Source organism: Maylandia zebra, linkage group LG3 (genome assembly GCF_041146795.1).
Source record: "Maylandia zebra isolate NMK-2024a linkage group LG3, Mzebra_GT3a, whole genome shotgun sequence".
Taxonomy (NCBI): Eukaryota; Metazoa; Chordata; class Actinopteri; order Cichliformes; family Cichlidae; genus Maylandia; species Maylandia zebra.
In genome coordinates, this window is record NC_135169.1 from 40288759 (window position 1) to 40349706 (window position 60948).

Below are 60948 nucleotides of genomic sequence, written 5' to 3' on the forward strand. Positions count from 1 at the left end.
GCTTTTATTCAGCGTGGCGCTGAAGGAGTCCGCCAATTAAGTGACTCGTCACTTTGATAGAAAACATTTCGTTTAAAATTCGTAACTGTTTTTTGCTCTTTTTTTTCTTTTCATAAGGGAAGCTCCACTGATTTGCATGTTGTACAAGTTCAGCTTAGTCATCACAATTTGTAGTAAACTTGTCTAAAGCCTTCTGTGGCTCTGGAGTGAGCTCTTTAAAGTTTGAAAAGATACTCTGAACAGAAGGTTTGTGAAACCCAAAAGCCGTGAGGATTTTCCAGTCAGAAAGTCTGCACTGAAATTGCTGCTAAATTACATAAATGTAGGTTTAATGGAAATTTACACTGAGCGGTTGGGAAAGTTACAGGGAAAATCTATATTTTATGCATAGACAGAAATAACTGTCAGTATAGGTTTTTGCTTATCTTGTCTAATTCATATCTGTATTTTGTATATCCTGTATAATTGCAGAACTGGGATACAGTCGGCTTGCAAAAAAACCTCCAAAACAAAGCCAAAACCTAATGTAAAAAACTGCAGTTCCTCCAAAAAAAACCCAGTCAAACCCAGTTGGCACTCCATGTTTAAATTCCTATCTTTAAAGTTGAAAATAAAGATATATACAGTGATATAAATGTTTTTGTTCCCTACAGCTAATTCTCTCCCTCATAACAAGCGAGAGAATTTTTATACAACCCTCTCTTTCAAATTGTATTAAGACTTAAAGTTAAGCATTTTTTGTTATTTTGTTTCGATAGGACACTGTGTAGTTGATAGAAAAGAGGACGGGGAACAACATGCAGAAGTATATTTTAGTTTATTATACTTTCTCTGTCTTTGATCCTTTTCCTTGGTGTCATTGATATTTATAGAAAGAACAGAAACTCACTCAGATTGTTAAATGGTCTAACAGGCTGATTAGTGAGCCATGGCTAAACCCAGCATCCCTGCTCATCGGGCGGTTACAGAGGTTACAGAGCCAGTTTGATTTTACTTGACGACTTGTACCCTTTGCATAATGAGTTTTCAGTTTCCTGGTTCTGCATCCAGGCTTTCAGTCCCAAAGTGCACACCAACATGGCTTATACAGTAATTATCTTTGTTCCAACAGCCATCAGACGAACAAGTCATGATGCATTTGCAACACTGTTTTTTGGGAAATAATGGTTTTTGGGTGAAATTCGTTGCAAGGAGTTTATGCTTTACACTCTATAAACTGATCTGTGTCTGTAACTTTGTGAATTTATGTACGTACCTTGCTAACCAAATTAGCTAGCTTTCTTTTGTAAGTATGATCACATATAGTGCCAAAAACAAAAGCTCAAGGATTAAAAACGAGGAATCAGAAGGTAACTGCTGACTTTATGTCCATCCTTTATATACAGACTATTATTATAGGAACTGTAGACACTTTTGGAGTTTGTCTCATATGACGATGGATAAAATGATCAGTAGTATATCATTTTCTCCTTTAATGATCCCGATGTACCTAACAATATAAAAGCACAGTAGATTGTTGAACCCTTCAATGAAAGCTAGCATGAGCATAAACATTTAAAAAAAAGATTGGAAACAATGTAGAACATCCTTAACTAGGCAGAAATGTAATACATATTTGCAAAATACACTCAACAAAAATATAAACGCAACACCTTTGTTACTGCTCCCATTCCCCATGGGATGGACGTAGAGACCTAAAATTCATTCCAGATACACAATATAACCATCCCTCCCAAACAGTGGTCACAAATCAGTCCAAATGTGTGGTAGTGGGCACATCTGCTATATTGAGATAATCCATCCCACCTCACAGGTGTGCCACATCAGGATGCTGATCTGACATCATGAGTAGTGCACAGGTGTACCTCAGACTGCCCACAACAAAAGGCCACCCTGGAATGTGCAGTTTTTTGCGCTATTGGGGGTCTGGGGACCCAGAACCGGTCAGTATCTGGTGTGACCACCATTTGCCTCATGGGATGGGAATGGGAGCAGTAACAAAGGTGTTGCGTTTATATTTTTGTTGAGTGTATGTTTACACAGTTTGGAAGTGACAACCATATGGTATCCAGATGCTGTGCAGTGTTTTAAATTTCAATTCTAACCTTATTGGAAAAGTGACTGCGTGTACCTTTGATGCAGCTACAATCACGGCTGGTAGAGCAAGAAAAATGTTCAGGAACACAATCAGAAGGATTTTTTAGCCTGTGTTACTCTAGATATAACAGCCCAATCACCAAAATGCAATAGACCGGTATATGACCTACAGGGAAAACTTTGCGATAACATTTTTTTGTGTGATTAACAATTGTATTACACTCCTGAGAACAATCATGCAATCCACAGCGTATCTATCCAAATAAGTAGAGTGCTTTTCCCTGCTTTCATCCATTCTGTAATCCTCAGTCAAAAGATCAAGCTGCTTTCTTACCTTTCTAGGTAGACAGGGGCTTAAGTACTGTCACTGGATGGATTTGGGTTAGAACTGGGATGACTCTAAAGTCTGCTTTTTTTACTTACTTGGTCAAAGCAGAAGTGCTCATAAGCTAAATGCAGGTTTCTGTGGGAATTAAGGGCAGCTGTGCACACAGGCACATCGTGAAACACACACCTCAGAGGTAAGTGAGCAAAATAATAATGAAAGCAGAGGGAGCTAGCGAAGGCTGCTGCAAAAAAGCGTACTGCTTAATTACATTAGGAGTTCAACATGATCAAAAAGTGCAAAAGGAAAGAATTTCATCTCTTAGACAGTAAGTGAAAACACATATCAACTGGGATTCCTGCTAATTAAGGACCAGCACAACACACGCATCTGTCCTTATTTCCTTTGTGGGGCTCTTCTTAGCCCACACGAAGTCTCCAACAAAGCAACAAACTTAATTATACATTTAAGAATTTGTTTCTTTTAAGTTACAGAATCAAAACATTTTTTCTCCCTTTGTAGAAGTAGACTGTAAGTACCACTACCACGGAGAGCGCAGCGCACTGACGTTCCGCTTATTGCCGAGGCTCATCGCTTTCCCTAAGAACAAGCTGCTTGGAACCTGTCCCCTGGGAATGGCTCTAGTTACGAAGATGAAGAACATCAGCGTGGAAGTTTCGGAATAAAAGAGAAAATCCTCATCGAATTCAAAACCTTCACTAACCACATCTGCCCGATTGTCCTTTCCATAGGAAATGTTCTGCTGAAAAGGAAAAGATCTCCATGTCCGTTTCCACACGGAAATCACAAATAAAGGACTTAATATCAAGCCTTAACATGGTTGATGTAGCGCAGAGTTCAGAAATATACGCTGATCAGGCATAACCTTGCGATCACCTGTCTAATATGTTGTTGGTTTCTCTTCGGCCCTTTGTTTGTTCTTCACACAGATGCTTGATTGGATTGAGATCTGTGAACTTTGGAGGCCAAGTCAACACCTCAAACTTGTTGTTGTGCTTTATGGCAGTGTGTATTATCCTGCTGAATGAGACCTACTACAACCTACTAGGTTGTAGACCATTTACACCCTTTCATGGAAACAGTCCTCCCTGATGGCTGTGGTAGGTGGTGTCAAAGTAACATCCACATGGATCCCCAAGGTTTACCAAAGCATCACACTGCCTCAGCTGGCTTGCCAGAAAAGCTACAGTTTTGGAGACCCAAACCCTCAAACTTGCTCAAATCCCCATGCTTGCCTATTTTTTCTGCTTCTAACATCAACTTTGAGGACAAAATGTTCACTTGCTTCCTAATATATCTCACCCACTAACAGGTGGCATGATGAACTGATAATCAGTGTTATTCACATTTGTTCAAATAAGCAGCAAACAACAGGAAAGTAGATTTTACAAAAGAGTAGAAAAAGTGAAGTTTCTGTGATAATAGAGTCTTATTCCTCCAGAGTTGAGCAAAAGAATCATCTGCATCTGCAATTTCAAAATTGTATTCATGAGACTTTTCCCCCTCGACTCATTCTACCATGTTGGGGAAACTTGATGCCTCTGGATGCAGTTAGTCTTTCCTCTCAGGATCTACTGCTGTTGTGGTTGTTTCAGCCAGGCTACCTTTAGATATTTAGCCTCAGCTCTTGCTTAGATTTTGCAGTTAAATAAGTGATTCATATGAACTGATTCCTATGATTTGATGGCATAATCTGGTTGAGCTAAAGTTTTGCCTCCGCCTAAATGCTTAAATAAATATTCAGTTTGCACTTAAAGGCTAAATTTTGGATGCTGACATTTAAGATTCCTTGTTTAATGGTCAAAGTTATGATTTTTGTATAAATATTACATATTCATACATATATATTTAAAGTTCCAACAGCTTGCAATGGCCCAAAAAGGTAACAGATCTCTGAGGCCTATTTTCCTGGCCACTAAAGTAAAAATTGCATTGCACAGATCATTATGGATTAAACAGGTGTCTGTGCATTAACAGGTGTGTCTGGTAACTGTAGCTGACTAGTGGGACTACTCTGTAAATGGCGTGGCACTTACCGTATTTTTCGGACCATAATGCGCATTAAGCAAAACATAACAGTCAGATAAGTCAAACTTTACTCATTCTTCTTGCTTCCTCCACTTCCCTACCATTCATTCATTAATGTTGAATTCTCTCACAGCTGCTCTATTCCCATGTTGTTGCAGTATATTAATGACTAACCTCGTATCGTTCTCAGTTGTTCTCCTGACTGGAGTTTGGTCCATTTACAGCATCCTGCCATGCGATTGCATTTGTCGCCAACCATCGGGAACCCTCACATTAACTTTTATTAAGTGGAAAAAAGTTAGCATTCATCCTCCAGCGTCACTGTGTTTATGTTATGCTAATATAGTTGTGTTGCTAGCGATCATGTAGCACATTATTATACACCAGCTAGCCCAACTTCAGTAACCCTACAAACCCGATAAAGATGCAACGCTGCTCATTTTATTAAAGATGAAAGAATTTAGTCAGTTTTTAACTCTCAGTGATGCCACGTCTGACTTTGGGAACTGATGCGGACGGAGTTTTGGACCCAGATTACTCCGCGAGGCTCCTGACTACAGTAGCCGTAATGCTCCGACAAACTTACCAAAGTCGTACTAAAACATTTTTTTGACAGATTTTTGAGCATATAAAAACAAAATCGGTTCAAGCTCAGTAAGCACAACCAGAATTCATACATAAGGCGCACCAGATTATAAGGCACACTGTCGATTTTTGAGATTTTAAGTGTGCCTTATGGTGCGGAAAATATGGTACATAATGCTCTACTACTCTATTTGAGTGCTTTCTTACTACAAGGCTGATACACTCATTCACAGGCACATTCATATTAAGGCCTTTTTCTATGCCAAAGCACTTTTTAACCTAATATTGACACAATCACACTTCAGTGGGTGCATCTGTGGAAACTCAGGGTTCAGCATCAAGGATACGCTGGCATGACACAGACATGCAGATGGAACCGCCGAAGTTCCAATCAACAGGTGACCTGCTGGATAGTCTATCCTGATAGTGGATCAGAGTTATTACTTGCATGTAGGTAGTCAGAGTATAACTGGTTACTGGTGACTCCGACCAGGGTAATACTCTTTAGGGGCACAGAGAGCAGGTGCAGAACCTCCTCCCTCTAACAGTTCAAAATCCAGCCAGTGTGATTTAGTCTTTTCTTTTAAATTAGTTACCTGTCATAATATCAAACTGATTCCAAGACGTCACCGTACCAGTCAAGGTTTAGCTGATAAGCATCACCCAAGGATGCATGTCGATTTGAGTTCAATCTTTGCTTTTTTCCCTATTTCTTCTTTTGTATTTGAGGCAATTTACCTAAATAGCATACCATTCTTTGCCTCACAGTAACTGCTGCCTGCAGTTTTATCATATCCTACAGCCATTTGTGCAAGGGAAACAATTACTTCATTTTTAAATGTAAGAAACCATAAAAAAATAAAACAATCTGGGACAATGAAAAGAAGAAAAATGTGTTTAAATATATACTTAAAGTAGAACAATAAAGGAGTTCCGTTGAGGCTGCAATCTGAAGTTGCATTCAGAACACAAAAGCAGCACACAGGGACGGCAATTCATCGAGCCTCGGGATCTGCTATTTATTTTTTATGTTCTGAGGGAAATAGTGTACAGTGCCTCAGCCATTCATACCTCAAACAGAGCAGCCTTGATGCTGAATCGAGGCAACAAGGAGACGGAACAGAAAAGGTCGACTTCTGAGGAGGTGACAGGCTGAAGGCACCTTGACAATGGGGAAAAATCAGAGCGTTCGAAATTTGTCTCTCATACGTACAACACATGTACAGGATCGGCACACGCAGAGCTAAACGAACGTGGTGACGTATCAAATCGGACACGGGGGAATTAAAAAAAAGGCACAAAGGCATGCCCACTGTCATTCGAGTAAAAGATAATACCCTGTCTGTTCTTCGTATTTGGGCCACTTACATAACTAACTGTCATAAATTATGTAATGACCTCCATTATTAATTTTTAAATGCACCCCGCTTTGAAGCATCTATAATTGGGCATTTATATGTTTTGTGCCTTGTCTCTGCGGTATGGGCGCTCTCCGACGTGAGTTCAGTGGCAGCGAAACAAAAGCCTCAAAAGTGGAGAGCGCACACTTCGCCTCATTGCTATGTGGCTCAAGAGTACAGGCTGGATCTCTCCGATTAAAACTAAAGCAAGAAGAGGTTTCATCCTGTCACAGGGAATAAAAATGTGACACGCTGCTTTCTCTCTTTTTCTTCTCTCCCTCCCCTCCTGCTCACGGAAAGTTTCACAGAAAAATCTCGCAGACTGAGGAGAAAGCAGACTGAGGGGTGTTGACTCTGTGACAGCTGTCACGAAGCATTGTCAGCTGTTGTTAAGCCATGTGTATTTTGATAGCGCTACACTGAAGGCTTCAGCGTCTTGGAGCAGGTGTGCTAATTTACACAACAGTGAGGTTTACTCAGTAATGCCGCGCCGATGCTATAGCTGCTGTGCTTTGACACCACGTCACCGCCAAATTAGCCCGCCCGTCTCGGAACGTTCCCTCCATAAAACTGAAACTTTGAGGCAACGTTTTGGGAAAGCATTTGCAAGGCCATCATCGTAACACTAAAGCTTTTAATTAACGCCACTTTCTTTATTAAAAGTATGCAGTGAGCTGCAGTGATTCACAATCAGCACTGCTCATAATTAGAGCAGAGAAGTCTCTATTGGAGTATCATGGTTAAAGCAGCATTCATGCATAATGTTAAAAGGAAGAAAAAAATCAAAACAAAACAAAGAGAGACTATTGTTAACGAGCCCCCTGGTTATCAAAAAAAAAAAAAAGCTAAATAAAGCTAAAGTAGCTCGCTGATACCGAGGCTCCCTGTATGAAAAGATTTGCAAAAACCAAACAAAACACATAAATGACACATGGGACTCAAACACACGACACTTCATAATCCCTAATTAGGGATGGGTATCGTTTAGGTTTTATCCGATACCAGTACCAAACTGGTACTTTTGAAATGGTGCAGGTGCTTAAATGGTGCTCGAACCGGTGCTTAATCAATGGAAAAAACACAAACTTTGTCCAAAAACCTCTCATGTTTAGCTGTTTTCCACTTTTTCTTTGGTCATTTTAGCCTTTTTGGCCAGGGTGAAGGGAGCATCTGCCATCAAACAAGAAGACAGCCGCATGTAGCTATGATGATGTTTGCTAGTTCACCTTACATGCATTAATGTAATATCGTGGTTAGCCTACTCAACGTAAATTACACACGAACAACATTAAGCTACTCAAGCAGAGAAGAACGGCTGCTGCTGCCATCATCATCGTCATCATTTCTGCTACACTACTACATTTCTGCAGGGCTAGGGGCCAGGACTCTTCGGGTTCTTGGGAGATGTTGCTAACTCCGGGTCCGATACAGGCAGCACACCCGCACTCGGTGTAAGGTCTTGCCGCAAGCTATCAAATACGGTGAATTTCTCGGCTTTTAAAAAACCCGCTATGTGTTGTCAGGTGTTTCATCAGATTCGAGGTGTTACCTCCTTTGCACAATATCAGCTTAAAGCACTTGTTGCTGGCTGCTGAGTTTGCATCTTTTGCTGTGAAGTACAGCCAGACTTTTGACCGCTTCGCCTTGGGCATTTTTAATCTGTAGCTCTGCTCTAAAAGAACGTACGTACCTGGGCCCGCCTACTGTCCTTGGAAATGTAAAACGATTGGCTAGAATCCAAAGTGTGTGACGTCTCAAAAAAAAGAAAAGCACTGAAATAAAGCACTGAAATAAAGCACCGTAATGTGCGCTGCTTTTCGGTCTGATTACTACCGTTTATGTCAGAAACGGTAACATAATGGCACCGGATACCGATACCCATCCCTATCCCTAACCTTGTTCCAAACCTTTGTAAGTGGAAATAAACTCAATCCCTTAAAATGGAAAATAAATGGAATAAAATTGCACTTTTTCTGTGGTGACAAATTTTACTGATCTCAGTTTCTTCTAAGAATCAATAGCCTAAATTTGCAAACAATCAGGTAGTTTTCAAAAAATAAAAACCAACCTTTTGACTATGGGGAGTTAAGACCATGCATTATACCATCTAGTCTCATAGTACACCATGACATCACTGTTTTCCACATGGGGATCATGAAAGTTTGATCAGCGTTGGCACAAAGAGAGCCTAAATACATTTTTCATTATCATTCACCATCCATCATTCATGGTAATCAGCTGCAGTCAGAAGTCTTAAAATCCACATGCGCACATATACGAAGTGGAATCTGTCGGTCCTGGCCGGCCACCCTTCCTTCCAGGAGACGCGCTGTTAATGCCCAGTGATTAACCGTTCTCCCCAAAGTGCCGTCTGCGTTTAAGTAACTGTAGCAACATTTAAAAGGAGGAAGCCAGGCTTTCTCCCCACGCAGACTGACAATGAGGGAAGACTCCTCCATCATACCATTGATCAGAAATGTGCCCGGTATTGTGAGATGCCCTTAGGCCTAATTAAATATTAAACCTTTTATTGGCTTCCACAAAGGTATTTGTAAATACATTTCATGCCAGGGAAAGCATCAAAGATTCCAAAATCCCCCTCCTGACACAAAGTTGCGGTTATTGCTGCTCAACCCCGCCCCCCCCCCGCTCCACCCAAACCATTTAGGCACATTTAGAATGATGAAAGAGGAAGGAAATTGCTGCCGATGGCTTCCAGGGGAATGGATAGTATATACATCTCAGTCTATCTGTGAGAAATTATATGTTCCTGACTTCTATGAGGTTATAAAATGAAGCCGTAAAACACTGCTATGTATAGGGTTGTATCCTAGTTTACAGTTAATGTAATTCTGATTATCAGATAAAAAGAAGAAAAAAAAAAAGGAAGTAGTCGGTTGGAGCTCGAAAGCAGACGCTGCTGGTTCGGGTGGTTGCTGCACGGAGCTGAATAACACACATGGTTTTACTGCCCCACGCCTGAAAGTAATCACAGGACGGGTGGACGCTGACTTGCAGGAGCACAGTCAGTCAGTCATAAACAACAAGTGACAGTACATTCGGCATGTCTGTCCTGACAAAGCGCTTTAATTGAGTGCCTTGCCTGACTCGAGCAGATAAATCAGGATATCCATCATCAACAGAACGGCACGCTATTAAGTCATAACCCCAGCCAAAATAAATGGAGGGAAGCGTGGTATAAAACATATATTGGCCTTCACTTGCTCGGTATATCCATAATTCACAGGCATAAATTATACTGCCTCAGCCTCACTGCTGAGTATAGCTGTCCCTCCTTGTTTGCTGGAAGGGGAGGGCGAGGGTGGGGAGGGTGAACTGAGTCAGCTGGAGCACTGTCAGAAGACACAGTGTGAAGTTCTCAGCGGCAAACAGTAGATGGAGCCCCTGGCATTGGCTTCACCTACAGCAGAAACATTACATCAGTGATTTATTCCCCCCCTGCACCCCCTCCCAGCTCCGTATCATGATCATTACACGCCATTTATGTCATTAAGGTTTTGGTGTGTGCGCTGTCTCAACAAGAGAGGTGCACAGAGCACAACACGAGTTTACTTTAACAAAAAACACACAAAAAGCTAAAAAGATCTCTGCAGCAACATATTAGCCATAGCTGGTCGCGTGCCAATTTGCCGTATTTGTCATCCCGAATTTATGCTCCGTTTTTCCATCATACACCCTCGGGTTAGTTAGTTTCAACTTTTGACCGCTGTCCCTCTTCGTGGTCTGCGTCTGGGGCTTTTTGTTGTCATGATTTTATTCCCTGCTTCTTTTGACATATTATATAATTTCCCTTTTTTCTCCCCACTGGTGCTCGTGCTTTTTTGGCACAAATAATCAGGGCGGATATTTGCTCTGAAAGACTGCATATTGAATTAATATGCAGGATACTCCTGTTACATCAGCGAGTTAACAAAGTTGTGAATAGACATTCATCCTAATGCGATACCCTGTCTCACTCTGAATTTAATCACACGCCGGTTAGGAGTTTGAGTGTTTTTCCGTGAGGCGTCTGTGTGTCAGATGGGGCGCTCGTCTTTTTTTAAGTTGTAACATATACCTCGCCGTAAAGAGAGGAATGCGGCCTTAATAGTGAAAGAACATTGGTGCCTTGATGGTTGTTTGCCGGAGGAACACAATGGGAGATGAGCACGAGAGATGACATTTAGGAAAAAAGAAAAAAAAAAGGAAGTAGTAGAAGAAAAGCAGTGTGGAAAGCTTCTGGCTTGGGCACCGAGGCATGGACGCCACTTCTCAGTGCTGATTACTGCCACAGCTGAGGAAACCTGTGGGTGTAAAGGCAAACCGATGACATTTTGAGCTTTCTTTAACAAACTCTGGATAGAGTGGGCTTGCAGCTTGTACTATACTTGGGAAACGTTGCCTGGCAAACAACAATCGAACAACCGGTGCTGCTACCTCTGCATGCGACTCTGTTCCATATGCACATACACCTCTGCACAAACTCCCGAACTCTTTGTCCTCCCGTAGAAAAAGCGTATTCACTGTCACAGCCAGACAGATCTGCACACACACACACACAGACACACACATGCATGCATAGCACAGCAGTAGAGCCAGGCCAGATTGCTGTGGCTGAAGATATGTGGTGGAATCATCAATCATAAGAGCCTCCCTCTGGTCAAATCAAGTTTGTCCTGGTGTGAACAGAACGCAATGCCAGCCGAGCAAAGACAGGCCCTCGCTGGCTGGCGGGTGCGCGGGCACGCCGGGGCCTTTCACGACATCTGGGGGCATATCAGTCTGGTGGCAGATGGATGGACGGCCGATGATTAGGGCCTCCTTAGGCCAACTGGGATGCAGCTTCCACTGGTGACAGATTTTCCTGTTCTTCAGTCCACCCTACAGCGAAATGAAAAAAACAGCTGGAGGGACGGGGAGCTCTGTACGACCAGCATCTGTTCTCCAGAAAGTACAACTCTAAAGGAAGGCTTTAGAGTTTTTTGACTCAGCGATCTTGGTACCTGACGATTAAGGCGACCTCGAGTTGCCGTGAAAAATGTTGCCCATTCAAAGTTGGAGGCAGAATCGTGTATCTAGACCTTGAAGTGAGCCATTAAGCATGATCAGGTCCAGGTTAAATCAGTGAAAATATGAGCCTCCGACTGCCTGTTCGCCAAATTCAATCTGCCGCTGCATTCACACGAGCCTTGAGCAACAAAGCTGTTCGCACTTCTGCTCATAAAAATACAAACCAATGTAGCTCATGCACGACGGATACTGCTGCTTTACACGGAAGCTGCAGAGATGCTGAAATACCCCATGCTGTGCCCAAGTTACCAATTCCTCTCTGCATTCTGCTATTTGTCAAGGTCAACTATTTCATCGGAACTGAACGGAAATCTGGGCTATAACCATGTTTGAGCAGCAGGATTCAGGGAAATGAGAAAGCTGAAGTGCAGCTCACGAGTGTAATTGGTCTCCTGGCATCTCCACACACAGCCTGATTAACATGCCTTTGAAGCATTCCAGGCACATTTACAGACAGAACAAAGACACAGGAGATAATAATGATCAGAAATGTTAGAATTTCTACCGGTTATTGACGGACAAGGTGTTCGAACGTCTCGGACATCCACCTTTGATGTGAATTGATAGATACGCTCGGTTTCCCTTTAAGGTGCAGTTATCTTCAAAAAGCCAGACAGGATTAAAAAGAAAATGGGGCTGAGCGAGAGGAACATTAATATTAAGGTTCTGTCAGGGCAGGACAGACAGCCTTCAGTCATTGCCTTAGCTTGAAACAATCAGGAACTGGCTGAAAACGCACTAATGAGAACTGATTGATACTAGACTTCCATAGTTATACTTGGGTATAATATACTTGATCATTTATTAATTGCCTTTACCAGTGAATTCATGTAAGGATCACTGGAGGCAATATGACAGTATCCACTAAGAGACAATGAAAGAAAGTATCCCTAACAGAAGTACGACGGCTTTGATCGTTTCTTCCACCGCTTAAAGTGACCCGTGTCTTCCAGTTTTTCATTGCTAGGTTAAGGTCATTTGTTGAAGTGATGAAGTGGCAGAAGTTTCTTTTCTTTCCCCCCTCTAGCGCTATACTGTCCTTTGTGAGAACCTGGTTAAAAGTACTATACAAGCCAGTGGATTCCAGTCAGATAATATGACCATGAACGCAGTCCTTTTAAATACTAAAAAGCAGCTGCACAAAATTCCTAATTGGAAAAAATAATATGGTTCCAGTGTGGTACAGCATTGGTAGTGCTTTAGTGCTAAAATGAGCTTTAATTTCATGTTGTAACTGTCTGCTGCAAATTTGAGGGAAAGACTCAAATTTTGACAGAAAACAAAAATTCAGTTTCTTCCACTTCTCCAGCCTATCCCAGCTGCCATAAGGTGACAGACAGGTCAACGCAGACAACGCAGTGTTAATTTTGACAGAAAATTCTGATTTAGTTTTATATGATAAGATCTATCTATCTATCTATCTATCTATCTATCTATCTATCTATCTATCTATCTATCTATCTATCTATCTATCTATCTATCTATCTATCTATCTATCTTCTGTGCAAAGTGTCTGAACAGAGAGCATGAGACAAATAAAGATAAATTAAAAAGTGAATCAAGCTACTTTAATACATGCCAGGAATAAAAAATATTAAGCAGAAAATTTGCATAATAGGTCCATAACATTTTGTGGGATGATTTGATGTGGATTTAGTAACACATGCCAGCAGAAACTAGAGGAGCATCTCACCATGTAATATTTATAAAGGATACAGATCTGCAAAAAATCAAAGTCATGTATGAGCCCCCCCACACCTTTTTTTACCAAGAATGCATTCAATCAGAAAAGGCTGGAGAGGATGAATGCTCGCTTTAGCTTCACAAGGTCACACAGCTACACACTTTTGCACTTAAAGGTGCCTGATTCAACCACCGAGCTCTGATGTTGGACACTGCGCAGTTCCACTGGAGCAGCTCGCTCAGTTCAATGAGTTCTGCTCGATGGCATTTTTACGTTCGCTATTGAAGGGTAGTAGTGTCTGCCATTGATTTCCTCCATCCACAGGTCCAGAAATACCACACCAACGAGCAGTGTTTAAGCTATTATTTTTCAGACTGATTCATCAAAGAATGACAAAGGGTCACTGTGTGCTTCTTTACAAATTAGTTCCAAATTCACTTTAGCTTTCTCTACCTTTTCTTTCGTGTATTGTCTGTCTTGTTTCAACAGTCTTTGTACTAAATGTCATCTTACACCTTGGGTGGCAGATGCCCTGCACAACGTGGAAATTAATCAGAGCAACAGCAATTATCTGATCTTAGGCCTGGTTTTAATTTAGCTTTAAAATGACATCAAGTATAGTTAGTGAATTCGGCTGCATAGAGAAAATACTCCCTAAAAGACAATAGCACTGTAATCACAAACCCAATCAGCGTGACATTAACATCCAACAAGCCATTATCACAAACACATTTGGTCATAAAATAGTGTTTGTAATAAACAGTGTGGGAAGTTTTTTGTGCTTGTGAAATAAAGTTTTCTTCACCTGCAGGGTGTGCCGCAGTCCTTGCCCAAATAAGATATTCATGTTCGTGCACATATTTGATTCCAAAACAAGACTTGAACACGCAAATTAGTTTCAAGGCTGCATTTTCCATTTGAGAAAACTGCAGTTGCATGACACAACTTTGCTATTAAAGCATTGCTTCTAAACAGGCAAGCAAATTGAGGAGAGACAGAACAGAAGAGCCACAAAGGTGGTTTCGTATCCATCGTGTCGCATTATTTTTAAAAAAGAGATGCTAAAAGCAAACTCAGCTGGATTCCAGCCAAATAGACTTCGGCATTTTCCACGCATGGTCAAACTATGCAGCTCTCCTTAATGCACCATTGATGTCATACCCATGTTTTTATGACAGCACATGTACATAGCAACATCAGGAGGAAGGAGCACAGGAAGACCTACTGAGGGCTTAGAGAGGAGCTGGAGAAGATGTGGAAGGTGGAGGCAACAGATTCAAGGACTGTGTCAAAGGTCTGTACTAAAGTTTGGACCCAAATGCAAACAAAAAAGTCTGTTTTTTCAAAAGTAAAAATTTATTAAACTCGATGGTCTGAATGAACAGAGGGGTGCAAAAATCGAGCGTCCTTTCAGTGGAGAGAGTCCACCTAAAGAGAGGGAAAGGCGGATTAATTCAGGCCATATGAACACAAAGTAGGAGTAGGTATTTTTAGATGTGTGATTTAAATTGAATTGCTTAATTTGAGGAGCAAAAGTCAGTGGTTTAAGGGGGGGAAGCAGCTAGTGAGTATCCGAAAGCGGAGTACTGGAAGTGAAAAATGTCCATCCTTTCCCTTTTTCCAGAGTACCGAGGAGTGGTGTGAGCAGGAGGACAGGCAGGTAAGTGCCCAGCAAGAAACAAGATGACCGAGTTGACCAGGGTCAGGAAACCAGGTAAACAACAGGTGAATAGTGGGTACTGATCCAAGAATGTGAATTACTGGAGACTGAAGGAAGCCTAGTGTTAACTTAAGGTGGAGAGTTGAAGTATGAGCTAGTCCTATGTACTGGTTGGCAATTGCTGCTGATGCGAGGCAAAAGCGGGAAACCTGGAACTCTGCCCTGAAGGAAGGAACTTGGACTAAGGGATCGGGAAATAGACCACAAAACCATAACAACCATGATGAGTGCTATCTGAGATCTCTGTCCAGGAGAGTGCAATCCTAGGACAGGAACCTCAAGCTCGAAGGATAAAGAGTGCTCACAGAGCATCTATAAAACGCTGGTCTTCCTATTTGTATATGTGTGACATCATATTTTCGCTATCTGAACACTCCACCGGTGGAGCTTTGTTACATAATCACGGAAAATTACTGTGGAGTTTTAAAGTCGTTACTTTCTTTCCAAAAACACTTCGAATCAGATCAAGGCAGAAAATGAGGTTAACTCCTCTTTGAGCACCATCCAGTTTAAGCCAGATCTGTTTTCATCCAAACTCTCACAGTATATATATCCTTGGGAGTACAAGTGCTCCTCTTCTTTTGCATGCATATTCAAATAGAGAGGAAAAGAAAGAGGGTAAACAATTTAAAGAGACACTGTGCATACTTCTGAATCTGGAGCACTACTCTGTTGAAAGAAGGGAATTAATGTAATACCATATCACACCCTGCTGTAGTACTCTACCGTCACACAGAAAGTGCTAAACTGCAGATGAACGCATGTTGGAATCTGCATAGTGCAAAGCATGTTTAAAGAATCGTATGTCCTTCACCCTTCTGGGACACAACATTATGCTAACAGGACGTCTAATCACAATTACGTCAGAATTAATGAACCTGTTATTTCATCGCGGAGTCACAGCTTGTATTGCTTTCATATTGCTTCCAATATTTTTCTAAATTAAAGTGTGGCTAAGCTGATTATGTCATGACAAACTGCCGCTCCTGGCTGCAGGTCATTAGCTTCACTGTCTAGGAGGTCACATGTGGGGTGTTTAAATTTTTTGTTGTTCAGAGTTCAATAGATGATTTAATTTGTTGCCTTGGAGAAAGAGTTAATTAGATAATGTCATCACCACAGTGCGATCCGCACTTTGGTGATGACTGATGCACTTAGCAGTCTTAAACTTAAATTCAGGTTATTATATTACTTTAAAATGTATAGACTCTCCAGACATTTTATTAGATACACCAGATTAGATCATTTTTGAGCTTCTCAACTTCCTTAAATCTTCCTGGTACAAATTCTGGAAACATTCAAAAGACAATTTGGTCCACGTTGACGCGACAGCATCATGCAGTTGTTACAAATTTCTCTGCTGCACATCCATTATGCAAATCTTCTGTTCCACCACATCCCAAAGGTGCTCTATTGTGTTGACTTTCAACTGTCGAGGTCGTCTAAGTACAGAGATCTCATTGTCATGTTTGCAAAGCCAGTTTGAGATGATTTAAGCTTTGTGACACGACACATCATGCATGTAAGCACGGGTATACAGTAGCCATAAATGGACGCACATCAGCAGCAGCAATACTCAGGTAGGCCGTAGCACTGAAGTGATGCACAGCTGGTACTAAGTGGACTCAAGTGTGCAAAGAAGATATCTCCTACACCATTACACCACTTCCACCAGACTGAACCATTTATACAAAGCAGGAAGTATCCATGAATTCATGTTGCTTCCACTAAATCCTGACCTCACCGTCCAAACATCACAGCAGAAAAAACAGCAGAAGCTAATAAGAGTGTCACGTGGTGTAGTCTTACCTTCACTCCCCATTCTAATGCTTAATTTAAACTTCTGTCCTGATTATGTCTAAATACCTAAATGCATTGAATTACTGTTTTATGATTGGTCAATTAGATATATGCGTTGAACAGGTGAGTGTATATAGGTAAAATTTGCATGTGTATTGATTTGAACCCATTACTAATCTCGCTAGAGCCTTAATTTCCCTGACATTACTAGTTATTCTTTTTCTCAGCGGGGTGACAGCCAATCATAATTAACATCTTAACTGAGCATTACATACTTAATAACAGCTTTGATTATCACCACCTGTGTGACCTATGTTGAATCAGCAGGTAGGAAGAAGTACAATAACAAATCTGTCAAGATGAAGGGAAGAATAGGGCACTTAAGAGCTAGTGAATATGGAGGATTAAACTATATATATATATATATATATATATATATATATATATATACATAAATTAGTTGGAACAGTTGCTATAAATAGTTAAATTCTGCCTGTTGAATAGATGTGTGTTTTTGTATAACGCAGTACTCTGTTCCACAGCCTGTTTGATGGCCATATGGGTACACAGAGAGGGGGTTCTGTTTCTGCTTCACCCAAAATGTGTCCAAAAAGAGAAGAAGAAGAAAGAAAAAAGAGAGAAGTGAGTGATTCATCACATTCTGCTTCTTTGTTGGTACAAATGAAGGCAACGCTTTTGAAGTCACTTATGAGTTTGTAATTCCCAAACTGAGGACAGTTTGAGTCGATTTTTTAACTGTTCAAACAGCAGTCTGAACAACTGACATGAAGAGAGAGCAAATACCAGCAAACCACATATAAAAAAGGAAGCCCCCAACAGCTATTGATGTCTTTGAACAAATTCTTAAAAGAAAAAAAAACAACTATATTTTTTGAGCACAGCTGGCCCGAATATATCTGAGCAGCAGTCCAGTTGCAGTGTTACTACCTGGATGTGTCGGTGTAATTTCCAGGTGAGAGAAACCTCACCATACAAATGGACAAACCTTTGGGCGGCCTTGTGACTTTCCCGTATCTTCTTCAATATTTGACGAGGTCAACATTTTCTTTTTGTTTCACGGTCAATAAGGCATCAAAATATCAGACAACATTTTACTCCAACGTCGTCTAGCTAACGCAGCTTCCGTCTCGAGGCGCTGTCAGTTCTTGGGGAGCTTTTATGCTACAGATCAAAGCATTGCAAAGCTTCTGTTTTTACCTGACTGCATAAAAGATCAAGGCATATAATGAGGCAGCCTGAAAGGTGATAGTTCAGAAGATGAAAGTATTGGCTGCTTTGGGCATGTCAAAGAGATGCATACCATTCTGAAATGTTACCGCCGCATTCTTCCGTTGCTATAATGATCACGATTATGATTAATTGCATAATATGCACTTGATCTCTGCTCACCTTCATTACATTATCTAATACCTACATGTGCCACCTTATGTGGGATATTTTCAGTGTGTGTGTTCCTAATATGCTGCATATAAAAGGATTTTTATGCTTGTTAGGTGATATCATCATCTTTAAATAGTCGTCAGTGCACAATTATAGCTATCGGCTCTCTGAAAGGTTGTGTTGAAGGTGTGTAGGTGGGGATGTTCTTGCCATGTATGGAGTCAAAAAGTTTCCAATACTGAGAAGAAAAAGAAGAAGAAGAAATAACTGAATATTGCAAAATTTTACTTTTAATAGAGTTTTTTTCCTTTTTGTTTTCAAACTATTTCCCCCCCAAAAGATTAATTATTTAATTGAAGCTTTTTTAAAAATGTATTTTTTGCTTTGTTTACAAGGTCATTTTACCTACATGCTTGTGTTAAAAAAAAGTCATGAAAAATTAGGAAAAATTTGCATTGAATTTTTCATATTTGGTAACGGATTGCAAGCAGTTGCATTTACCAACTGGACTGCCAGAGTTTAAACATGCAGTGGCTTCAACCTTTTGATGAAGGCATTGCATACGTTACCTCTGAGTGGAGGCAATCTGTCTACAATCGCACTCTAATTTAGACTGACTGTAGTCTCAAACATACCTGCAAAACGTTGCAAATACCTGCCGTACTCTGCACCAAAGAGTGCACTTGTCTGTTTGCAACAGGGGACTCAGCTCAGCTGGTTTTCAGCTTGCTGTACTCTTGTTATATCTCTACATAAAAGCAAGGTTGATTTTGCAGTTACACTGCTGTCCTGCAGCAACCATGTCACTATTTCGGAGGAATTTCTGAATTCCCGTTTTTGAATCTGTGAAGTTCTGTCCGAACGGTTAATGGTTGTCTGAACACAAATAGATTGCATGTAATTACCAACTTAATCCCATCCAATCACAAACTGATGCAGACTAATTCCATCTTATTGCCATTTTAGTGCTGTCTTAATGCACCAAAGTTAGATTGAAGACAGTAAGTGGTTGTAGAGCAACTATTTTAAAGGCAATGAGACAACAAGTTCATTGCACACAATCATTTTCGTTCACAATAATTTTGGTCATGGAGCGGTCTCCAACCACTGTTTACTCTAGTATAAGTCTAATATTATGTATATTGTATCTTATCCAATAGAGATCAGTGTATTTTTCAGTATCAAAATCAGAGAAACTTTATTAATCCCAGAGCGATATTGAGTTTTCATAGCAGCAATATACAATAAACAAGCACTCATATAAAATAAGTGTAGAAACAGAGATATTGACAGAAAAATATTAAAATAAATAGAGATGTAGGTATAAATATAAATGGACAAGTATGTGTGCAAATACATGTCGTAGGTTCTTGGGTATAAATTAATCAATAAGTAAATACATTTTTAATTCAAGTGTACCAAAGGCAGCTCTGAATAACTTAAATTTAACTTAGAACTAACATCAGTATGAGACAGACAAAAATCTTGGCTGAAGAATCTCAAAGTCTACAAGTTACCAGCTAGTTAGGTAGCAAAGGGTGCCTTGGTAGATAAATGGTTTAATACCGACTCAATGTACTATTATTATTTAGCTGCAAAACTCATTCAATATACGCGTAAAATACTGACGCATGTGGCAAATCGTCGGTGTGTTACCTGTTCGTAACAGGTAACACACCTGGAATGGACGGCTGGAACCTCTGCTCTAAGCGTGTGTTAGTGGCATGCTATTGGATTCAACTGGGAACCCGGAGCGTCTCGTAAGGATGTGGAAGGGTACCTTTCGCGTAACTATGAGACGCCTTAGGTTGAGACAAATCGTCGGTATGTTACGTGTTGGGAATGAGAATGCTCTGGTCAAGAAATCATTAATCCCAGCTGCTATGAACACTATTAGCAATTCATAATAAAGTTTAGATGTGTATGTATACATGCAGAGATATATGTATGTATTTGCGCATGTGCTTTTATTTTTTCTGTTTTATTTGTTTACAATGAGAGCCACGAAGTCTGACTGCGAATTACTTTGATATTACTGTTCAGGTAAAAGGACTTTACCAGGTGTTTAAGTTGCTAGCATATATAAGAAAGAGGGTTGCTAGTTAAGCAAATGTTGATAACAATGCTCTTGTACAAAGAGACTGTGAAATAAAACAGGCTTTGGCAAGAGGTGAAAATCCTGGAAAAAAACAATTAACTAATGACAGTGTTATAAATTGTTAAATGATAATAGGATGGTATAAAACACAAAAACAAAATCAAAACGTAATCAGATAACCTCCATAATTAGAGTCATATAGCATGTTACGGTTGCTGAGCTAATCTAGTTATTATAGCTGATCCCTGGAAGCGATAATAACACGGGACACTATAATCTGTCAGGCACCTCACAGCGATTTAATTCTAATGGGTCATCAATACAGTAAACAAAATAAATTTGTAGGCTACTGTTAGTCGTGCAAAGTGAAGGAAGACAGCCGCCGAGATCGTAGCGCTTCATTTTCACTTAAACCCCTGTGGCTGGGTGGTTTGGGAACTATTTAAACGTTCCCCCAAGCACCATAAAGTTGTCACTCTAAAGTCAAATACGACATGAAACCATTGAGAAGATGTTTTGTGAGCAACTGATTTCCAAACGTCCTCCATTTAGTTCAATCAAAGTACATAAATGCATGTTTTATCCGCCATTGCCTCTGGGATTACAAAATGAAAACTGATAATGTCAAGTACAGTAGACAAAACAGAAGGTGGTCACAACAAATATAATAGAAAGTTTTAAAAAAGGTGTTTGTGCTGCTACATCTATAAATCTCAGAGACTTACAGGTCAGTCAGTGACCTCTCCTTGTGTTTGAGAACAATGATTAAAAATCCCGCAATTATCCGTGTGGTTTGAAACCCAGCAGGGTTCTAATTTGAATCTAATAATGCTCGCACCCCTATGACTAATTCTGTGAAGGACGCAGCAACACACTCAAAATTTACATTACTGCCAAGAGTCTAAGCACCCACATTGCTTCTTCAGGGTGTTGGAAAAGAATAGCTCAATTGAGGAGGGCCATCTGGAGGAGGCATTACAGTTAAGACCATACCAATAACAATAGACCATACCAATATGATGTAATGTCAGAGACTGTCTGGTACAAAGTCTATTACAAGGCGCATTATCATATCTTTTAAACACATGTATAGCATTGCAAAATGAATGTGTATCCCACTGAATATAATATGTTTCGGATTAAATCACAGGTAGCTTAAAGTGATAGCTCATGTAGAGTAGAGTAGTTCTTAATTCCCTCCATCACTCATCATGCTAAGGGAGGGACGGGACTACAAGGTCAGGAAAATGTGTCAAAAGAAAGCTGGTGCATACAGCCATCGGGGATTCTGTTTCAACAAAAACACCAAAACACGTCAGTCTTTGAAGGAAACAGTTTTTGAGTATTTGAGTATATTTATTATACATGTGTATATTTTTAAATTTTCAAACACAGGACATGCATATCAAAGGATTTTTTGAGAAGCTTCATCCCCACTTGCAGAACAATTGAGCACAATTGCAGAGGAAAAGACAGCCGCTCATGAAGGACAAAGGAAATGTACGTATGCCTGGAGGGAACATATTTAGAAATACCCTTCAACTACAACAGGGGCAGGCAACTCCGGGCCTCAAGTGCAGCTGATTCAAATAGCTAAATTACCTCAACATGTCTCGAAGGTCTCCAGAGGCCTGGTAATGAACTAATCATTTGATTCAGGTGTGTTGAATCAATTCAGGGTGATATCTGAAACCTCCAGGACTCCGGCCCTTGAAGCCTGGAGTTGCCCACCCCTGATCTACAATCTATAGCGTGCGAATGGCAATAGCACACTTCTGGCTAATTTAAGTTATATGTGAAGGGACATCTGAGGCCTCTGTGTATTGAGTTTGCATGTTGGCCCAGATCTGCATAGGGTTCCTGCACCCTGCAGTCCAAGGACATGCTTGAAGGTTAACAGTGTTCTTTATTGACCGTCAGTGTAGAAGCGAGAGAATGTGGTCGACCGTTTCTGCGTGTTGACCCTGTGATCGACTGGTGACCCCGCCTCTCACTCTATGACAGCTCAGATAGGCTCCAGCACCCACCATCCCTGGGACTCTAAGTTGGTAAATGGTGAAGAAAATGAATTAACCTTTGGGGTTTATTGTATTTCTCGTATGTATTATGTTAAGATCGGTGGGAATTATGTCATTATGTGTCCCCCTCCCGTCTTTAACGTTGATAATCTAGTCCAGTATTTACTTCAGCTGTTACTTAACCAATTAACCTATTAACCAATACCAACCTGCTATATGTCAGCTGGTTTACCTATGAAGATGTGATTGGTTAATTTGAATTATTTTTCTATTTTTCCTGTTTCCTGTCCTTTATTTAGCACAAATTGCATTATGTGTTACTATGACCCTGATGAAGGCCACAAACCGAAACGTGTTGGTCAGTTAACAAAGTTGTTCCTCTTTACTTTTAAGTGTTGCTGGAGTCCCTGCATTGCTAGTTTCTCATCCGTCTCCATGCACCTTGGAAGTAGGTGAAGTTGTGCCAGAAATTTTTTGCTGGGTTTAGTCGAGCAGACAAGTTTACGTTACATGGAAACCATTCACAGGTGGAAGTACAAGCACCAAAATTAGTACGTAAACTTTTTTATGATTCAGTTTTTTACTAAGCTTATTAGACTTTTGAAAAAACAAGACAGTGGTCATCAGAGCTAAAGAAAGAGTGAAGAACTCTACATGCTTTAAATACATGAAATACATGAATTTCTTTGAGCTGCAGAGGTTAGATGTCCTGAACCAGCTGAATGATTTATAGTGCTATCAAAGGGGTAAAAGCGTTGACCTGCAATTGTCATCGACCCGTCTGAGCCACATGTATCATTTGTGTCACTGCACATATTTTGTTTTCCTTGAAACAAATGAGCTCCAACGAAGTTCTGAAGTTATCTACTCTTCTAGTTAGATTTTTTCGACTTATCCTTCATTCGTTTTTCATCAAAGCGACGTGAACATTTTACTTAAACCTGATTAATTTGGCTCTACAGTTATTAACACCATGACTGATTCACACCGTTCCAAACTGACTCACAGTCATGAGTGACGTGCTGGTATTATGCTAACTAGCTAGCTGATGCCTCTATTGTAACTGACTTTCTTTAGCTAATATCAGCTTCGCGGTGTTAATGGAGGAGCTTTTTTACAGCCCTGGAGGTTTTAAAGCACTACTTGGGTGAAAACTTAAAGCTATAATGTGCCGTGCTTAAAATCAAACTGGGGTATTTAAATAACTGTGCTCACCAGCTGTCAGAAGATGGCATTTAGCACAACCCTCAACTGTCGACTTCTCTGAGTAGGCAATTTGGAAACAAAGAGCGAATCCACGCCACTTGCCGTGACAAACCAGCTTCGTTCAAATTCTTTTAACTACTAATGACACTTTCTCCATGGGACAGAAAGCCTACATGAAGTATGGAAAACCCATCTGCTCCCTCGAGGAGTTTGTTCAATCTGTAGTCTCCTCTGTCATCTATTCTCGCTCCATTTCTGTCAGGACAGAAACACACAGAGCTCTGATGATATGACAACACTTTCTTCTCATTTGGCAAATGAATGGAGTCAGTAAACATGGTACGCCTTCCCGTTCAGCGGCTTTGAAGATTTGCTACTTCTTCTCTGTAAAACATTAACACTACAGGTTTTTACCATGCCTATCAGTCTTTTATATATGAGATGCACCACAAAGGTTCAAGACGAAAAAAAAGAAAAAGCAGAGCAATAATAAGATCTGGGAACTCCCTTTTCATAAATGTGTAGCCAGAGGAAAAGTAGCAGGAAACGGCTTTAGGAAGACACAATTATGTGCAACACAAGTGATGATGACAATAAAAAGATGAGAGAAAAAGCAGACCAGTAAAAAGAACAGTGCTGTTGCTGCGGTGTTTTTTAAAAAAATGTAATTAAATTAATTTATTTATTTCACAGCTGCAATAAAATTACCCAAGAACAGCGTTAAGATAAACAAATACATCATTTTACTCATTAGCATTTGAGGTTTTGAACATGTAAATGTCGATGCAGACGGCAGTTGTACGTGCTATAGTAATTTAATTTGTACTTTCAATTGCGCCTCTGAATACCTGGAAAAACCTGAATTCTGCTGCAGCTCAAAAAGCAGACAGAGAGCAAAGCTTTATGCCCTTATGTGCCAACTTTTTGATAAGCACAAAGAGACATCTTAACCACTTGTCAGTCAGCTATCGTAGCAGCAGGCCCAGAAGACAGGCAGGCCAGCAAAACAAACAACCAACACTCCTCTATCTAACCTATCTCAGAATAAATGGACAAAAGCAGCGAGGGAGGCAATAACCAGACTACTAAGCCTGCTCTGCCCACACCAGCAAACCAGCCAATTCAGCTTCAAGACACCCAAATGATATTGCATATGTGGAGGCTTGGCCCAGCCGAGTGTAAATAAGCATTTCCACGCTCAGCATTGGGTGTATAACATGGTGTCAGGTAGCTACAATGAATGTAGAGAGGCAGAAAGAGCAATCAGCCAACCTTCGCCTTGCTGAGATGGAGGGCCACAGCCGCACACACAAACAACCAATCACCACGGGACAGTGATTGATGCCTCATCCCACTTTGAAATCTATCACCCCGACCAAGTGGCTGTCGAGAGCTCGCTTGACAGATTGTTAAACATAGCTTAATATGCATCACTCGGGCAAATAGTTCATTAATTCTTTATTATGTGGACTTGTGTGGTGAAAGCCATTGTCCAGGCCTGTATTTAATACACAAAGTGCTTTTGTGCCCGTAAGTGACGGCATTTTCCGTTTTGTTTGATCGCTCCTAATTTCATTTCTGATGCTTAAAAATCCCAAAGTGTAGCGTCCGTCTCACGCGGCACTAATTTAATTGTATTGTCTCGTAACAAAGTGGGTACAAAGGGAAGCGGGCGCATGATGCGCGGTGTCATGAGGATATCTGGCTGCAACACTTCATTTGCAAAAATCCAATTCGGCTCTACTTGCGAGCGTGGTGAGGCAACAGTTTGGTTTATTCTTAGATCTGTGAAATCACGTTGCATCTCGCCAGTGCCATTTATGCTACCTCACCGCACCCTTTAAAGTTAACTGCAAGACTGTGAAGAACACAGGCAGTCACTGTCTCCTTGCCAGGATCTTTAAAGCACCCCACCAGCCCTGATATTTCTCAGCGCTTCTCTGTTCCACAAAGACCTATTTTGTAGCAAATAGGTATAGAGGATCTTGCACTGAGGTAGTTAACTATTTAATAAACTTTGGCTCTTTGAAGCTCCTATGGCAGAGCCCGCGCATTTGATATCCTGCACAAACCGTGACTGATGTAAGTAAAAGCCTTGCCAAAAAGGTCTGAATGATGAATGCCAATGCGACACGAGCTGCATTCGTTACGAAAGTGTAGGTAAGCCACCCAAGGGGCAAGCGGTATCACTTAGTTCCTCCACCCACATGGCGCGTTCTGTTTATCATCAACCATCTTGACAAGTTGTTCCTCATCCCCGCACTTATATGTCCTCCTCGACCGCTCGTCCCCACCCTCCGTCGGCTGAGGAAGTCGCAGGAAAGGGGAGGAGAGGTGCCTTCGCGGCAAGGGTTATTTTTCTTCCTCGATCCCTGTCTGATAAGCGTGTTTGCTCTTTTGTGTCTGGGGCTACTCTTAATCAGGAGGAGGTGGAACACAGAAAGAATTTGAAGGGGCTCCTGATAAGGAAAGCATCTGTTTAACATTTTTTCTTACATGCAGGGTTACAAACGAAAGACAATTTGGCCGTAGGGGAGGCAGATAAAACGTTATAGGGCATTAATGCAGATATATTCTGCCCTCGCCTGAACGTTGCACAGTGGTGCAGCTTTTCCTTAAAATGATCTTTAGCTGATTTCAGTCGTTGATCAAAGCTATATCACCATTGATAAGAGTGTCATTAACTTCATGCAATGTCAACAATCACTGCACAATTTTCTTCTGATAATTAGGCCTACCCAATATAGACACATCACTCATCACTATATATTTATATATATATGAGTGAAATGAAGCACATCGCAAAAGATGATGACAATCATCCTTTTTGAGCGCAGTATCTGTGACAGGCAGTGACCTGGACACTAATTTAGCATTTCAAAGTCTTGTTCACATCAGATTTTACACCTGTAATCGCCTCTCGCAAATATATGTTTAGCCTCTTGCATTCTGTTGTCCCCACTGGCTGGTTCCCAGGGGAAATAACCATTCCCGGAGCTGACATCCACGGTGCGTTCTCTATAGATCAAACTGGGCCGGTCGTGAATTGCCAAGGCCATAAGGACCCACGCTCCCAGACACATGAACTGCCTTTCTTAATACCTGCCAGTCAGCCGTTTGCAACTCCTGAAGGGTTTTTACTTATTCCTCTAAGACACGCCGCGCCGAAAAGCATCACCCACTGGATAAAATTACAAGTTATAAAACAAGCTAAACTTGATCTCCAAGATCTTGAGTGGCTTGAAGATGCAGTATCCGCCTTTGCCAGAATATCAGATTTATCTTCCTTCCTTTTTCCGTCTTTTCCCTACCCACTCTCATCCTTTAAAAACCCCAATTAAGAAAAAAGTATTTGTGTGTGGGCCTCTACTCGGTTCAAACAAAGACCTAATCATAGAGCATCACTGGCATTTTGAAAAAAGAAAAAAAAAAAGGGAAAAAAAACAACACTTGGCAGAGGGGCAAAGCATTGGCCTGGATTCTGAGGAAAAGTTTGTTCCACTTTCTCTCCACTTTCCACTGGTCTCACACTGTGTTGTGTTTGTTGCTCCAAAAATCGGAGATCAGCACAATTGTTTAATGTGGAAATTAACTTTCATCCTGTCACGCTAAATTTAACATAGTACAAAGCAACCTTTATTTCACGGGGAGCTGAACGGTGGTGATTCTCATTTTGGGAAACCTTCACAGACAGAGGAGAGAGAAGACATATCATATTCTCTTTTCCTGCAGCCATTTTCAGGAGTAATTTCTGCCACATAGGCCCATCAAGGAAGCTTTCTTGAGAAATGAAGGAAATACACAGGCTCTTTCATTCTGACATCAGAGGTGACCGCTACTCATTCAAGCCATTTGGTGGAGGTTTCTTATTAGCAGCATCTCTCTTGTACGTTGTTGAGAGAGCTGCGAGAAAATATGGATTTTTTTTTCCTTTGTTTTTTTTTGGTGCTGTTGTGTGTCTGTGCAGGGAGGTTTGTGATCAACGTAAAGAAAGCTACTAACACAAGTCCTCATAACCCTAGAACACAGTTACAAAATGTAAAAAAAACTATAACGTGGCAGTTTTAGTGATCGTGGTGGTCAAATTTATCATTAGAGTCACTCTCAAAGCAAATCCAAAGCAAAGAGGCTTTGCTCTTAAATCCACACACATACTGTAAATATATTGTGTAGATGTTTATATAGTTTATATGTGAGCTGGTACAGCTTTGCTAACTGAGTAAAGAAAAGCCAGTGTTTGCACTATGATCATTTCATAGAGCTGGATATTCAATTCTCTTAGCAGTCGTCCCATAGATTCCCATGGGTTTAATTAACTGTAAAGGGGTCAGTTGTAATTAACACATTCTTACATTCACTTAGTGTCACATTCCTGACTTCCAGCTGGAAGGCAGGAGTTTGAATTACATTTGATTTTTGCTTTGGTTAGGTTTAGGTAAAAAATTATGGTCTAAGTTAAATGGTGAATTGTCTCAGTTCTTGGTTCATGGTCTAGGGCAGCGGTCCCCAACCCCCGGGCCATGGACTGGTACGGGTCCGTGAGTCGTTAGGTCCCGGCCGCGAGAGTTGAGGCCTCGGTGTGAAATTTATGGTTTTCAAGATTTTTAATTGTTTTTTTTATCGTAATTTTTGTATTGTCTTTATCGTTAACTTGGTTTCCCTGGGTCTTTTTCCATGTGTTATGACTAAATCTTCTTTTTTTGGTATCGGTACTGGTTTTATTTTGTTGTATTTATCCACGACACCTTAAAGGCCGGTCCGTGAAAATATTGTCGGACATAAACTGGTCCGTGGCGCAAAAAAGTTTGGGGAGCGCTGGTCTAGGGCAGCGGTCCTCAACCCTGGGCTCACAGACCAGTACCGGTACATGAGTCGCTTGGTACCGGGCCGTGAGTGTTGAGGCTCGGGTGTGAAATTGATGGTTTTCAGGGTTTTGTTTTTCCTCTGCTGTAGTTGCGCGTCTTATTTTGAAAGGAATATTTACACATTTCCATAGCAACCAGAGAGCATTAAGGGGCAGAGAGGAGGATGTTACTCTCAGTGTTGTTGGCGCATTTTAGGAGGACGCTGCTAAGTTACACAATTACACAGTGAATTCGTGTTTATTTTAATATTTACAAAATACCACAGTTTTTGTCTTGGTCGTATAATTTTATTTTGTTGTATTTATTGGCGATACCTTTAAGGCCGGTCCGTGAAAATATTGTCCGGTCCGTGGCACAAAAACGGTTGGGGACCACTGGTGTAGGAGACCATGCTAAAGGGTTACTCAATGTTAAACACGATGCTTGCAGTTCCCGACTTAGGATCAATAATTAATGAGCAGGGATGAAAATAACAAAAGAGTAAATTTATTTTGTTGTACCGGTATTTGTACTTTACTGAAGGGAAAATGGTCTTGTTTGCAAAGATCGCAAGTTAGTCAGTTATGCCGTGAATAAAGAGTAAAAAAGGGCAGTCAAAGATCAGTGACAGCTCCAGCTTCATTATGCAGTCCTTTCCTGCAAAAATGTGGTGATAGCTGTTTACAGTAACACTGCATCTCACATGCATAAGCATATGCGTTGTCGCCACTTATGTTCAAATGTATCTCTGGTAGCAGCCGTGGATAGTGTATTTTAGCTCATCTTTAATGTTTTCCATTTGCATAAACCTGGTGGTCTAGGAAATTTAGCTCACTGGCTTTGCTTCACATCCATACCAGAGAAATTAGCATTCTGACTCACTGATGTTTGATATGCCAGAGAAAAGCTAAAACCCCTGTGTTTTGTGTGAGTGTTGGGTAAGAGCATTACGCGGTGTGTAAAAGTTATGCAGCCCTCTTTGCTTTAAAATGTTTATGAGCTGCATGTTGTCTTCCTTTAGTGATAGTGATAGTGGTTTATTCCTGCTGTTAATGCTTTAAAAGTGGGTGGTTATGGGACTTATACGGCTAAATATTACAACATAAACTCTGTGGACACTTGCTGTGGTGGTTTTGTCCTTTTTTCTGGGTGATTCTTGTAAGGCAGGGAAGGCAGTTATATATTTATAACTGCCTTCCCTGTTATAAATAATCAGTTATTTGCACAGGCAGCAAAGTGCTTGTCTACATAGAACATATTCACAATGCTCCGTGTGGCTTACCCAGAGTACGATGATGGTATTTGGCATGAATATACGCTAATAATTTAATGCACTGTATGTCATAAACTGAAACGATTCTTTAATTTATTAGTTATGTCACGAGGTTGTATAACAACGTATCTCAATTCTTCTCTTTACCCTGTGAAAAATTTAACACTGTGATGTTTAGTCAGATTACACTTAACTGACCTACTTTTTACTGTTATCAGAGTAAATTTTGACACAAGCAAAATTCAAGTGCAATGAGGTTACAGCACCTAATTAATTTCGAATAGTGATCATTTCTTCTGCAAAAATCACACAGAGATAAGAAAGAAATGGCCCATGGCGTAAGGAAGGGAAATAAGCCTTGATAGATTTATAAGGTTTACATAAAAACTGGTTTACATCGCAAACTGTCAAGGAAGAAAAATATATGGTTAACCCATTTATCAACATTTATAGGCGCAGATATTAAGAACGGCCTTGATAAATCCGATAACACGCTTCTATACTGTCCCACAAGAGCTCTACGTAAGATTCTAATGAAAGATGAAACAGCGTTTGTATAACACCACCTTTATTATTCATATGTTTCATGTTCAAGTGCCCTCCTCATTAATCTAGGCTAATTATGGCTGTAACACTTTGGAGAGTGGATGGTGGAAACATGATTGGAGAGAGGAATACTCTCGCAAAGATAGGCAAAAACCACTACAGAGGCAGTGTAATTTACAGCAAGCTGCCCTAGATAACAGAGAGGCTTGTTTGTAGTCGTACATGAATCTTCAGAACTATTTTCTTTGCACTTTTAGCTTCAGCCTCAATGCAAAGTCTTTTCACACGTCATCACTGACAACATTTTATTTTTGACAGAAAGCACAAATCCTTTTCACTTTTTTTTCAGCCATGCTAACTATACCACCTAAATCATAATACTAGAGACATGATTAAAACATCACAACATCCATCAGAAGAAATTATTTGTTTCATTACACTGCATGCATAAGGGGTGAGTTTGCACATCGCATCTGGCGCATTTAAAGGACAAACAATAACAATGAAGTAAATGTAAAAGTAATAAGAAAAAGTATTCTATATTGTATTGTATATTGTTATTAAAGTCTACAATATACATATTCCAGTATGTATAACAATAATGTATATTGTTGTTATAACACACACCAAATATCTTGAGCTGAACACTGATCAGAAAGATCTAAACAACATAAAGCTAAATGCTAATGGCTCATAGTGAAAAATGAAGCACCTAGCTAGTAGCCTAAATCCTTCGCTAAAGGTATTTATAAATAGTTAACAGTAACTGAAATGTTAAATGAATTGTTTATGTAGGCTATATACTGTGTAGTAGATTAGTGACATGCAGCTAAAAGGCTTGGCTAAATTAAAATAACTCAAATACGTAGCTAAAAAAATAAGCTAACAGATAAAAATGGCTAACAGAAAGAAAAGAGTGAAAAAGCTAGCTGAAAGAATAGCTAAACAGCAGGATTACCTAAATAATTGTGAAATACATTGAAGCTTATAATACACAGTAGGAAAGAGATTCAATAAAGCACATGGATACACAGATGAAATAGCTGAATAAATGGCTAAAAAACTGAATACTTAGCTAGGAATAAGGAATAAATGGTTAATCAGAGCTAATCACAGAAATGGATATAATAATTAGTTGAAAGCGACGTGGCACGTGGTTGAAAACCCAAGTTAAAATCAGTTAAATACGGAAGGCACATAATTACTTTGTAAAATTAATAGTATTAAATTAAATAACACTGTCTTGTTCTGAATTGCTGTACAGTGTCTGTAACAGCTTTCACACCACAAAAAATTTTGTGTTGTCAAAGCTGTTTTTAACCTATTTATGGATATTCTCCACACTGTTTGAGCCATGGGAGCAGAACAGTGCAGCATGTTTAGATTCTATGATTCCCTATTGGTTAAACACACACTAGGACTACATAGCTGTTATCAGAATTCCTATAATTAGACTAGTGCTATTTGTGCCGGTGCATGTTCACCTCAGAGACAATATGTACTTCACTAACTTCAGTAAAACCATTAAATTCCCAGTGAGACCTGCTGGCAGACTGCTTCTGGCTCTTTGAAAGTAAGTTAGAAAATGTAATCAGGTTGTTTGTGATCCACTTTGCCATTAACTATTGATATTCCAAGCCTCGTGTGATTACATGGCACGGTAAGACTAATTACATTATATTATAATACTAATTATATTCCTAAGGGTCGCATAAAATTGTTGGCTGTCATTTCCATACCAAACTAACATCCACGGGGCAGGGTGTGCCTAATTAGCCTTCAAAATGAGATGTGTGCATATTGGATTACACTGCACTTATGCTGTCTGTGTCTCTGTGCCTGTTTTTTTTCTCCCCATCAACATTGATTGCAATAATGCAAGCTGATGACTGTGTGTGCTTCTTAAAATAAGCAGAACACCCATACAGAAATACGCTACTCTAGTATATTAATCTGCAGAGCATAAACAGAGTATCGTTTGCTTCATTTCCAGAGTCGAGGGCCTTATTATTCTGGTTCTTCAGTATGACACTTCTGGGTTGCGTCCCAGTAGAGAACCTCGCTGAAACTGGGTCGAATGTTAAATCGGCTGTTGAATCAAGAACAGAGCAGGAGAGCCTCAAAAGGAGGCTTTAAAAAAGGTATGGTGGTATCAGCACTTTCTAATTCGATGATAGTTTCATCATTTGGACTGATGTGACATTCAAAAACAGATTTGTTAATGTGTAAATGAAGTACTGCTTGTTAGTCAGGTATTAAATAATCACTTGTAAATTTTGGAGCATGATGCAATTAGTATGCACTTTGAGCTCAGTGTTGTGAAGATTTCTGAACATTATACCACCACTGTGTGCTCATGTGCTCTTTTGAAATACTGTAATTTCAAAGAGGTTATCATCTTTAATGGCAAAGACCTTTCTACCCTTTTCGGCTGAGTGATTTGCATGTTCCCAGGATTTTCATGCTTTTTGAGATCAGTACAGAATGAACTCGATAATATTCAAATATATGTGCGCATAATTTTAAAACGCTCAGTGCAAGTCACCTCCAGATGTAACACCTCTGAGGTTTCATCTTGACAGTGTCAATTGGTCCCTGATGCAGTGTCTCTCTTGCCTCCTGGCACACATTATTCTCAAACTCTCATATAGAGAAGTTTCCCACCTAATCTTTTCAGTCAAAGTCTACCACAAACCTACGACTCCACCAACGAAAGTGACGCGTCAAAAAAAGCCTTTTGGAGTCCTTCCACTGTTTCCTGCCTCATCGAGCTTCTTTTCTTTTTTTTATTTCATAGTAGAGTGACAAGTTACACATCCAACACAGCAGGGAAGGCAGTCATTAGAAAGCAGCTCTGACAGACTCCGGGATGTCCCAATAATGTTACAACAATGCGTGATGATTGTTGCCTTAGGTTGCACATCGTGGATCGTTGAGGTGTTAGGTCAGGGGTGGGCAGAGTTGTCTGCAGCCGTTACGAGTTCATTTGTGAATAAAGTATCTGAGGATAAGGGGAGACTTGCTGATGCAATACCTGCAAACAGCTTGCAAAATAGAACAGAGATCCTTGGCTCTTGCCATGTCTTGGTATGATAGGTTTTTTTTGAGCACAAAGAAAATGTAGCGCCTGAAGGTAGAAAATCTGGAAGTATTGACTAAAGTTTGCTCTCTCCTTGACATGGGAAAATCTAAAGGACCAAATCTTTGGGAGGGTAAAGCATTAAAATATTTTTTCTAAAGGTACAACCATGTACAAGTGGCAAAATATGACAAAACCAGCACACTTCAAAAGGTTCCCGATAGTTAGACATAACAGCTTAGTTACTTCTGATGCTTTAATTGGACTCTCAGTTTTCTGCTGACAAAAGGCCCTTGGTTATCCAGATAAGAGGAGTGAAAGAAGCCATCTATTTCCACTGTGAACGGCCATCTTTGAACAGAGGTTGCGGTTTACAATACCAACTGTCTGCCATCTATTATCCAGTTTTGAGATCCCTTCCCAGAGGCCTTAACGGCCACTCACGTCCTGGGCCATTTGACTTCAATAAATCACATGATAGACTTGGGCCAGGTTTCACTTTGGGTTCACCCAAAACCTTGGCTGATTGTGACCCACACCCGTTTTCACACCTTGGCTCGTGTGATTAGGTAGAGGATCAATAAGGGGTCCATAACCCTCTTGGGGTCACTCCCAGGAAGTCCAAGAAGTCCAGATGCTTTTCTTTCCAAGTTCCTTAAACTACGATGACCTGGATGACTGAGAATCTTCACAAACACACTTGGGGATACCAAATAAAGGTATTTTGCTTGGTTGCTTCATGATTTGGTCTACTAGTAAAGAACTACATCGGAATCTGTAAAAACTGTAGTTTATTTTAAAGAGTGTATTTGTCAGTATATTATAGACTAATGCTCTAGCTTTTACAATGGATTGAAAAGCAGAATACAGTGACTGATCGCTGTCTTTTTCCTTGCGTATATCATGTGCTTCAGACTCTCCCTGAACTCTTCATCATCTCCCTTGACTTGTAATGAGACGAGACGTTAATTATTTTGAAGAATGATGTGTATCATTTTCTCAGCAACGTTTTATTGAACACGTTTAACCTGAAAATATCACAATTATGGCAATAGGATCATCAAGGTAGCACAATGTAGCAGCTGTTAATAACCATATTTTTTTGTCAGTGCAACCAAGTATTGGAATATGTCAATGCCATTTTTAAAAGCCAGAGAGTTCAGAGAGCTATTACTCTGATGACAAGGATATAAGAGTGGCTTTCATTCAATATTCAATATTCTTCCATTTCTTTCAGGTTAGATTTTCTATATTTATCTTTCTTACAGTTTTCTCAAATATCTTTTAATGCACTCTGACGTTGATTCCAAATATTCAGAGTTTTAAGTGCTCTAGCTTCCCATACTTCCATCCTTCAAATGCACTGTGAGCTGTAAAACCAAAACAATGACATCATTATATTTGGAGAAAAAAAATGCACTTTTTAACCTGTCCTGGATTTTAATGTGGGATGTTATTTTAAGTGTCCATCCATATGTGGCAGCTTTGCAGACCTTCTGTGAACTGATTTTTACACATGGACAGTATAAAAGATGAAGTCCTGGTGTAAAGCATCCAGATGAGTGCTTCCACCATCGCCATATTGGTGTTTTGGAAACAGATGTGAAGACAGAGGGGTGGGTTAGAGCGTGAAAGGCATGTCCACTGACCAATGACTCATAGCCCAGTAGTCCTCTTTTTTAAAACACAGTATGATCGAAATTTACAAAACGGACAGAAGTTTTTTACTCATTGTGACCTGAAATGAGCGACTGAGCCATAGACCTCTATTTCTGCGACTACATACATACATACTTTACTTTCTCAGGCGGCTGTGGCTCAGGTGGTAGGGTGGGTTGTTAACCAATCTGATGGTTATCCTTTGGCAAAATAGTGAACCCTGAGTTTCCTGCAGCGTATCCACTGGATCGTGTACATGTGTGAATGTTAGAAAGCACTTAGACAAAGATGAAAGCACCGTATGAAGTGTTCGATTAGGTGAACGAAAATTGTAGTAAAAATTACTTTGAGTGCTCAGCTAAGTAGAAAGACACTATATAAATACCAGTCCACCTATTATAGGGACTTAAAAGAGAAAACAGTGCAATCTTTAGCTGAGGCATTGAGTTTTAGCATAAAGCTAATAGTGGTTATTTAATTATCCATATGGTTACTTTGATACTTATATATAGTATATAGTATAATTACATTGCTTTATCAAGTGGAAGCTATTTATTCACAGCATTGTAATTTTGGGTCTGTTAAATGTGAATATATAGTGAAGTGTGTGATTTTTTCCCCCTGTAGATTGTTTAGGTCTGTGGAAGGAAACAAAATCTAAGACCAGAACATTTATTTTTTTGGTATTTGCCACGTGAATCCGAGCTGTCTTTCTCCTGTTTATCCAGGAATGAACTGTCATCGACTTACAATGTCGGACCTGTAACACACGCATTAACCTGGCACCTGATATCGTGAGGGCAAACTGTTTTCTTTTTGTATATTAGGCTAAACATCCAGATAAGTGTGAGCAGGTTTGATTGCGTATTACCACTGACGATTAATTACATTTTTAAGAGATACTGAGCCCCAACCAGCCATTCCAGAAGCAGAGTCAGAGACAAACAGGAGACTCGGGGTAATTCCCAGAACTGACACGAGAAACGTATTATTCCAGCCTTATCTGAGCAGGGAAAACTGAATTCGGAGCGCTGGCTAGGAAGATAGAGGGTGCACAAATTGCCGCACAGGTTCAAGACAAAAGCGTACTGTAGAAACTATATCTGATGAGGTTCTAATGTTGCAAGAAAAGGTTAATCATGCTGCTCAGATTCTCAGGGGATATTCATTACACGGGATAATGGAAATACCAACAGTCAGTTTTCAAAGGGGGATATTGCCTGAATATTGCTCTTAAGCGACTTTCTTTGTGTTGAGGAGAAGTGCTCATTACGAACACCTACTGTAAGTCAGTGTCATCAGTTCAATGTCACAACTGAAGGGACGACTGAACGTTGTCCTACAAACCTCGCAAAGTTTTCGCCTGCATGCGTTGTGCATTCAGAGTTTAAGAAACAAATGTATTCTTGACACCGTCTTCCATTTTGTATGAGCCCAGAATAACACCAGTGTTTTTCAAAAGAATAGTAATTAGGCTGTACACCTCACAACTCAGTGTGCCGATATAATTTAATAATAGTCCTATTCAGCTGAGAAATCCATCTGCTTTTTTTGTGTCGAGAGTTGCATACATTTTGCACGTTCGCACTTCAAAGTAAAGAGAAAAAGAAAAAAAAAAGAAAAAAACTGACTTCCCGAATCACACGAGCAAATTTCGAATTCTCATACACAGCCGAGTGATGGGAAAATAAGAGCATGCACTTTTCATTTTGCTACTTTTATCAAATTCACTTTGGAAACTGAAGGAGTTTTTGACACTTGCTTCCCATAAACAACAGTTGGGGGTAGAAAATAGCAGTTTCCCTGCGTATCACAGCGACTGAATCTCACATAAAGAAAACATGTCTTCAGTCGTCAAACTGCTTTGTGAGCACTGCAAAGGGGCTGCAGACAAATACACTTCACAGTAGAAAAAAAAGAGGGGGAGAGAAAAAAAAAAAAAGGTACAGTGGGCTTTCACGCACCCCTTTTTCTCTGCCTTTCTCCTGCTCATAAACTGTGAGCCCTGACAACATGGACCATTTTGTTCAGTACAGCTCAGATGCACCTTTCATATTTTTTTCCCTCCTTCTGTTCCAATTGAGGGGCTTTGATTTTGTCCAGAATGAGAAAGTGCAGAAGGCATGCAACAGTGTGCCATTTGCAAATCATCAACAGACAAACAGACTGATGGCATGCATCATTACTGTGAGTTAATGGAGCAGTAGTTAAGATTCTGCATATATGCAGACTCCCAGACTCCGTGTCCAAATCGTTTCAAGTTTTGAGTCGCGCAATTTAAACAAGTCGTGAATGTAAAGTCTGCACATGAGAATACAACGAATTTCCCCCCCAAAAAAGCAAGTTGAGGACTCTTACGGCTGAGAGGAATAGGAGGACACGGGCTCTTATCACCAACAAGAAGTCCAAAACATCAAGAGCTGGATTATCTTGGAAAAGGCCACCAGCTGTTCCTGCTTGTCTTTAACAATGCATCAGCCTGATGGCAATTTCCTCTCCATCACGAAGCTCAGTTTCCAAAATGTGCTGCCAGACTATCTGATATTTATCGTGGAATTGGCAAGTACTGTTAGCTTCTGTTCTGAAACATACCAGCAGCCAAGACCCTGCATTACTCATGCAGCCGCAGTATGGTAGACTTTGGCCTATTCATTTCGTTTCGGGATATGAGTAATGGCTCTGCCATTCTTTGTGTGGCCACAGGGGTATTTACCTTGCATTTCTTCGCCATACAGAAACTCTCGATTTCAAACAATATAAGGCTGTGCTTACTTTCCCCCCTCTATATTATAATTGGAATATTAGCAGCACGTACAAATGACCCTTAGCAAAGCAATCGAAGTAGGGTGTCGTTTCATTTCCGGCTGTTATAAATTACAAATTCTGGTGGTGTCACGGTAAAACTGTGGAATGAGTCCCCCGTCAAAGCCCGCTGCCACCTGCAAGCCGTGGATGTATCTGATGAAAGCGCATCCTTATTTGACCTTAGATTAGCCGGTTTCTGCCGTCTGTCACATTTTACCTCTCGCATGCGTTCGTCAAGCAAAGCAGGCTGCACTTTCTCATTCTGTCTTTCTTCCCATTTAATCAATGCAGACTTATACTCACAGTCTTGCAGCGAGCCAGACGACAAATGATTAGCAATCATTTTGTTTAGGCTGCTGCCAGGGGAAATCTGCCTCTCAGGGTTAATGTCCTATATGACGTGAGGTAAACTGAAGAGGAGGCATCTTCCAGCTTATGTGCTGGTCAGCACTTTGGGATATCCCACATCAGGTGATTGATATTAAGTAAGGTGCTGCTGAGGTGTTAGGTTCACTGTAAATGTAGCCAAATTATCTTGAGAAGAAAGTCTACCCCTTCTCTGCTGAATATCAATGAACAGGCTCAGGGCCCTGCCTAATCAATCAGAGCCAAAAGCCAAATCACTCAGGTTTTAGATGTCAGTTTTCTGGCCATCTTTGGCGTCCCTGATGCCCGACTTCTTGGGAAAGGGAAAGCAGACAGTAGTTTTGCTGGTGCTGTGTAGTACATCCAAATTGTTAATGAGTTTTCGCTATTCAGAAACAACACATAAAAGTAACAAACGAGGTGCACTGAAAATCAGGCTTTCACTTGTTAGGCGTAATTCTCTTTTACCACCTGCAGAAATTGATGGTGAAGCGGTCTTCACACTGAGTGGAAGGGAACCAGTTGCAATCAAACAGATCTCTTAAAGCAGGAGCTGCTCTCTGGTGTCAAAGCAGTTCGCTAAATTTAAATGAGATGTCTCCCACGCCTCTTTGAATGACCCACTTTGGTTTGTTTTTTAGAACAAACAAGGATATTTGCAGTCAAAAGAGTCACTTTAAAGGTCCCGTAAAACTTTTATAGTTTAATTAACGCATGTGAAATTATTTAAATCAAATTAACTCTGATTCCAATCAAAACAAACCAAAAATACCCCAGTGTTCGGGGGTCTTCGTTTCTGCAACAAAAACACCTTCCCAGCCGCACAGTTATTAATGCTTTTGATGCTTTTTCTGTTTTGCAGCTCCTTTACCAGACGCTGACTCGGCTTTAGCTTTAAGTAAAAACAGAAAAAAAGCACAAGACAAGAAAGAAAAGAGTCAATAATTATAATGGAAAACCCTTGAGAGATCACGGAGACCATTAATAATGGCTATAATTCCCCCGCTGGCCACTCTTTCCCTTGATGTTTGACATATTAGTTTCAGCAGCACATATAAAACGAACGTTTTTACAAACACGAAGAAGCAATACCGTCTCATTGCACCAAAGTACCTACAAAGTTGCTTAAGGATGAAAAGTTTGGTAATGTTGGTGACGCTATACATCAGCTTCAAAGCGCCGTGGTGTCTTTCTTTTTTCTTTTTCTTGGGAAAAAAACAGAAACTTTTTCTTCATCTACCTCCCTGCTACCTTTAGACCTGGTCGCAACCCAAGACAGATGAATGCAATTAAAGACGGCAGGTTGTCAGCTTTCAGCAGAGTGCTATTCACTGCTATACAATAAACACCGTACGCTGTATGAACAGTAACAAGGTTTTGTAAGAAATAACAACTTGGATTGGGGGGAGAGAACAGGCGAAAGCACATGAAAGGAGAACTTTTGCGAAGGTTATCTTCAGATCTGTCCCATATTATGGAAAAGAAAAGCATACCTTTCTCGACACTTTATACATAACACCGGCAATAAAAAGCAGGTACGTCAGCAAGAAAAGGACCGATTCCGTAGAGTCCAGGTGGGAGCAAATGAGAGGAGGGGGCAGATACTAAGAAAAGAGATGGTGGTGGAAACTGTTAATGAATGGCTATTGGAAACTCTGGGCGGACACTGTGTTGAAATGCTTACTCGTCTGTGATTAATGACTACTAGGCTGCCGTAATAGGTACCACTGGGACCTCAGACACTGGCACCTTTTTATAGAATAGCCCCAGAAAAAAAAAAAGGTGAAGTCCCCATTACAGTGCTTCTTTAAGTAAAAAAAAGAAAGAAAGGAAGGAAAAAAGCTCCACTGTTGCCCTAGAAGCTATAGTAATATCATAATGTAGCTTTTCTCCACCCAGCAAAATGCTTTGTCAAATCAACTGAAAAAAATTTATCACATGAAACACCTGATTCTTTTTTTTTTTTTCAGTGCTCAGCATCCCTGAGCAACTGCAAATGTGGACAGCTGCATTTTTCCGGTGTGCACGGGTGAAGAACATCATTAAAAATTGATTCTGGGGTTATAAATGGAGCGGTGATTACGAAGACGCACGCCGCAGACGATTTGATCCCGAGGTGAAGAAAATCTAAACTTCAAATCTGTCTGAAGAGCATCAGAATTAAAGATTTGACGTAAGATAAAAGGAAACTTTGACGTCCTTGCAGTCGTTTTAATAGCGCTAAAAGGGTCTTTGTGTAATCTGTCTAAGATTCACACACTGAATCGGAAAATGACACTTGTATGTGTATGACCACAGTGCATGCAATGGTCAATAAATTATTCACAACTCTTTTGTTCTACACATTACCTAATCCTCGGAGTAAGGAACAGAGTGCATCTTGGGTTCCTATTACAATCCATTTGACTTTAAAACAACTTTGACTGCATGTGTGTGTTCAGGCCACAGAGTAACGCTATATCTCGGCTGCTTCGTGCAAATAAGCATTCGTCTTTGCACGCTCCAAAAGCACTTTAACAAAATATATAAATTTCCAAAATTAATCTTAGTGTTTTCAACATTCAGTCAGGCGCAGCAATCCAGAAATGAATTAATCGCCCCGACTCGATTGCCTTGTTTGCATTTTTCAAGGTTGTATTGAACTGATTACATGTCTGCAGGGTTGGTTAGGGAAAAAATATTAGTTAACAAATGAACACAAGATGTTTTGTTGATTTTGTTTTGTTCAAGTGCTTGAAATGGGGAGATGAATATTTAAGTTTGTAATACAGTTGGTATTGAGTTTCAATTTGTGCCATCTCCATGGCACTGCACGGTACTCGTGTATAAATGTTCTGTATATTTCTGTGTGATGATTAATGTCTATAAATTGCATTATCAGTAAAATGAGTTTTAGCAGTTAAGGCAGTGTGACAAGTTGGAACATTGAGGCAACACAGCAGTCGAATAAAAGTTTGTGGAGAAAAACACAAATTGCACTAAAATAGAAAAAGGGGAGATTTTGAGTGAAATGTGACTGAAATATATTAAATCGAAAGTTTATTTACTCAAATTATTATTTATTAAGGAAAATGTGCTCTCTATACAGCACTTTGATTTAATGAGTCTCTCTCTATCCCACCTTTCTCCACGGCGTGAACTGCATGTATCACAGGCAAGTAAATTTCATGTGACAGGAATCCCTTAAATGTTTTACACTGTACTTATGTAACAAAATTACAAGGAAAAATTTACATGTAATCTAATTAATTAAAGCTTGCATATGGGCATAAATATGTTTTGAGTAACTCTCATTCTTTGTGTACATGTAAAGGTTGACGTGAGTTTCTTGGACCTATAAATGACTATTTTCAGAGGAAAGGGTGGAGTTAGATGCTAATATATTTGGTAAACAAGTTTGGTATCCAGCACAGAGACACACATAATATATCTACTAATTTCTGCTAAGTGATGAACAAATAAAGATCTTGTGCTCATTGCCTGCGTCGATAGTTTGTCTGCATTAGGATGGTGCGATTTCCTCTGTATTCCAGTCATCCTATCCACCACACGGATTCATCATATGTGGTGGCTCCTGGGTTGCTATAGTACTGCTAACCAAGACAAAAACACGTGGTTAAAAAAGAAAGAAAGAAAGGGAGATGGGATAAATGAGTATGTCTAGAATTGTATTCTGATTTAAAAATCAAACCCATAGTCAGAAATGTCCTAAAATGATATTAATTGGCAAGCTATTGTAGCTTTGCCCATTGTTGATCCCCGGCATTAGCACAAACCTTTGGGTGGGTTTTCGTGACCTGTGTCATGTTTGCTTCCCAATGCTGTTAAGTCATTTTAGCATTAAGCCTCAAATGACCATTAAATAAAGTGCAGGTTTTTGACACGTGCTTCAACATCGTCTCTCGGCCCCAGAGAATCCCGCTTGGTTTCGGTACAAATGTGCATATATAGATGAAAACAGTGGGGTGGACATGGTAATTTCTCTCTAGGAGGAGTTTGACTGTTTGACTGTTGCAGTAATGCTCTTTTTTATTAGAGTAACAAACAGCATTAATGGTCATTTTTTTATCTTTGATTTTTAACAAATTTGTTGACTGCATTTCCTTCATAAAACAAGCCATAACTTTTTTTAAAATTCATATATTGCTCACCTGTCCACTTTTCAAGCAGCAATCTTGTTGAGTCCATCAAAGAAAATCAAAAACCAAAAACCAACAAACATATAAAAATAAAAGTGGAACGTAGCCACTGTGATGTTGACTATTGATTTTGGACTAAATTCTGAAGCTTATTGAAGGAGCTGTGTTCGATGGTAAGGTATTTTTATTATGTCATTTACGCTAGCTTAAATGAGGCAGGAAGCTAGCTTAGGTTAGCCTAGCTTCCTTCCTTAATGGTGTGCGAAGAAGAAATGAAAAACCTAACAGCATTACACCATAATACTAGAATTAGTCGATACTGTATTGGACTCCTTTGATTTTGATGATTTTCTGAATGTGTTTGAATTTGGTAAAGTTTACATAAGTGTGATAATGTAATCAGCAGGAGCAATTTCTAATGATTAGGCTGACAGTGTACTCACTGAAGTTTATATTCAGATAAACCTATGTGCTTAAATGATCTAATATTTTCTTGTTCAGGAGGAATGAACTCAATCGCATCTGAAATATAGCTAATAACTCAGCACTGGACAGAAAAATTAATAACCTCTATATGTATTCTGGGGTTTATTTTTCTCAGCAAACTCACTCACACAGCGGATTTTTTAAATCTGTAAAACAGTTTCATGTGACCCGTTTTCCTTTGGGACTTTTGGTTTTGCAGACTTCAGCATTTACTCATAACCAAGACAAACAATAGGAAAACCTACAAAAGTAGGTGAGAAATCTATCATCTATGACAAGATTTTTTTTAAAAGTGCCCCTTTCATGCTTTTTCTTATTTTTCCTCAGTTATATAATGTTAATAGGAATGTTTATATTGAGCATAGTCAAATATTCAAACAATGCGGAAATACTTACATGGGTAAATATAGGTAAATAGTTATGCCTGCAAAGATATTATTCCATTTCTTTCTGTTTTTGTTGGAATTGTGTAACAACACAACACACTGGAAAATAAATGTATTAATGAGTCCTAAGGTAACGATTGCATCATATATATATAATAATAATAACGTCAGAAAGTAATCATGCCATGAGGAGCTTGGAGAGTTTGGTGGCAGAACAAGCAACACTATATTTGCAATGTTACATAGCAGATATAACAGGTCCAGGTCCTTCTCGGATTTTTGCATAGGAAAGTGAATGAAAATAGAATTTAGAAAATAGAACCTAGCCCAGAAACTAAGTATTGTGTAATTTAAAGTTACAGTTTTTTTCGCACTGACTGCATAGTTTGTGAAATCTGCACACAGACGCCACACTGGGATTGGTTTTAGTTAAATTGAATGAAAAATTGGACCAAACTGAAATGTAGAGATCAGTCTGTGAAATGTTTCTTCCAAGCCAAACACTTTCTGTCAGATGTAACAGCACAGCATTATCTATACACAATCAGAATCGCCCGGCTACATCCTCTCTTCCCCAGTTTACTCTTATATGACATAATCCCTCTTTGTTCTCCTTTAACACTGAAAGCCAACCTGCTCACAATCTCTTTTGAAAAAGTCTCTTTTCATGGGGTTGGTACAGAAGAGAATAAAAAGATTTGGCTCTGAGATTAATTGAAGAGGGACCTTTACAAGAAATGAGAGAGGGACAGTGTGATTGTCCCAAACCTTAGCCAGATAATAGTGTCTTGGCTATAGGGATCCCTCTGGAGGTGTCTCTAAGCCTCAAACAATGAAAGAAAAATAACCTTGCAATAGCCCATGCTGACACTGGGCCCACCCAACACAGATTGGTACCATTGTGCCACAAAAGCAATCTTAATTAGATTTGACGTCACTATCCTGCCGATTGTATTGATTTAGGTCTGAGGTTTATCTCTGGAGATCGCAATTTGTAAAGCACACTTGCAGTTTAAGGTTTTCCAACCATGTCCAATCAACACTTTTTTTTAAAAGGAATTTCTGCTTCTCTGATAAATAGGTGAGCTACATGTAGCCATCTGTCTGTCCATGGATAAAACTAAACTGACAAATAAGAACAGATCAGCTGTGTTTACGACATTAAAACCTAATTGGAATATTGTTCTTTTTCCCTATAGGAATTGTTTCAAACCTGAACAGTGTGGGTGTTAAATTGAAGGTGTACTTATTCTTTTCGACCTTTTTCACACATTTTCTACCTATTTTTGATTAATTTCAATAAATTGTCAAATAGTGTCCATAGTGGGCGACGTCTAGGTGACTCCACACCTGTGTTTTTCCATTCAAAGTTGGCCTAGTGCACAAGTTAACTAAATGCTGGCTAAGCACCTCAGTTACCAGATAGATCTGAAATTACTCTCAAAAGACGTGGCATGATTACAAATGAACACCTAAAAAAAACAAAAGTAAATAAGTCAGGTAAATGTGTTTGATGTCAGTAGGTTTTATAAACTTTATCTCTGTCCTAGCTTATAGTTTCTCTGGGCACATTTTGTACAGACAGCTAGTGCACATACAAAGAGTTCTCCACAAAAGATTCTGAAGAGCCAGTACAGGCCCTGGATACAGAATTGTTGGGCCTCTTCATTGTGTTTCCCCATGAAATTAAAATGAATATAATGATTTTTAAGGTAGGGGAGATACATAAATGCAAAGATAATTTTAGTTCATTGCTAGGTGGTTTCTAGGCAACAAGACTGTATTGTCTTATAAAATTCAGCTCTTTGAGATGTTACTGTCATGAAATTAAAATCACAGGAATCTGTGATTCAAGTGCATAAAGGGACACAAAGACAATGTCAATTAGCCCGTTGCTAGGTGGTTGCCTTGCAGCTTGTTGGGAACATAATATGCATAAGTCTTAATATAAATGAACGATGCTGCCATTAAACACAAAAAACTGTCCTTTCACAGTATAAGGTGTTGCAGATGCAAAAATATTAAAATCAGGTCATTTTAGCCCATTGCTAATTGGTTGCTAGGCAACAATATGATGCTGTCATATTTTGTGACATAGATGAGAACCTATAGTGGTCTGTCTGCTATGTTTGGTTTCTTAAGTCCTGATTGTTTAGGACGAGTTGGAATCCAAAAACAACAATAAGGGCAAACAGAGATTTGATGTATTTGTGTAAGAAATCACATGTGTGTGACTGTTAAACACCTTTTATGTCAGTCTAGACAGCCCTCTTGTCTCTCCAGCAAAATGAAAAAAATGCAATATGAAAACACAATTTTGCATGAAATGAAGCCATAAAACAGATAATGTCAAACAAGGACAAACATAGAGTGTGAGGAATTTTTAGTGGGTAAGGATATGCCACGTTTGTTGAGAAGTCTTCTCCTTTTAAAATGTAATTAAAAAAAAATAATAATAATTTTAAATAATTTGAAAATTATTGCATTCTGTTTCTATTAATAATATTGTTTGTTTAAACCTCATTGATTATCAGTCTGCTTGTCCTCAAACCAGCAGATGAAGCAAACTCTTTTAAGTGTTGTATTGGGAACACTGGGGTGTATGGTGTGACTGTGTGTCAGTCGCAAATAGTTTACATGGCTCCTGGGTCAGGTGGGAGAGCCCCCTGGTAATATTTGCTTACAAGCCTCAGGGAGGTCGGCACCGGCTCTGATTCCATCTTCACCAGCCCTCCCGGCTTCACTGAAACCATCTCTCACTGCTCTAAGGTCCTGTCATACATTCTTTATGATGGGCTGATAACCAGGCACGGGATTGGTCAGGAATTCAGCTGGGAGGGGAAGGGGGAGACAAATGCAATGCTGTCAATATATCATGGGAGACAGGGACAGATTTGATGATCGAGGCCTGACTGAGACAGGTTTAAGCAGCAGCATCAGCAACCTGTTTGTGTCTGCCGTGATCTTGACAGATAAGCAATCTGCCTGCAACATCACCTCAACCCTGACAGGATGCGATTCAGCTTCAACTAGACATGAAAAGATAGTTCTCCTTTAGAGTGGACTGGTACAAGCAGAATTAATTTAAAAACCGTTAAAGGGAACTTGGCTGAAACCACAAATACCAAAATTCTGTGCACTTGTGATTGAATCTGCCAGCAAAGACATGTATCTATCTATATTTGGCTCAAAACAGGATTCACATTTTGTTTATGTCCTGTTCTAAGTAATTCATACAATACAGCACTGTAAATGTTTGCAGACTGAGCGCCACATTATCAGTCATCAAAGCAGACGGGAAGCTCATGCACAGGTCCCTGTGCCCAACAAGAGCTCCTCTTAGTAAAGTAAAAAAGGCAGCTGCAGCCTGGCTAATGGCAGCTGTATGCTAATGTCATTTTCTGAGTCAGCAAATGCAGGCAGGTTCATGGCCGCCCGCCACGGCTCTTCTGTATGTCATCCCCTCCAATAATTTGAGGAGGAATCATCATGGAGGAAGAAGTTGATTTTGCTTGGCTGGAAAGAATTTTTGCACACGCTTGCAAGAGGGTGTGCTGCAAAATAACTAGAGGGGTTACCCAACAGTAACATTTGAAGAGCTTAGAAAAGACATTTGAGTGTTTGATTTTTAAATTCTGAACATGGATATTCCACTTTAATTGAAATACAAGGCCCTTGGCATTATTAACCTTCTCAAGGCAGGCGTTGCCGATTTGCAACAGTTAAAAACTAACAACCTGATTACCCCACATACATATTTTATGAGTTTTTTTTTACTCAGAAGTACCACTGCAAGACTTGGTTGTGCATTAGCAACAAAAAGTTTAATTTGAGCCTGAGATGGTTAAAAGAAATTGATATGACAAGCGCGGCGCTCATATCCTACGAATAATTGAAATGGTTCATTATTACAGCAAAATCCTAGTGAATACAGAATTTTAGCAATAAGTATAAGCTTAATCTGAATTCCCATAAGTAGTGACCTAAAAATCACTTGTGTTACAGCAGCTTCCTTTGAAAGAGATCTGCAAAGAAAGTTGAATAGTACCTACCAAAGTTCCTCACCCAAATACAAGTTAGCTAGCTGCTAGCTAGTTTAGAGTGTGCTAAAAGCTGCAGTTCCTTAAGTGGCCCCTTAAGGTGGAGTCCAAGAGCAAGAAGCTGATAACCTAGCACAACAAGCTCCAGCTCTCTAAAGACAATCTGTTAAATCCCAAAATAATGGTGTCCAAAGTGCAAATGTTGAGACTTCAAAATGCCAGCCAGAAACCAGTGGGTGATGTCACGGTGTCTGTGGCCTCCTGTTGGGGTGCAGCTGAATAGACAAACACTTTACTGCTAAGAGGTTTTGAGAAATTAATCAGCTTCATTATTTCAGGTGACCTGCCTTAATGAACTCACAAGGAGAGCTACCACACTCTAATCAGTTTCCAAAGTAGTATAATATGATGCTTACAGTACGGGACTGTAATGCGTATATACATTAAATACATTAAATGACATTGCAATAGAAGTATTGTAACTTTTCAAAGTAAGTTTCACACCAAGTTACTGTAATTTAATTCACAATTTCACACCTACATCTCTAAAGGATAGACATGAGCAGATTGCAATCTTGTTTCCTGTTTAGTAATCAGTAACAATGAAAATGAATGAACTTCTAATTGTTATGGCACATCCTTAAATGTGTGTAAATCTTGCTTTGGGGTTGCACACATGGACTCCATGGGCAACCATATAAAGCTGCAGGTTTTTAATAACAGATGGAAGACTCCTAGAGTCAGCTGGTGGTCTTGATTCTGCTTTTTATTTGTTTAACTTTCAAACCCCTCATATACTTTATTAATATACTCTGCATGTCACTCAGTTTCTGTGTTATAGAACATCCAAATTATCACCCTGGGAGTGCTGTTGAACCAAGACATATTGTTCCCTTTGCATTAACTCTCTGACAAATTCACAAACGGATGCCCTTCTTTCTCAAATGCTGACAGCTGTTGTTATAATAAATGAAACATTATTCATGTCCAGGACCTAATTACACAAATTATGTGATGAAATAGACCATTATCGAGCAGAGCAAGAGATGGAGCGGCACTCATTTGAGAATGAAATACTGTACCTGCACATACTGTACTTCATATTCAAGGGTCTCATTTTCTATTACCCTTTCTCTCTCTTTTGTCTGACTGTGAAACTTCGTGCCTACACATGCACATATATACTATACAAAGCTGGTTTCCATCTCACTTTTGTTCCTCATAATGCAGCTTCTACAAATAAATGAAAAGCAGGTGAATGAAATTCCGAATGCTCTCATTAATCACCAGCCAATGTACATACATCTACATGTGCACACATGCACACTGTGATATGTAAATGTGCACAGATGCTCTTGCATAACATTTGCAAGTCATTCCTTAAAATGAATTACTATCTGAAAATGGAGCACTCCTCCAGCAGGTGCACTCAGTCCTGTCAGTGCGTGCCGTGGGTAGTTGTGGTTGCATGTTAAAGGTGGGGAAAAGTTGCTCTTAATGGCCTCTAGAAGTCACCCAAATAGTGCACTAGGAAATGACAGATCTTTTTCTGGCCGGATTCTATTAAAAACACAAGTGCCTGCTGGCTCCCTGGCATTTCTCCTCAGGCTCCGAGCCGTCAGGGATTCCGACCCTTGAGCTCTATTCCTGCGCCTGACAGGGAGATGACACTGTGTCAATCAATAGATGGTGCAGAGATTCTCTGGAAAGCAGGGTCCTTGCACAGTTGTGCAGTCCACAAGATGGCACAGCAATCCCTAACCATCCCAGGTCCTGTGAATATATCCCCCACCCCCCTTTTTTTTCCAGTCCCGTTTGATCTGTTCAGAGAGTTTGTTTTCATGTAAAATGATTGTGGCTGATATGACTTAACATGCATTTTTACTAAATGGAAGGACCTGTCAGCATGAAGCACATTTGACGGTTTAATGATGTCAGCTACTTCCTTGATTCCTTGATTTAACATAAGAGCACCAAAATGGCGCGTTACAAGCGTCGTAAAGACAATGTGGGCTCTCGCTATTGTCGTACTTTGTTGTTAAAGTATCTTAAAACCCAAACACACTGCAGAGATGAAGCGTCTTTAAACAAAAGATTTACTCTGCCTTGTTTTGATGTGTGAATAAACCGATTAGTTCAGCAGAGATAATGTCATTGTTATCGATCTCCTTCGTGTTTATGCTAATTACAAATCCATAAATCTTTACAAACGGATTTAGCCAGTGATGGAATTAATCGTAAGCTATTCCGCTGGCTTTTCCCTTCATTCCTTCTCGGGTTAGTTGATGTCTTATGGATTTAATGCTGTTAATGATGGATTTGGTTGGCAGAGTTTGCAAAAGAGAAATGCAGAAGAGAACTTTTTTCGTGGAACTATGTTGAATGTATCCATTTTTCATTATCGCTGACACCCTGCAGTTGTTTTTGCATGTAAGAGGGATGCATTATTCAATCATGAAGCAGCTAAATATAAACAGATTAAATTTTGAATGTTTGTCAAAGCAGTTCTCAGAGGGAACTGTCAGCGTAACCCAGTTTTAAATGCCTCTCTTGTGCAATCATTTCATCTCATTACACAATAGGACTGTGATAAAGAGGGGCACTGACTCTTCACTATATTCCTTTTTTATTTTTATTTTGATGTATTCTCTGCCTGACAATGGAGTTTTTCCTATTGTGTGGCCCCTTTCATACATAATTACCATATTAACAGGTAAAGCAATATCTACTGGGTGAGGTAATGCAGCACTTTTGCTTGTTTCATTGAGGGAAAACCACCTCATATTCTACATTTGTTTCTTTGACTTATAAGCTTTCAGTGCTTGATATAAAAAAATCCAAAAAAACGTAGCTGCAGTGCATTAATAACCATGGATCTGAATGGACTCTTTTCAAAAAATATCTGGTTGATGATATTTGACTTTCATGAACTCAAATGTCAACATCTTTTGGGTGAAATTCAGGTGGCCTTGTTCTCGTACTCATTTAGTGTCAAGATGCATCAGTCAAGCATATTTTCAGACCAGACCAGAATTTCGCAAATAGCCCGATCCCGTATAGAAATCACTGCCTTGTCATAACAGTTTTAGAAAGGGACTGAAAAGTCTTCTTCATTAATTAAAATATAATGAGTGGTGCATACTCCTACTTAGCTGAAAAACCACTTTCCATCCAAATTCCCTAACAGAGTATTTCACATGCAGAAGAAGAAATCGAAAGGTAAGACTGGGACTAGTGATAGTTTTTCCTACACAGAAGGGAGACCTGAATGTTTTCCATAGTCAGGTCAAACTCCCGACGAGTGCAAACTTGACCAATGGGGAACAAATAGCTGCTGTTCATTTGAGAATGACAAATATAACACCTTTCCCCTGCCGCGGTAATGGATTTTTCCTTGTAGCTCTGACAACTCGCCATTGACCTTGACATTGAGCAACTGCCCGTGGGGGGTCAGTTTCCCCCCGTTCCTCTCTGTAAACCAAAGCTCTATCAAGGAAATGTTAAAAGTAAGGTTTGTTTTGACTGCTTTGTCATGTGACTTGATTGACGATGAGCATGAACGCAGTTGCGAAACATAAGTATAATGGACTGGAAAAGGTGAGAATGATTCATTGCTAGGATTGAGTGCTGACACTGAAGTCTCAACACACAAAAGCACAAAAAAACTTCAGTTGGATGGTTCAAGGCGACTAGGTATGGTATAACTGCTTTTATTGTGTTCCTAGTCGTTATCGCATCTAACACATGTAGACACTTTATTATGAGGGTTTATGGGTTTTGAAAATAGACGCTGCTGTCCTTGGCACAAGTAAATCCTCTGCTTTGTCTTTTAATTATTTCAAGTTTATTTCATTTGCTAAAGCAGATCCAAATATATCTTCAAGAGTGGTTACACAATGCAGAAAACAGAAAAAACAAGGAAAGAAAACAAAGACAACCTTAACCTCATGTCAGGATCACAGCGTGCGTTAACTTTAGAATGACTTCATTAACACTCATTTTGCAGCTTTTGCAGCATCATAATGTAATCCAACCACATAAACAACATTAAAATCAACTCTAGCAAATTAAGAATGAACCAGTTTTCATCGAAATACATGAAAGTTTAGCACAACAGCTTCTCCTCTCGTTTACTCCATCCGCCGCTCATGTGCTAAATCCCAAATGATTGCATTTATCCTGCACCGCAGTGGGCTGTTGAACGCATCTCAGGGTAACAATAGGGGGGGGGAGGACAAACAGGCTGATGACCTGACATGTACTAGCTGAGATTGTAAAAGACAAATGAGAGCAGGATGGCGGGTGGATGATGGTCCTGCTCAGACAACAAGGTATTTGAAGTGTTAGAGGCACGGACATTAAGGGCAGACATGAGGTAAGCTGCAAAAGCAAGAGAGGAGGGAAAAAAAATCATCATTATGGCTCGTACCCTCATACACACAATCCATTTTTAAAAAGAAAAAAAAAAGATCATTAAAATTCAAAAGATTATTTTTCCTGCTGTTAACCACTTTTGGGTTTTGGAACACGCTATTACAGTCAAACCGAGCAACGTGCAAGATCACAGTCCACAGCCACCGATGTTTATGCCAAATAATGTTGTCTTAACAATTATCCATGTACGTCACCGTTTGGCAGGTTTCGCTTTTGGGAAGCAGCCCATTATTAGTTACATTTGCTTAATTTTGCATTTCTGGAGCCATGAACAGGACAGTCAGACAGAATAAGAACACAAATTCTTCCCATCCTCTTGCAGCGAGCAGATTTGGTACATAGACAGTAACAAGGACACATCTGCCTGTTATGACAATGGAAAGTTTTACAAGGCTACACTAATGTGCCACTCATTAGCAGGGCAGCAGGACAAAAAACTGTCTAGCTTTCCTCATGGCATCAGCACAACTGCCTGCTTCACTCCCAAAACTGTGACAAATACGGGGCATTTCGTAATGCATGCCATTTCCACACCTGTGCAAAAGTCTGTCACAGGCCTAAGTGACAGTTACAGGCGTAGATTATGCTTTCTTAGCAGCAAGTAATAAAAATAAAAACTTCAAAAGGTTTACATACATTAGTCTAATGCAGTGGTGTAATGAAGTTTTAGGTGCATACTTAGGCACTCACACTTTCAATCTACAGTATTTGTCCTTGTCATCAGGCTTGATAAAAGTCACACACTGCACGGATGCGTCCTATATGGTTTGCAGAGGTACAGAGAAGCTATCGATATTTTCAAAGGCAATGTAAAGCTGCTGCAAAACGAACACAAGTGCAAATTCAGCAGATGCTACATCACATTCAATTAAGAGGACACTACGGTGGCGGCATGTGCGGTTGAACATGTCGCAGTATTGATTTCGCATCAAGGGGGGAAACATTGTAATGCTTCGCCATATACCTGTCACGCCCTGTGTTGATAAGGAGCAAGATATTTAACATGCCTTGCTTGCCTTTTCCATTAGTGCCTCGTATATTGTCCCTGCTAAATGGTAGAAGAAGACAAGCTTTGGCTCAGAGTGGAATAGCAGTAAACTTTCCATTACGCTGTACCTCATAAATCCTCTTGTTTCAGTCTGCAAACATTAGATATGTGACCTGCAATCAATGGCATAACAAAATTACGAATGCTTAAGCCCCTTTCCTCAATTTTGCCTCCCCCTCCCGATAACCTCACATATATCAGCTGATCGGCTCCCTGCGTTTAAAATGTTGTGGCCTCCAGCCACCTCTTTGGCCACAGCGAAGTACAGTAAACCAGCTATGAGCGGTAATTTGTCTCTATCATCAGCCTTCTGTAACAGACAAACTGGATGCATTGGTGTGGAGCCCGGCAAAGGGAAAAACTCAACAGCCGGTATTATCATGCATTAAGATGGATCGTCAAATGACAGCAGAAGCAAAAAGCTACATCTATCTTTTTATGAATAACCTTGCCTGTTTCAAATTGGTGTGAGCTTTGGGGACAGTTTGTATGTATGTGTTGTCTGTGTACACACAAATCAATCTGTAGCCAAAAGCGCTTCCTTCGCCAAGCTCTTTGTTCTTCATAACGACAGTATGTGTCTTGAAATGTGTCAAAAACGGGATAAATTCAAAGATCCGTCCATCTCCACAGCAGTCATTATTAACCAGCAATCCACTGTCTTTGATTTCAGACTTGCATTGATTAAAATATTATGTATTTTGCATGAGACCCTTTCTAAGACAAACCTTTTTTTTAAACATTGAAACTGGGTCATCACTAGAATCCGTCACACCATGCCACGAATTGAAGATGACTACAGATAAGACTCTCCAAAAAAAAAAGTTTTGAAGTTTTTAAATCTACCTTTCACATTTGGTTGAGAAGACATTTCCGTTTAAAGTATGAGTTGTGCATTTTAACTCTAGGTTTGTCTTTTCTTAAATCCTATATTCATCTTTAAATCGTTGAAGACTTGAAGAGAAAAGATCAAATGACTGCAGCTCTAAAGAGCGGAACAACACAAAGCAGTCGCATCAGAAGACACAGTAACTGAAATGTCACTCTAGTAATGATGCAATGGACAAAGTGACAGGCTAACCAAGCTTTAATATCATAATGCGACATGACGCAGCAGTCTGAACTAAAACGATTAAGTCTCACTACCTTCAAACTGGGAAGCATAACATAGTACTGAGCTCAGAAGAATTGGAATTTAAAATGTCCAGTGAGCAAGATTAGCAAACACAGGGGCACATTTGCCACTGTATGAACTTTATTATCATTTATTCTTATTTAAAAGTAACTGGTTTCTTATTTTGCAACTAGCTTCAAGCAATTGGGAAGGCCAACCAGTTGCCCAGAAGTTCAAGGTGTTACACACTCAACTTTCAATTGAAAGCCAATTGCAGAGGTGGCCTGACGGGAGGCAAACAATTATGTACCAACTTAGTCTGACTGGAATCACTCTCAAAGAGCTTTGCAAAGAACTGCAATACTTGATGTTTAATTTATAAATTTGATCATTTTGAGTTTGATGACATTAAAACAAACGTTTTAAAACAGACTGGAAAAGTGATATGTAGCCTACTAAAAGAAAAAACTGGAGGAATAAGTTTGCAACTAAATAGGCTAATTGGCAACAGGTTCATAAAATGATTGGGTATAAAAAGAACATCTAAGAGTCACATAGTTAAGTAATGATTACTGAGATTACTCAATCCACAAAAAAACAAAATACTGCATCTACAAATTGTGGAACAGTTTCACGATAATTCTCAACGTAAAATTGTCAAGAAAATCTCATCATCTACAGTACACGATATCATCAAAAGAAGTGACCGTCTTAGAAATGATTGTGAGCAGACTTTACTGTCCTATCCGTAAATGCTTATTACAGCTCTGTCATGCAAAACAGGAGCCACATGTGAACATGTGCCAGACATTCAGCTGTTTTCTCTGGACCTGTTTAAAATCAACTGAGGCAAAATAGAAAACTGTTCTGTGATCAGAAAAATGGACATTTGAAATTCTGCTGCATCATCCAGACTAAAGAGGAGAGGGACCATCCAACCTGTTGTCAGACTGCCAGAAACATCTCTGCATCTTTGATGGTATGTCTGTGGAACTGGAAACTTGAACTGGACTGTCACCATCAATACCAAAAGGTAGATACAGATTTTAGAGTGGTCCAGGTAAAGGCCTTTCATTAATCATAAGTCAAAAAAATGTCAAGAAAACCCAGGACTGCTGATATTGAATCATAGACTTTTTGAGATGTGTTGCAGCCATCAAATTAAAAAAATAGTTTTCTTAAAATTGCATGTTTTCTCAGTTAAAAATTTGGGCTTTATGGCATTATGAGATTTGCAGATCATTACATTCTGTTTTTTTAATCTTCTTTTTACGGTTTTGCGTTTTCAGAAATTGGGTTTATGAATTTTTTCGTGGTTTCTACAGTTAAATCCCTGTCCTGCAGCACCTAGATCTCTATTTGTGGATGACTTTCTTTCAGATCTATGAGGTTCTGGCTGGATTCTGACTTCGTACGTAGACAAATCAACCCCGTTCAGAAGCAACGTGATAGCAGACTGACTCCAGCTTCCTGTCGCTTTATCACCATCTTGATAGGAGCTTACTGCAAGTGGTTGCAGACCTGGTCTCACCTTCAAAGCAATCATTTCAAAGGCAACAGGATCACAGCTCTTTGCACAAGGTCACAATAATTTTGGTTATGCCAGAGTCTCCAAGTGCTGTTTTCACTTGTGTGACTGTAGCACAAAGCAGTGGTTCCCAACCTTTTGGAGCTACGGTACACCACCAAACAAAAATGTCTCAAAAAGCACCAGGCATAGAGGAATTGGCTCGGTTTGTTCCCAATATACCTTTTTTGCTTTCTTCTGACCACTACTCATGCTAGGGCCTTCCTGGGCTGGAATTTTCTCCAGGACCCAGGTCAGATTGACTACTTTTTCTTTTCAAATATTTATCTATTGCTATTACGCGCTGTGTCATCTCACAGCATGACCATCATGTAAGTTCTTCTTTGTCTTCTTCTGTTTTACTGGAAGTTGGCAACCCATTTAATTAGAGCAGGTAGTTGTACTGCCCTCTAGTGGAAGAGAATGTAATTGTTCTGCCCGTTACTCACGCCGATCGCTTAGAGTACTAATTAGGTGGAACCAGATAATCTTCCATGGCACACCTGATCATTTCTCACAGCACACCTATGTGCCGCGGCACAGTGGTTGGGAAAAGCTGGCATAAAGCAAACCAGTGCTGCTAAATAAATCTGCAAAGCCACCTTAGACCAGCTTTAAAACAACAAAAAACCTTCCCTGTCATGTAAAGCTTCTGGTACTGTACTGCTCACCCTGGTCTCAGTGGGGATAGTTGGTGAAGAGGTCAGAGAGTGAATTAACACTTCAAAGAGCCAAACGTACTCCTGACAGACAAAAAATGAGCATCTGTACCCGGATATAGGAGGTCTTTTTAGGTCATTGCATCTCCACAACGGATACTCAGCATTTAAGGAAACAGCTAAAAAAAACAGTGTGATGTGTCACCTTTCCAATAAAGATGGCGATCAGCTTAATTTGTCTAATGAAGGCTCATCTCATCTACGTAACACAATGCAAGAGTCAGTGAGCAAGTCTCTGTTTGGTTTCTGTGACTGTGCATGTGACAGAGACCCACTGAATATAAGTGGGGGATAGTTTTAGCCTGTTGGAGCTTCTGTGCCCACCATTCATATTATTATTATTATCCTTCATTTCTATCCTCAATTTCCAACGCCTTTCACCACGTCTCACCAGTTGCTCACCAGAGAGACGATCATGAATGTGATTAAGGGAGAATGATATGAAGGAATTGATTGTCTGTTGCGCAGCACTCAGTGTTTCTGCTCCTCGTTCGCTCGTCTAGTGATGGAGGCCCGGCAGTATTGAGTGAAGCCAATCCCCTGTGTTGCCTGAGTGGATCACGGGGTAAGCTCTTAATTACTCTGAGGGGCAGTTCTGTGGCATTACGAGCTGTGTAAACACACACAAACACCCACACACAAACAAGAATTGAGGACTCACTGAGCTGAGAGGATGAAAAGCATCCCACACACTCGATGATAAACAAAGTAAAAATTTCAGATAAAACATCTTTGACAGCATGCCTCGACTTTTGAGCGACAGCAGAGGCTGTTCTCTTCTCACGGAGTGTAAAAAAAAAAAAAACACGTAAAAAAATCAGGAGTTTGAGAAAGCTGTGGAAAATATAAAGGTCAAGTTAGGTGAATGAAAACAAAAATGACTGGGAAGACAGCACACCAACGGGTGACACTGACTAATTAATACTTAAACATACCAATAAATAAAACCTGCATTTATAGTCACCACGTGTAGGGAAAAGTAAGATTACTGCTTTCATAGCCAGGAATAATTAAATCTCAGTGAGCAGGGTATATGCATAATTATATATCTTCCTGTCTGAAGTGTGCTCATGCTTATCCTTTGTATGGTAATTCCTTAATTCTTTGTTTTTCAGGTATCTGTGAAGCGGTGGTAAGCTCTTTGAAACCGAATGACCATTGCAACACGACTCTCAGCGAGGCAGCCACGAGTGGAGCGGGCCATGCGAGGTCACAATAAGTAAGTTCCCCAGGGGCCTGCATGCTGCTGTTCTCCAGCTTCCTTGTTGGGTTTATTTCCCGCTGACACAAGAGGTCACGGTGATGGCCTCTACTTCTAAGTGCCTCAAAATATGCCACTAACATGCTGCACAGAGCAACAACTGTAAAATCAATAACATGTTTTTTAAACCTCAGGAGTGCTCGAGGTTGCCTTAGATGGTTACTGCACTGAAATGACAATAGAATCCATCATTTATTAGTTGAGCTGCCTTTGTGCTTTGTATTTGTTCATTTTTCATTGGGTTTGCCTCATACTTTAAGGCGTTTTATCTGATATAATAAAATATGTTTTAAATAAGCAACATGCACATGATGAATTGGTACAAAACTTTCATATAGTTGGCTATTCCCGCTTCTTTTTTTTGTGTTTTTCTAGCATGCAGTTTCATATGGTTTTCTATATCAGAAGAACACATAACCTTTTTCATGTACTGACTCAGCTTGCTGCAACACCCCAAGCCATAAATAACCCCTTGTTTGTCATCATCCTACCAGTAAGCTCATTTTAGTTCCCCACCTACGGGCTTTTTATGCTGTGTAAACACTGTGATTTTGGGCTATCCCAGATGAAAGATGATCAGTGTGGAAGAACTGTGGCGATATCTTTGATTGTGTCTCTAAAACCGCCACACTATGGTAGAAGTTCAAAAGTTGAACGTGACAAAAAAAGTGTAGCAAAGTTGGGATGACCGTGCCAGAGTGTGTTCACTGCTACTACGAGCAACAGGAATACAAGACACACACACACACACACACACACACACAAAAAACCCAAACACATGTTATTCAAGCCCAGTTGGAATCTATGAAATCAAAAGTCAAAGTCAATCTGAAACAATCTTGACCACAGTGAAACCCGAGCGTAGCTGTGTCCACACAGGAGGCAATTGGCTGTGACCAGGCAATCAGAGCCTATAGAAAGTCAATGACATTCAGTGACTTAAAGCAGCTGCTGGCAAAAAAAAGAATAAAACCCACATGAAGTAAGTGGATCATCAGATAGATGTTTCTGAACTTTGAGGAAAGTGTTTCAAGCAATTACCAGTGAGAGCGCAGGATACTGTTGACTGACCTATGACAGGGTAGTAAATACAATTCAATAAGGAGAGATCATTGGAAGGTATTAAACATCATTTATTGATCTGCACAATTCAATCATGCTATTTGGCAATTAGACTCCGATGGCCCATCATAGCAGAATGAAATCCCAGCAGTGATAGGAATCAGGGCAGGAGCTCCCAGGGTCTAGATGTTGGTGGTGATGATGATAAGATGAAGGCTTGGATGGAATGACTTGTGTGAGATGGTGATGGGAAGAAGGTGGGTTGCATTAAGGAGCAAGGGAGAAGGAAAAATGAAGAGTGCAATTTAAAGTAAGCAGAGATTTGACTACAGCAGAGATGTCAGCATTGGGTTTTACAGCATTGGAGAGTGGAAATAATGTAGAAGCATAGACTAGAGGCCAAACACCTGGAAAGAAGAGAGATGAGTCAATACAGATCTTTCTTATTGAACTTAGACAGTCTGAGCCTGGAATGTCCGATAGTGACCAGCTTCAAAACGACGCGTGACAAGCAAATCGCTCCGTGTTTGGATACAGTTTAGCAGCAGGGGACTGGCAGTGATGCTGCGACCAGATCTCTGAAAGTCAGGGACATTCAGGAGCTTCTATGATGGAAAAATCTGCTTGTGACACAAAGTTCAAATATTTCTCAAGATGCCTAATGTCATTGACTTTCTGTGGAAGAACTGTGGACACACTAGTGACCTGTTAATGACAGCTGCTGTCAAAAAGAAAGTATTGGTCATCTTTACATACCCTCTCTGCACTAAAAATGCATTAATTATTACTATTATCCTGCAATATGCACAAGACTTTAGGAATTGGAACAATTTGCATCTTGTCCAAATATTGTAGACCTCCAACTTTAACACAAACTCAGGCCTCTTACAGTAAATGTTCAATTAATGCACATGATTGCATGAAGGTGTAAGGTCCTTAAAAGGTAATGGGGAAAAAAAATGAAAGAACACTTTAGATATCAAATATTTTGATTTTCAGAAGCTTTTCTCTTACTTTAAGTGACTGGGAAGTCCTTATGTGCTGTCTGTTAGTAATTAAACTAAACTTACTGGATAGAATTAATCATTTTTTTCTAAACTTACTTCATACAAGGACAAACAACCACATGCCACTGATATGCTCTCTACATGTCGGTCTGTTTTGAACGCTCATTCCATAATTTTTTACCACATGTTCAAAGTGGTTTGTTTAAAAGACTCAAAAACAGTCAGGAACACACTTCATACAATTGTCATTTCCACATGTGAATAACCAAGAGCCTCTCTGGAGAAATATCAAAAACAAACATCAAAGTGTTTGACACTGTGAGGGCGGACATTGGGATTGGACCATTACTTATTCATTCCTGGGGGCCGTTTAGGAGATTCAGTCAAACAGCCTTTATACCTTTGGACTGTGGGATGCAAAAATTCAGTATTTTGAGAAGCAAAAATCATTCTTGTAATAGCTTTTTGACATTAATGTTTTTTTCCCTGTCAAATCCAGTTTTTCGTCTTGTATTTGTTATGCTGTTACTGTGCCCAAATGTCTTTATTTCATTCCCTTAATGGTAAACTGTGGGTGTAATAACTCCATTGTAGTCATGGAGATTTATACACTTCCTGTATAGCGGATCCTGAGAGTTACTTTTCTTGGTATACTAAAAGGATAGTCTCTGGAGATTTTCACATTGATTGGTTGACTAATGTTTCTGACTACTTGATGGAGATTTTTTCAAGCTTCATGTTCTCAAATAATCTTAAAACCAGGCCTACTTTTTATGATTCTGACTTGTTATACAGACTTAAAATGTCTAATAGACACAGCGGTCCACCGTGTCCATTTCTTGCTTTGCCTTTCAAAAGCATGAAATGTACACGCATGCAGAAGTTGCAGTAAGCTGCAGTAACAGCAGAGAAAGCATTTACACAGACATCATTAACACATTTGCATGTCTGCCTAGCTTAATCATTTCTGGCGATTAAGGACCATGGGGTGTGTATTTCATGTGTTTTGGCTCAATACCGCTTTCAATATGTTATCGCCCCCTGCTGGTAATGCTACTTCTGCATGGTGGAACCGGTGCGTCTATTTCACATCTTGCCATGATGCATTAACGATTTAGTAAAGGAACCATCTCACTGATTATTTTACAGCAATATTAAAGAACAAAAAGAAAAAAATGTGACCTTCATCTTTCATTTATTTTATTCATTCATTCCAACATTTGTTACTGTTGTGAATAATTATGGCATTAAAATGATCAACCCAGACCATAGTTCATATTTTTCCATAGAGTATTTTTGTCAATAAAGAAAGCTTGGTACCTTGCATACCACTGGACTTTGTTTGCAATGATTAGAAAGTAATAAACTTCCCTTGTGAGTAAAACTCCTTGAATTTGGTCTCAACCTCTTATTCATTTAATCCTGCAGGATTTTTGGCAGATGGTGAAATCCAATAACAGCATTTCTGCTGCTTCTCTGCCTCCCCATGTTGCTGGGTACGTGCTTACTGCAAAACCACATTGGTTTTACCTTACCTTTAGTACACGTTGCTGTATCATTTTATTTTCCTTTTTGGGTTTATATCAATAAACTTCTGTAAAAAAAAAAAAAAAAATGTTCTGGCAGAAATTTACAAGGACATTTTCCATTATTTACATTT

The 60948-nt window shown here is 39.8% G+C and overlaps 1 long non-coding RNA gene across 1 annotated transcript; it reads left to right on the top strand.

Moving 5' to 3' along the window:
• The first annotated feature begins 32131 nt into the window (after nt 1-32131).
• Nucleotides 32132-57731, top strand: LOC143417092 (uncharacterized). The gene is made up of 3 exons (XR_013097314.1): nt 32132-32257; nt 56462-56523; nt 57074-57731. It is a non-coding gene; the product is annotated as an uncharacterized LOC143417092 (long non-coding RNA).
• Nucleotides 57732-60948: the final 3217 nt, after the last annotated feature.